Genomic DNA, 72089 nt, shown 5'->3' with positions numbered 1-72089 from the left:
GACCAAAACACGAATGACTATGTGATTATGTTACTTGAGCCCAAACCGCACAACACTCACACTCGCACAAGCCCACTTGCTTGGGGCCGTATCTTATGAAATCGGACCAGAAGGGGCAGCCGTGATGGGCCGGCCCACTTCTCTTCTACGTAAACAAACAAACACCCTTAGGGGGTTGTTCTCTCATTTGTCACAAAACACAAGTTACACAAACCCTAGACTTCCTCTCTCTCTCTCGTTTTGCTTGGAACCCGACGACAAGCATTCTCCTTCTCTTCAAGACCGTTCCTCCTATCGGATTACCCACTATCAATTGGTTAGTGTTTTACTATTTGTGATTTATGTTATGTGATCACACATGTCCTAGATGATGCCTGATTGTTGATGTTTAACGATAGTATTCTTGTTAACATGTTAAACTATGATACTAATTGGTAGTGTTCTTGTTATTCGGCCATATGTGTATGTTGATTTAATGTTCATATGAATCGGTTAAAGATAGATATTAATCCGTTGTTACGTTATGGGAGTCGGATTGTAGCTTGTTAATAGGCTAAGTGAATCGGGTTAGTGGGTGTTCTCGGCTACATGTTCATATGAATTGATAGATAATGTTCATGTTGATCTTGATAGAGTTCATAAGGATCTTGAGATAAAAACCATGTTTTGATCGTTATGATTTGTTTAAGGTTATGGAAATTGTGTTAATTGATAATTGTTAAAGTTGGAAACTATTGAAATTGGTCAAAGGAGTTAATTGGAATGGTAATTGATTTGCTCAATTCACGAAAGTTGTTAGCCGGCCGCACAAGACATCTTGGTCGCACAAGATGTCCAATCGCACAAATGGATCAGTCACACAATCTGATCCGATCGCACAAGTCATTGGGCCACACACACGCACAATCGCACAAACTGCTGGGCCGGACAGCCCAAGTGTCCACTCGCACAATGTGCCTTGATCGCACAAGGGTAACCGGACCGCACAAGCTGCTATGGACTATTTAGTTGGGCCGTTATGTTTTTGGACTACTTATGCCATTGGGCCGGACAAGCTCAAAGGCCGATCGCACAACCCAGTTCAGTCGCACAAGGTTAACCGGGTCGCACAAGGTTAACCGGGTCGCACAAGATGTTGGTTTAATTGTTTTGGGCCGTATATGTTTAGAATGTTTACTTATTTGTGGGCCGGGTATCGTTGGGCTTAGACATTCATATCGCACAAGATGGTTGGGCTCGCACAAAGCTCATTGGCCCAACCATCCGAATCGCACAAGGGGTGAATGTTATACTTTGACTGTTGCGTGCTATACGTGTTTGCTATGATTCATACGTGCATTACTTGAACCAAACCTGACTTGTGTGGTAACCACTGTTAGTTCAAGAACCCTCTTCTTTGTGTATCTGCCGAGCAACCCAAGGTGAGTTCACACAGCCAAGGCATGGGGTTCCCAGGGTGGGAATGGGATTGGATGATTATTTCGTGCGTACATAGTTAATGTAACCTAATGATATGGTCCTCAGGGTGAGGATGGTAAATGATATGATACGGCTAGACTAGTATACCTACTTGAACTGATCTTCGCACACACGCCAAGGGTTGGCTGCGATATTATGACTGATCTTCGCACACATGCCTTAGGAAGGCTGCGAACTATACTCTAAACTTCGCATACATGCCGGGTGGCCGCGATACAAATATACCTAGTCTAGAATACTTGAGAACTTTCCCTAATCTTCGCATACATGCCTAGAGGGTTGCGATACGAACTAATACGATACATGATTATATGAACGAACGCAATGCTTACTATACCATTACTATTACTGAACTTACTTACTGTGAACTCGCTCAACTAGTTGTTGATTATCTGTTGCATGCCTTGCAGGACCTTAGGTACATTATGGAGCTTGCACAGGGAGGAACAGGTCGTTGTGGGATACGGATCGTAAACGATAATTGAACTTATAACTTACTTTGGGTTTTCATTATTATGCTTCCGCTACTTAAACAATGTTTGGTTATGAACATCAGTCATGTCACCATGAATTACATTTTCTACTGTTACACTTAAATGCTATGTTTGATATGATTGATGGCTTGATCCTGGTCAGTCACGCTCCCAAGCGGTGATACTCCGCGGGTGGATTTTGGGGGTGTGACAGATTGGTATCAGAGCCATTGGTTATAGAGAACTCGGTTTTAATATGGGAAAACGATTTTATTAAAACCAGACTATAACCAGAACAGTGCTCTCAACGATCCACAATGACGCTTCGCTCCACGTGCAAGACTCGACATCTTAGGTAATACGGTTTATGTTTATTACCTGCATGCTAGAACTATATAGAACTTTGCTCGCATTACGTTTAGATACACATGATACTATTACATGAGAACACCTACGTGCTTACGCTTTTCTGTTATCGCCCTACTCGCGAACCATTCTCACTTACGCTACTTTTATAATGAAGATCATGTCTGGACGAATTAACATGACTCAAGCCCAGCTAGAGGCTCTCGTTCAAGCTCAAGTTGCTGCGGCACTTGCAGGCGCACAAGCAGGTAGTATATCCTGTAGTCATAACTCACACTAGGATCTTTAGATCCTACACTCCTAAACTAGCCCTTGTATTTAAATTTTGCCCTATTCGTACACAATAGGTTAACACGCGCAGCAACCTGTCTGCACTTTCAAGAACTTCATGGACTGTCGTCCAAGTACTTTCAGCGGCACAGAGGGGGCAGTGGGACTCCTCCACTGGTTTGAGAAGCTAGAGTCTGTGTTCGAGATGTGTGAATGCCCTGAGGCTCGCAGGGTGAAATACGCCACTGGCACGCTAGAAGGAATAGCACTAACTTGGTGGAACGCCCAAGTTCAGATCTTAGGGTTGGCAGCTGCTAATGCCACACCCTGGAACGACTTCAAGGAACTCATTAAGAGGGAATACTGCACGCGTGATGACATCCACAAGTTGGAGAACGAGCTTTATCACTTGAAAATGACGGGGTCAGAGATTGAAGCCTATACAAAGCGGTCAAACGAACTGGCCATTCTGTGTCCAACTATGGTGTACCCTCCAGTGAAGCGCATTGAGTTGTATCTCAAGGGACTTGCGCCAGAGATCCAGAGCCATGTTACATCGGCAAACCTCGACAACATCCAAGACATCCAGCGTCTTGCTCATCGACTCACAGATCAGGCAGTAGAACAGAACAAGCTGCCCAAACGCGTCAGTGCAACTACTACTCCAGCTGCTACTTCTGCTACACCCAACGACAACAAACGGAAATGGGATGGGGATTCCAGCAGGGGATCAGTTTCCGTTCAGTCTCAAGCACAGCAGCGCAGGACGAATGACTACCAGAATTCGAGTCAGCAATCATCTGGCAGTCAGGGGCAGGGTGGACCTCGGGGAGTTCACCCACTATGTAACAAGTGTAACAGGCACCACAGTGGAAGGTGTCGCAAAGAACGTTGTCAGAGATGTCTCAAGCTAGGGCACGAAGCCAAAGATTGCAGGAGCTCACGACCTGCGAACCAGAATCAGCAACTTCCGCCACCGGTTCCTCAAAACCCACAGCAGCAGCAACCACAGCGTGGAAACCGGGGATGTTTCCAGTGTGGGGCAGAAGGTCATTACAAACGCGATTGTCCTCAGTTGAACCAGAACCAGAACCGCAACAACAACAATAACCAGGGCAACGGGCACAACAACGGTGGGAACAACAACAATAATGGCAACGAAGCTAGGGGACTCGCTTTTGTGCTAGGTCGAGGTGATGCAGTGAACGATCCCAACGTAGTTATGGGTAAGTTTCTCCTCGACGATATTTACGTTACTGTTTTATTTGATTCGGGTGCGGATACAAGTTATATTTCTGTGAAAGCCAGTAAATTGTTAAAACGTGCACCAACACCCCTAAGCACCAAACACGTCGTAGAACTAGCTAATGGTAAGAATTTAGAAGCCACGCAGATAGTCAGGGGTTATAGTGTCGTCTTAGCCGGTCAAACATTCTCGATCGACCTTATTCCCATAGTCTTGGGAAGTTTTGATATCGTTATAGGGATGGATTGGTTGTCCCAACATCAGGCAGAGATCTTATGCAGTGAGAAGATCGTTCGTATTCCACGTTCTGGTCAGGAACCTCTCGAAGTTCAAGGAGACAAGAGTGGTGCAGTGGTAGGCATCATCTCTTTCTTGAAGGCTCAGAAGTGTCTGCGGAAGGGTCACACCGCAATCTTGGCACTCGTTTCAGATGCATCAGTAAAGGAAAAGAAATTGGAGGATATTCCAATTGTTCGTGACTTCCCTCAGGTGTTTCCTGAGGATTTACCTGGTTTACCGCCATATCGCCAAGTCGAATTTCAAATCGAGCTCGCTCCAGGAGCAGCACCCATAGATCGCGCACCATATCGTCTAGCTCCATCAGAATTGGAAGAATTGTCAAAGCAGCTACAAGAGCTCTTGGAAAAGGGCTTCATTCGTCCAAGCTCTTCACCTTGGGGAGCTCCAGTACTATTCGTGAAAAAGAAGGACAGTACCTTCAGGATGTGTATAGACTACAGGGAACTCAACAAGGTGACGGTGAAGAACCGTTATCCTCTTCCACGCATAGACGACCTATTCGACCAGTTGCAAGGGTCGTGCTATTACTCCACGATAGACCTACGGTCAGGGTATCATCAGCTGAGAGTCCGGGAGGAGGACGTCTCCAAAACCGCATTCAGAACTCGTTACGGTCACTACGAGTTTCTTGTCATGCCGTTCGGGTTAACGAACGCGCCTGCTGTATTTATGGACCTTATGAACAGGGTGTGCAAACCCTATCTTGACAAGTTCGTCATTGTCTTCATCGACGACATTCTGATCTACTCCAAGAGTCAGGAGGAACACGAGCAGCATCTACGCCTTATTCTGGAACTCCTACGGAAGGAACAACTGTATGCTAAGTTTTCGAAATGCGACTTCTGGCTTCATGAAGTCCACTTTCTAGGCCATGTAGTGAACAAGGATGGGATCCATGTCGATCCATCCAAGGTAGACTCGATCAGAAACTGGCCTGCACCACGTACGCCAACGGAAATACGCCAATTTTTGGGTTTGGCGGGGTACTACAGACGGTTTATTAAAGACTTTTCAAAGATTGCTCAGCCGCTTACACTACTGACACAGAAGGGTGTCACCTACCGTTGGGGCAACACTCAGGAGACTGCTTTTCAGCACTTAAAGGATAGACTTTGCAGTGCACCTATCCTCTCTTTGCCAGAGGGCACAGACGACTTCGTGGTTTATTGTGATGCATCCATTCAGGGTCTTGGATGTGTGTTGATGCAGCGCGACAAGGTTATTGCTTACGCTTCACGCCAACTTAAGATTCATGAATGGAACTACACGACGCACGATTTAGAGCTGGGAGCTGTTGTTTTCGTGCTTAAGATATGGCGACACTACCTGTACGGTACCAGGTGCATGATTTACACCGATCACAGGAGTCTCGAGCATATTCTTAAGCAGAAGGATTTGAACATGCGTCAACGGCGATGGGTCGAGTTACTGAACGATTACGAATGCGCCATCAAGTACCATCCAGGCAAAGCCAATGTTGTGGCTGATGCCCTCAGTCGGAAAGACACTTTACCTCGGCGCGTGCGAGCGCTACAGCTTACGATTCAGTCTAGCCTTCCAGCACAGATACGAAATGCTCAGGTAGAAGCATTGAAACCCGAAAATGTCAAAGCTGAAGCCTTACGCGGCTCACGACAACAAATGGAACAGAAGGCAGACGGCGCCTACTATGTAACGGGGCGTATTTGGGTCCCACTTTATGGCGGTCTACGCGAACTGGTAATGGACGAAGCTCACAAGTCCCGCTACTCGGTACATCCAGGGTCGGATAAGATGTACCACGACATCAGGACTACTTATTGGTGGCCTAGCATGAAGGCCCACATCGCTACCTATGTCAGCAAGTGCTTGACCTGTGCGAGAGTCAAGGTTGAATACCAGAAACCAGCGGGTCTACTTCAGCAACCCACGATACCGCAATGGAAATGGGAAGAAATTTCCATGGATTTCGTTACAGGCCTACCTAGATCCCAGCGGGGGAATGATACCAAATGGGTAATCGTGGATCGACTCACTAAGTCTGCACACTTCCTGGCTATAAAGGAAACGGATAAGTTCTCCACTCTCGCAGACGTTTATCTTAAAGAAGTTGTTTCGAGGCACGGGGTGCCCACTTCCATCATTTCGGATCGGGATGCACGATTCACGTCAGAGCTATGGCAAGCGATGCACAAATCTTTCGGATCACGGTTAGACATGGGCACAGCATATCATCCTCAGACGGATGGGCAGTCTGAGCGAACGATTCAAACACTTGAAGACATGCTTCGGGCATGCGTTATTGATTTCGGCAACGGCTGGGAAAAGCACCTCCCTTTGGTGGAGTTCTCATATAATAACAGTTATCACACCAGCATACAAGCCGCTCCATTCGAGGCATTGTACGGACGTAAATGCCGGTCACCTCTCTGTTGGGCAGAGGTGGGGGATAGTCAGATCACGGGTCCAGAGATTGTAGTGGACGCCACAGAAAAGATTGCGCAAATACGACAACGCATGGCGGCAGCACGCGACCGTCAGAAAGCCTACGCGGACAAGCGTAGAAAGCCATTGGAATTTCAGGTCGGGGACCGGGTTTTACTTAAAGTCTCACCCTGGAAGGGTGTGGTTCGTTTTGGCAAACGGGGCAAACTCAATCCGCGGTATGTCGGACCATTCGAGATCATAGAGAAAATAGGCAAAGTAGCCTACAAGCTAAATCTACCAGCTGAACTCGGTGCAGTTCACAATGTATTCCACGTGTCGAATCTGAAGAAGTGCCTGTCAGATGAGACCCTCATAGTTCCTTTCAAGGAACTCACCATCGACGAACGGTTGAAGTTCGTCGAAGAGCCAGTTGAAATTACGGACCGGGATGTTAAGGTCCTCAAAAACAAGAGAATCCCTCTTGTTCGAGTTCGTTGGAACTCCAAACGTGTCCCAGAGTACACCTGGGAACGCGAAGACAGGATGACAGAAAAGTACCCCCAGTTATTCGGAACCAATGCAACCACTACTGAGACTGAAGCTACTACTGCGGAATTTCGGGACGAAATTCCAGATCAACGGGGGGAGGATGTGACACCCCAGGAAAACCAGTGAACAATACAACTTACCTAGCTTCCTCAGTGAGTGCATACCAAATTTCAGGACGAAATTTCTTTTAGGTTGGGGATGATGTGACAACTCGTATTTCTAAACCGACCTTTGTACTTTGATGTAACGTATGTGTACGATATGTGACTGTTATGAAAATGAATGTTATGTTAACACGAGCTTGTGAATGATTATGCGAATGATTATGTGATTATGTTACTTGAGCCCAAACCGCACAACACTCACACTCGCACAAGCCCACTTGCTTAGGGCCGTATCTTATGAAATCGGACCAGAAGGGGCAGCCGTGATGGGCCGGCCCACTTCTCTTCTACGTAAACAAACAAACACCCTTAGGGGGTTGTTCTCTCATTTGTCACAAAACACAAGTTACACAAACCCTAGACTTCCTCTCTCTCTCTCTCTCGTTTTGCTTGGAACCCGACGGCAAGCATTCTCCTTCTCTTCAAGACCGTTCCTCCTATCGGATTACCCACTATCAATTGGTTAGTGTTTTACTATTTGTGATTTATGTTATGTGATCACACATGTCCGAGATGATGCCTGATTGTTGATGTTTAACGATAGTATTCTTGTTAACATGTTAAACTATGATACTAATTGGTAGTGTTCTTGTTATTCGGCCATATGTGTATGTTGATTTAATGTTCATATGAATCGGTTAAAGATAGATATTAATCCGTTGTTACGTTATGGGAGTCGGATTGTAGCTTGTTAATAGGCTAAGTGAATCGGGTTAGTGGGTGTTCTCGGCTACATGTTCATATGAATTGATAGATAATGTTCATGTTGATCTTGATAGAGTTCATAAGGATCTAGAGATAAAAACCATGTTTTGATCGCTATGATTTGTTTAAGGTTATGGAAATTGTGTTAATTGATAATTGTTAAAGTTGGAAACTATTGAAATAGGTCAAAGGAGTTAATTGGAATGGTAACTGATTTGCTCAATTCACGAAAGTTGTTAGCCGGCCGCACAAGACATCTTGGTCGCACAAGATGTCCAATCGCACAAATGGATCAGTCACACAATCTGATCCGATCGCACAAGTCATTGGGCCACACACACGCACAATCGCACAAACTGCTGGGCCGGACAGCCCAAGTGTCCACTCGCACAATGTGCCTTGATCGCACAAGGGTAACCGGACCGCACAAGCTGCTATGGACTATTTAGTTGGGCCGCTATGTTTTTGGACTACTTATGCCATTGGGCCGGACAAGCTCAAAGGCCGATCGCACAACCCAGTTCAGTCGCACAAGGTTAACCGGGTCGCACAAGGTTAACCGGGTCGCACAAGATGTTGGTTTAATTGTTTTGGGCCGTATATGTTTAGAATGTTTACTTATTTGTGGGCCGGGTATCGTTGGGCTTAGACATTCATATCGCACAAGATGGTTGGGCTCGCACAAAGCTCATTGGCCCAACCATCCGAATCGCACAAGGGGTGAATGTTATACTTTGACTGTTGCGTGCTATACGTGTTTGCTATGATTCATACGTGCATTACTTGAACCAAACCTGACTTGTGTGGTAACCCTGTTAGGACGTGGTTGACCACTGTTAGTTCAAGAACCCTCTTCTTTGTGTATCTGCCGAGCAACCCAAGGTGAGTTCACACAGCCAAGGCATGGGGTTCCCAGGGTGGGAATGGGATTGGATGATTATTTCGTGCGTACATAGCTAATGTAACCTAATGATATGGTCCTCAGGGTGAGGATGGTAAATGATATGATACGGCTAGACTAGTATACCTACTTGAACTGATCTTCGCACACACGCCAAGGGTTGGCTGCGATATTATGACTGATCTTCGCACACATGCCTTAGGAAGGCTGCGAACTATACTCTAAACTTCGCATACATGCCGGGTGGCCGCGATACAAATATACCTAGTCTAGAATACTTGAGAACTTTCCCTAATCTTCGCATACATGCCTAGAGGGCTGCGATACGAACTAATACGATACATGATTATATGAACGAACGCAATGCTTACTATACCATTACTATTACTGAACTTACTTACTGTGAACTCGCTCAACTAGTTGTTGATTAACTGCTGCATGCCTTGCAGGACCTTAGGTACATTATGGAGCTTGCACAGGGAGGAGCAGGTCGTTGTGGGATACGGATCGTAAACGATAATTGAACTTATAACTTACTTTGGGTTTTCATTATTATGCTTCCGCTACTTAAACAATGTTTGGTTATGAACATCAGTCATGTCACGATGAATTACATTTTCTACTGTTACACTTAAATGCTATGTTTGATATGATTGATGGCTTGATCCTGGTCAGTCACGCTCCCAAGCGGTGATACTCCGCGGGTGGATTTTGGGGGTGTGACAAATTGCCCCACGGTGGGCGCCAAACTGTTTTGGTCAAAAAATCACACAAGGATAATGCAACCAAACTCTTATGTAAACGGGGAATGATGCTTGGTATGTTGAACAAAGTAAAGGATCACTTTGATGTAAAATACGCGAGTGACACAAGGATTTATACGAGGAAAAAGCCCTTGATTAATGAATGATCTCCGGCATAAAAAACCTCGGGTGATGGCAACTACCGATCAACAAGCTTCAATATAACAAACAATATTTTTACAACTTCGGATGGTAACGAGCTAAGTACAAGGATCACTATAGTATCGTGTGTCAAAGCGTGTGAGAAATGTGTTGTGTCTTCCGAATGTTCAAGAATGCCTTTTATACAAGTGTGTGTGGTTCTATTTTAGGCAAATCACCTAACTACTAGCTCGTTACCCCTTTAGAAATAGAAGTAAATTTAGCCTAAATAATCGCCCTTGAATTGTGCTGAGTTTCCATATTCTTCATAACGTCCATCTTTGATTATGCATGTGTAAAATTAGCATGATAGATTCCTTGTTTACGTTGCTAAGACCAAGTCCAACTCGTAATTCCTGCAAAACAACATTTAATCCAAAGAGAACAATCGTTAGTGTGAGGATCCTTAGGATGATCCGTGATCCTGATCCTGGGGCTCCTCTGAGGATCACTATCTGCCAAAGAAGTAAGGATCACTTGTTAGGATCACATGTAAGGATCATAGGTCATAAAAATCCAGCCCTAACACTTTGGATAATAGCGAGCTAGGTACAAGGATCACTATAGTGTATCGTGCAGAAATGTGTAAAAATTGCTAAGTGTTTTGCTGTATGCTCAAGAGTGCAGTTGTACGAGTGTGTGTAGCCAAAATTAGCCAAGTGTTTCTAAAGCTAGCTCGCTACCCCTTATAAAATAGAAGTTAACTAGCCTAACAAACTGTCCGCAATTCGTGCCATGCTCCCACGTTCTCCACAACGTCCATTTTCAGTCAAACACGTGCGAAATAACCGTGGAATATTCCTTAGTAACGTTGCCAAGACCGAGTCCAACTTGTTACTCCTGCAAAACAATATGAAATTCAAAGTAAACAATCGTTAGTACAAGGATCCTTAAGGTGATCCATGATCCTGATCCTGAAGCACTTCTGAGGATCACCATCTGTCACAGAAGTAAGGATCACTAATAGGATTATAAGTGAGGATCATAGGTCATTAAAAAATCCTGCCCTAACAATCACTATGTACAAGATAAAACTGCAGATGGCCCAAGAAGCTGAGGATCCTGACTTCGACAGGAGCACTTGGGACAAGGAGGGCTGGAAGGCAAAATTGGCGAAGCTGGAGGATGAGGAGGAGGCTACCGAGGTTCTGGCAATCGAGGCGAGTGGCAGCGGGAAGGAAAAAGCTGAAGGTGATGTTGGTGAAGATGCGGCCAAGGTGTGAGCTGTAAGGATGGGCGATGATGGACATTTCTAGACACAGCCGGTGCCCATTTTTTAAAGTTTGGTAGTTTTTTGTGGTTGTGATGTTTTGAAACAATGTTGGGTTGTACTCTGAACAATAGTTTTAGGTTTAAGGATCATCGATCCTTTGGACAATAGGTGGTGGAGGGATCCTCTGTTTGGGGGATGAAGCCACTTGTTATCCTGCCGACTTTTATTTCCTGCACTCTTATGAACAGTTAAACAATGGACACCCTTTGCCAATCCAAGTGGACGGGTCACGTATTGCTGGTAGAAACTTGGGTTAGCAATTTTGACAACCTTAAAAGGGTTTAATATTTTGTGAATAAATAAAACTTTAACTTTTTGGCTATTTTTCGTGTTGTTATCCTTATGAATTCTTTACTTTCCAACTGTTGTTACACATCTTATTTGAATTTATTAAGTAAAGAAGAAAAATAGAACAAATTATTTTTCAAAAGTTTTCGGATATGATCAAGGATCAAATATCCTAAAGTCGAGAAGTTCAGAAAGATTATGTAACTTAAGGATCATTAGTTCTGTTGTCAAAGAATAAGGGTCACTTATATAGATAAAATAAAAATGAACAAATATCATACCTGAGAATCCAAGTTAGGATCCTAACTCCTTAACAATTATAATCAGGATAATCAAAAGACAAACCTTAGTAGAAGGTAAGGATTAAGGTGTTTTGGTCAAAAATCACACAAGGATAATGTAACCAAACTTTATGTAAACGGGGTATGATGCTTGGTTAACTATGAAAGTAAAGGATCACTTCTGTGATAAAGGATGCAAAGACACAATGATTTATACGAGGAAAAAGCCCTTGATCAATGTATGATCTCCGGCATAAAAAACCTCGGGTGATGGCAACTACCGATCACCAACTTCAATATAATAAAAATGTAGTTACAACTTCGGATAGTAATGAGCTGAGTACAAGGATCACTAAGTGTCTAGGTGTTTGAGAGTTGTGTCGTTTGTCGTGTGTGTTCTTCCGAATGAAGAAGGGTGGTACTTATATGTGTGTAGGTGACCTATTTTAGGTAAAATGACTAATTATCAGCTCATTACCCCTTTAGAAATAAAGACAATCTAGCCTAAATTGCTGCCCATAAATCAAGCCTAGTTTCCATATCCTGTGCAACGTCTTTCTTCGATTAAGCTCTTGCCATATTTGTGAAGACGCGTTCCTGGATCATGATGTCTAGAGCATATCCTGCTAGATGTTCCTGCAAAACAATATTGTATTGAGTGGAAATGGCCGTTAGTATGAGGATCACCATAATTCCCCATGATCCTGATCTTGAAGTTCTGCGGAGGATCACTGTCTGCCAAAGAAACAAGGATCACTGGTTAGGGTCATGTGTAAGGATCACCTATAATAAAAATCCAGCCCTAACAATTGCCCCCAAAATATAAGGAGTTAATTGTAAATAGACGAGTTATATTTTGTTTTGATCTTATCTCTAACGGGCGATTCCGGATAACTAGCCGTTACACATGGACTAGCCGTTGTGATAATTACGTCACAGATGTGACAATCCCTGCAAATCATCATTATAAATAGGAGATAGGGTTAGGATCATTCGGTATTTAAATTCGAGGTATCTTCCCTTTATAATCACAACCGAAGACTTGATCAGGTATCCTCTTCTTCTCTCTTTCCCTACTTCCTTCCCTTTGCTCTGTTTTTGCTTCTACTCTGTTTCCGTCTTGTCATAAACATGTTGCTCCGGAATTCTCCACACAAGGATTCTAAGAAGGATAGTCCTTTAAAAAGCCAGGGGATTATCAAGGATTCTCCTACGGATTGTTTTCCGGCGAATGCGGTTTTCAAGTCCTTCACACCTACCGCTTTGAGTGATTCTGTTTCGGATACCTGGGTGGCCTTTCCTGCTACTCCATTCACCATAGGGTATTCATATCCTTTTCCATCCTTTACCCAATCCTTCTTTTCTTTAACCGGCATCTCTTATATCCAAGCTATGCCGATGATCTGGAGGGTTCTGTATACCTTCGAAAGGATCATTGAGCAGAGAGGGATTGATCTGGGGATGACGGAGTTGGCCGAGTTTTACGATCTTACCACTTTTGGCTCTTACCGGTATCTGCTGAAACGGAAAGCCGGGGAGGATCACCCTGTCTTCAAGGTCACCAAGAATGATCCTAACTGGAAGCGTCGTTTTTTCTTTGTTAGAAGGGATTCCATCCCGGATGGGAAGGATCTGCCCAAAGAATGGGCCACTCATGGTAGGATAGAGGATCCTCTAAGGATCATTGTCAGCCTTGTCCCATATGATGAGGATCACTAATATCTCTTTTTATTTCTTGTGCAGCTATATCCATCGCTCATCTGAAATTAAGCCCTGCTGCAAAAGAGAGAGTTCTAGCTTTTAAAAAGCTTAATCCTGAAGTCAGAAGTTTCCAGGTCACCGTCCAAGATTCTCAAGAAGTATCCTCTGCATCTGCCACTATGTCAAGTAAGTATCCTTACAAAAAATAAATTATATGTAGGATTGTTTGATTAACAAAGCAACTTATCTTGTTTTTTTTTTGATTGTGTAGGTGCCGGAAAGTCTGCCAGGTCTGTCAAATCAGCTTCTAAATTCGGGTTAAGCGATCTTGCCAATGTTACGTCTTCAAAGAAGAAGGCTCCTGCTGCCAGTCCATCAGCATCAGCTCCCAAGGCGTCTATCCGGGGCAAGGGGAAGAAGAGGAAGACTACTGAAGATCTACAAGGATTTCCCCTCCTCCGTCAGCAATTCCTTGACTATGTGAATGAGGTAAGGATCACTGCCCCTGTAGGTTATCCTCCTAGCATATCCTGCTTTTCTTGAGGATCATATGATCTTATGCTTATCTTTATCTTCTCCTGTTGCAGAAACTTGCCGAGATTGAGACCTATCTTGGCCATGTTGAGGACCAAGAGAGCCAGATTGCTGACCTTCAACAAATGGGCGTACTTAAGGATCTCAAGATAGGAGATCTTGAGAAGGAACTCCGGGTCATGAAGGCTGAGGCTGCTCAGAGGTTGATTGATATGGATAACGAGAAGCAGGAGATCACCCAAGATGCTAAGGTCTCCGCGGCAATTGCTATGTATAAGATACAACTTCAGATGGCCGAGGAGGCTCAGGATCCTACCTTTGACAAAGGCTCGTGGGATGTTGAAGGTTGGAAGGCAAGGCTGGCAGACCTGGAGGACGAGGATGAGGCTGAGGAGATCCCCATGCTGGAAGGTGGTGATGCTGAGAAGGATCAAGGTGGAGATGCTGGTGGTGATGAAGCAGCGACGGTGTAGGCTGCATGATTGGGCGATGATGGATATTTCGAGACTAGGCCGGAGCCCAATTTTTTAGGATTGGTAGTGGTTTTTTGTGGTTGTTGATGTTTGAAACAATTACGGTCTGTAATCTCTGAACAATAGTTTCTTAGGGTTAAGGATCCTGGATCCTTAGAACAATAGGTAGGATTACAAAAGGTGGAGGGATCCTCTGTTTGGGGGATGAAACCTTTGTGATCCTGCCGCTTTTATTTCCTGCAAAATGCTAAGACCGCATAGACAATGGACACCCTTTGCCAACCCATGTGGACGGGCCACGTTTTGCTGGTAGAAATGTGGGTTGGCAATTTTGACAACTTTTGAAAGGGTTAATGATCCTTTTGTTTAATAATATAACTTAACTTTTTTGGCTTATCTTGTGTTGTTATCCTTCAATAATCCTCTTATTTCTCAATTGCTATATTTGTTAAAATAACAAGAGTTGACAAAGTGTTTAATAAACTTAGGATATGATCCTGGATCAAATATCCTCATATTGAAAATTCTCAAAGCGTTTTAGTTCAAGGATCATAGGTTCGGTTGTCAAAGTGTAAGGGTTGGTTAGGATAAAGAGTATAATCAAAATTAGTCAAGGATCATACCTGAGGATCCACGTTAGGATCCTAACCTTCAATCAAGACAATCATAGATAAGACTTTGATAATTAATAAGGATTAAGGACCCTTATATGTTTAGACTTCCAAAACCTGAAAAGTGAGATATAACTTGGGACTAAGCCAATGTAAAAGATAAATTAGTAACTGGGGACATGCCCAAAGTATAACTGAGAATGATCCCAGAGGATCACTGGGGACAAGCCCAAAAAGATAACTGGGGACAAGCCCAAAGGATCACTGGGGATGATCCCGGAGGATCACTGGGGACAAGCCCAAAAAGATAACTGGGGACAAGCCCAAAGGATCGTATGTAAACTGGAGTATGGCCCTTTCTGGCAACTATCCAAACTTAGTGACATGAAAATGTCAAAACCTTAGCTAACGTGAAAACGTTAGAAACCTTAGGAACGGATGTATGGTGCGTCCACCATTATACGTAGGATCCCAAATATAGCCAGTACGATGAGGTTGTCAGCCCCGAAAGTGGGTACTGGTCCCAAAGACGTGAACTATACCAGGATCATCGTGCGCTGCTGGCGGAAACTGGGGATAATCCCAAGGATAACTGGGGTTGTACCCAAGGATCTGTGGTGCTTTTGGAGATCTTTGACGATTTGCTGAAGATACATGAACTATCATAACTCAAATGGTTTGTGAGTAGAGGATGAAGGATACATGATCCTTATCCTTAGGCAAAAAGTAAGAAAATGCAATAGTTTTAGGATAAGCATATTACCAGAGTAAGGATCACCGATATCTCCAGGATCCTTCAAGGATACTTCAATGTAAGGATCACATGCAGGAAGGATCATGTTCACATGAAATATTTCTTTAAGTGAACAGCATTCCAGGCTCTTGGTAACAAGTTTCCTTCCATGGTTAGCAACCTGTATGCCCCCTTTCCTGCTTCAGCTTCAATCAAGTAGGGACCTTCCCATTTTGGTGCTAGCTTCCCGTCAGCAGGATTGATAGTATTTTGAAATGCTTTTCTCAACACCATATCTCCGACTTGGAACTTCCTTATCCTGACATTCTTGTTGTAGGCACCAGCCATCTTTTGTTGGTAGCTTGCCATCCTTATCCTGGCTAGATCCCTGTTTTCCTCAATAGTATCCAAATCCTGAGCCAGGATTGTAGCATTTTCTTCAGGATCACGAGCACTTGTTCTAGCAGTTGGGATCACCATCTCTGCTGGGATCACTGCTTCTGCCCCAAATACTAAAGAGAAGGGTGTCTGACCGGTGGCATTCTTGGGAGTTGTCCTATCAGCCCATAGCACATAAGGTAACTCTTCTGCCCATTTCCCTTTCTTGGATCCTAGCTTCTTCTTCAGATTGTTGATGATGATCTTGTTGGATGATTCTGCTTGACCATTGGCTTGTGGGTGAACTGGTGTTGATGTGATCATCTTGATTCCCCAACTGTCACAAAAGTTAGTGGTTCTGCTTCCAATGAATTGGGAGCCATTATCACATACAATTTCAGAGGGAATGCCAAATCTAGTTATAATGTTTCTTTTAATGAAGGATATGACTTCCTTTTCTCTGACTTGAGCGAAGGCTTCAGCTTCTATCCACTTGGAAAAATAGTCAGTCATGGCAAGCATAAATACTTTTCCACCAGGTGCTTTAGGGAGCTTGCCAACTATATCCATTCCCCATCTCATGAATGGCCAAGAGGATGGTATGGGGTGTAGTAATTCAGCTGGTTGGTGAAGGATATTGCTATGTCTTTGGCAAGGATCACATCTCTTAGCATACTCTACGGCATCCCTTTTCATGGTTGGCCAGTAGTATCCTGTTCTAAGGATCCTTGAGAATAAAGCCCTGCCCCCAGTGTGGTTTCCACAATCTCCTTCATGGAAGTCTCTCAACACTTCTTCAATTTCAGGATCCTCAATACATCTTAAATATGGTCCTGCAAGGGATCGTTTATATAGCATATTATTTAAGATTGTAAATTGAGATACCTTGATCCTGAAAGCTCTAGGATTTTCTCCCATTGGGATCTCTCCGTTTTGCAAGTATTTCATGATTGGTGGGATCCATGATCCTGAATAAGATTGAGCTTCTTCACTAGGGATTACTGCAGTATCCTCTTCTATTTCCATGGCTACTTGATTTTCGATAGCAGGAGCCAGGATATGGACGATAGGGATACTTATGTCTTCTGGAATTTTTAAGGATGATCCTAGGTTGGCCAATGCATCAGCTTCCGTGTTATCCTCCCTTGGTACCTGTGTTAAGCTAAAAGAAACAAAAGAGAGTGCCAATTCTTTGACTATCTCTAAATATTTGGTTAGTTTTTCACCTTTAACAGCATAGGATCCATTAAAGTGATTGGTGATCAATAATGAATCTACATATACTTCGAGATATCTTACCCCCATATCCTTAGCAATCTGTAAGCCAGCAATTAAGGCTTCATATTCAGCCTCATTGTTAGTTGCTTGGAATTCACAGGCTATGGAGTGGGGTATTATGTCCCCCTGTGGCGATTTTAGTAGGATCCCTAGCCCTGTGCCTTTGATATTTGAGGATCCGTCAGTGTGCAGGATCCAAGGATCCTTGGTCTCATCCAGCTGCTGGACCTCCAATTCTGCTTCCTTTTGTAGATCACTACTGAAATCAGCCACAAAGTCTGCTAGTGCTTGAGATTTAATGGCTGTTCTCGGTTCGTATCTTATATCATGGGCACTAAGCTTCACTGCCCACTTAGCCATTCTCCCTGACATATCCGGTTTCCTGAGGACATTCTTAATTGGAAAATTAGTTTTAACAACAATAGTATGGGTTTCAAAATAATGCCTTAACTTAGTGGATGCCATGATTAATGCAAGGATGAGTTTTTCGAGGTGTGAGTACCTGGATTCGGCATCAAGTAGACTTTTACTTACATAGTAGATAGGATATTGTGTACCTTCGTGATCCTTAACAAGGACAGCACTTACAGCGGTTGAGGATACCGCTAGATATAAGGATAACACATCTCCCTTTTCCGGTTTTGCTAATGCTGGTGCTGAGGACATATATTCTTTTAGGGCTTGTAAAGCATTCTCATGCTTCTCAGTCCATTCGAACTTCTTATTCTTTCTTAGGATATCGTAGAATTCTTTGCATTTTTCTGAGGATTTCGATATGAACCTGTTCAAGGCTGCTATCCTGCCTGTCAGTCTTTGAACATCCTTGGCATTGGCAGGAGATTTGATATTTATTAATGCTTTGATTTGTTCCGGGCTTGCTTCAATGCCCCTCTGGGTTACCATGTATCCTAAGAACTTTCCTGCCTTGACACCAAAATGGCATTTTGAAGGATTAAGTTTCATGTTATAATTATCAAGGATATCGAATGCTTCTTCCAAGTCCCTTAGGTGATCCTCAGCTTTCTTTGACTTGACCACCATATCATCTGTTTTGGTCGAAAATCACACAAGGATAATGTAACCAAACTTTATGTAAACGGGGTATGATGCTTGGTTAGCTATGAAAGTAAAGGATCACTTCCGTGATAAAGATACAAAGACACAGTGATTTATACGAGGAAAAAGCCCTTGATCAATGTATGATCTCCGGCATAAAAAACCTCGGGTGATGGCAACTACCGATCACCAACTTCAATATAATAAAAATGTAGTTACAACTTCGGATGATAATGAGCTGAGTACAAGGATCACTGAGTGTCTAGGTGTTGAGAGTTGTGTCGTATGTTGTGTGTGTTCTTCCGAATGAGGAAGATGGGTATTTATACATGTGTAGGTAACTTATTTTAGGTAGATAGACCACTAATCAGCTCATTACCCCTTTAGAAATAAAGATAATCTAGCCTAAATTGTTGCCCTTAGATCAAGCCATGTTTCCATATCCGGCACAACGTTCATCTTCAATTCAGCTCTTGCCATATTTGTGAAAGCGCGTCCCTGGATCATGATATGTAGGGCATATCCTGCTAGATGTTCCTGCAAAATAATATTGTAGCAATCGAAAGTGACCGTTAGTATAAGGATCACCTCAATGTCCCATGATCCTGATCCTGAGGTCCGGCTGAGGATCACTGCCTGCCAAAGAAATAAGGATCACTGGTTAGGATCTCGTATAAGGATCATTCATAGTAAAAAATCCAGCCCTAACAATTGCCCCCAAAATATAAGGAGTTAATTGTAAATAGATGAGTTATATTTTGTTTTGAGCTTATCTCTAACGGACGATTCCGGTTTACTAGCCGTTGTACATGGACTAGCCGTTAGGATATTTACGTCACTGATGTGACAATCCCTGCGGATCATCATTATAAATAGGAGATAGGGTTAGGATCATTTTGCATTTAAATTCGAAGTATCTTCCTTTATAATCGTCACCGAAGGCTTGATCAGGTATCATCTTCTTCTTTTTCTTCTTTGCTCTGTTCTTTCTTGCTTTTACCCTGTTTTCATCTCGAATATGCTTCTTCGGAATTCACCGCACAAAGGCTCTAAGAAGGATAGTCCCTTGAAAAGCCAGGGGATTATCAAAGATTCTCCTACGGAGAGATGCTGCTTTACCGATATCCAAATAGACAAGATTCGCCATTGTTTCCCAGCGAATGTTGTTTTCAAACCCTTTGATCCTACTGCTCTGAGTGATTTTGTCTCAGATGTCTGGGTGGCTTTTCCTGCTACTCCCTTCCTCATTGGGTATTCATATCCTTTTCCGATGTTCACCCAATCTTTCTTCTCTCTTACCGGCATCTCATATATCCAAGCTATGCCGATGATCTGGAGGGTTCTATATACCTTCGAGAGGATCATCGAGCAAGAAGGGATTGATTTGGGGATGTCAGAGTTAGCTGAACTTTATGATCTCACCACCTTTGGTTCTCACCGGTACTTGTTGAAACGGAAAGCTGGGGAGGATCATCCCATTTTCAAAGTGACCAAGAATGATGCCAACTGGAAACGTAGATTTTTCTTTGTTAAGAGGGATTCCATCCCGGATGGGAAGGATCTGCCCAAGGAATGGGCCACTCATGGTAGGATAGAGGATCCTTGAAGGATCACTATCAGTCCTGTCTCGTATGATGAGGATCACTGATATCTTTTCTTTTTTGTCTTTTTATGCAGCTATCTCCGTTGCTCACTTAAGGTTGACCCCTGCTGCCAAAGAAAGAGTGTTAGCTTTCAAGAAGCTTGATCCTGAAGTTCGAAGCTTTCAGATTATTATCCAAGATTCTCAAGAGATATCCTCTGCATCTGCCACAATGTCAAGTAAGTATCCTCATAAAAAATAAGTCTTATGTGAAAGTATTCAATTTAATAAGGGAACTTATCTTGTTTTTGAATTGTGTAGGTGCCGGAAAGTCTGCCAGGTCTGTTAAATCTGCCTCCATGTTTGGGATAAGTGACCTTGCCAATGTCACGTCTTCTAAGAAAAAGAAGGCTCCTGCTGCCAGCCCTTCAGTCTCAGCCCCTAAAGCTCCTGCCCGAGGCAAAGGGAAAAAGAGGAAGGCTTCAGATGACCTTCAAGGATTTCCTCTTCTCCGTCAGCAATTTCTTGACTATTTTGATGAGGTTAGGATCACTGCCCCTGTTAATTGTCTTCGACAAGTCCGAGGATCACATGTGTCTGATGTTGCTTTCCTGTTGTCTTCTTTAGAAATTCTCCGAAATGGAGACTTACGTCAATCAGGTTGAGGATCAGGATCGTCAAATTGCTGACCTTCAACAGACGTGTGGGCTGAAGGATCTTAAGATTGCCGATCTTGAGAAGGAGATCCGGGCAGTCAAAGATGAGGCTGTTAAAGCGTTGATCAAGTTTGATTATGAGAAGCATGACATTACCCAAGACGCTAAGGTCTCTGCTGCGGTAACCATGTACAAGATACAACTGCAGATGGCTACGGAGGCTCAGGATCCTTCCTTTGACAGGAGCACATGGGATGTTGAAGGTTGGAAGGCAAGGCTAGCAGAATTGGAAGATGACGATGATGCTGAGGACATCCCAATGCTGGAGGGAGGTGATGCTGGCAAGGATCAAGGTGAAGATGCTGGTGGAGATGGAGCAGCAGAGAAGTAAGCTGCATGATTGGGCGATGATGGATATTGTTGACTAGGCCGGAGCCCAATTTTTTAGGTTTTTGGTAGTGGTTTGTGGTTGATGGTTTGTGAACAATTATGGTTTGTAATTTCTGGACAATAGTTTTTTAGGGTTAAGGATCCTGGATCCTTTGAACAATAGGTAGGATTACACATGGTGGAGGGATCCTCTGTTTGGGGGATGAAGCCGTTGTGATCCTGCCGCCTTCTAATTTCCCTGCAATACTTTTGAACCTATTATCATGGACACCCTTTACCTACCCCAGCGGACGGGCCACGTATTGCTGGTAGAAGCTTTGGGTAGGTAATTTTGACAACTTTTTTGAAAGGGTTAATGATCCTTTGGTTTAATAATATAGCTTCAATCTTTCTGGCTTATCTTGTGTTGTTATCCTTTTTGATTTTCAATTGTTCTGACACATGTTTGTTTGAAAAGTTTGAGCAAATTATGTTTAGGATATGATCCTGGATCAAATATCCTATAATCGAAAGTTTCCAAGATAGTTTATTTTAAGGATCATAGGTTCAGTTGTCAAGGTCTAAAGGTTATTCAAATGAATAATGAAATTAAAAGTAGTTAAGGATCATACCTGAGGATCCAAGTTAGGATCCTAACCTTTAATCGAAATTACCATAGGTAAAACTTTAATGGATAATAAGGATTAAGGATCCTTAATCGTTTAACTTCGAAAACCTGAAAAAATGGAATATAACTTGGGACTAAGCCAATATAAAAGATAAGTTAGTAACTGGGGACAAGCCCAAAGGATAACTGATGATGATCCCGGAGGATCACTGGGGACAAGCCCAAAGGATAACTGGGGACAAGCCCAAAGGATAACTGGGGACAAGCCCAAAGGATCGTATGTAAACTGGAGTATGGCCCTTTCTGGCAACTATCCAAACTTAGTGACATGAAAATGTCAAAACCTTAGCTAACGTGAAAACGTTAGAAACCTTAGGAACGGATGTATGGTGCGTCCACCATTATACGTAGGATCCCAAGTATAGCCAGTACGATGAGGTCGCCAGCCCCGAAAATGGGTACTGATCCCAAAGACATGAACTATATCAGGATCATCGTGCGCTGCTGGCGGAAACTGGGGATAATCCCAAGGATAACTGGGGTTGGACCCGAGGATCTGTGATGCTTTTGAAGATCTTTGATGATATGCTGGAGATACCTGAACTATCATAACTCAAATGGTTTGTGAGTAGAGGATGAAGGATACATGATCCTTATCCTTAGGCAAAAGGTAAGAAAATGCAATAGTTTTAGGATAAGCATATTACCTGAGTAAGGATCAACGATATCTCCAGGATCCTTCAAGGATATTTCAATGTAAGGATCACATGCAGGAAGGATCATGTTCACATGAAATATTTCTTTAAGTGAACAGCATTCCAGGCTCTTGGTAACAAGTTTCCTTCCATGGTTAGCAACCTGTATGCCCCCTTTCCTGCTTCAGCTTCAATCAAGTAGGGACCTTCCCATTTTGGTGCTAGCTTCCCGTCAGCAGGATTGATGGTGTTTTGAAATGCTTTTCTCAACACCATATCTCCGACTTGGAACTTCCTTATCCTGACATTCTTGTTGTAGGCACCAGCCATCCTTTGTTGGTAGCTTGCCATCCTTATCCTAGCTAGATCCCTGTTTTCCTCAATAGTATCCAAATCCTGAGCTAGGATTGTAGCATTTTCTTCAGGATCACGAGCACTTGTTCTAGCAGTTGGGATCACCATCTCTGTTGGGATCACTGCTTCTGCCCCAAATACTAAAGAGAAAGGTGTTTGGCCAGTGGCATTCTTGGGAGTTGTCCTATCAGCCCATAGCACATAAGGTAACTCCTCTGCCCATTTTCCTTTCTTGGATCCTAGCTTCTTCTTCAGATTGTTGATGATGATCTTGTTGGATGATTCTGCTTGACCATTGGCTTGTGGATGAACTGGTGTTGATGTTATCATCTTGATTCCCCAACTGTCACAAAAGTTAGTGGTTCTCCTTCCAATGAATTGAGAACCATTATCACATATAATTTCAGAGGGGATGCCAAATCTGGTTATAATGTTTCTTTTAATGAAGGATATGACTTCCTTTTCTCTGACTTGAGCGAAGGCTTCAGCTTCTATCCACTTGGAAAAATAGTCAGTCATGGCAAGCATAAATACTTTTCCACCAGGTGCTTTAGGGAGCTTGCCAACTATATCCATTCCCCATCTCATGAATGGCCAAGAGGATGGTATGGGGTGTAGTAATTCAGCTGGTTGGTGAAGGATATTGCTATGTCTTTGGCAAGGATCACATTTCTTAGCATACTCTACAGCATCCCTTTTCATGGTTGGCCAGTAGTATCCCGTTCTAAGGATCCTTGAGAATAATGCCCTGCCCCCAGTGTGGTTTCCACAATCTCCTTCATGGAAATCCTTCAACACCTCTTCAATTTCAGGATCCTCGATACATCTCAAATATGGTCCTGCAAGAGATCGCTTATATAATACATTATTCAGAATTGTGAATTGAGATACCTTAATCCTGAAAGCTCTAGGATTTTCTCCCATCGGGATCTCCCCGTGTTGCAAATATCCCATGATCGGTGAGATCCATGATCCTGAATTAGGTTGGGCTTCTTCACTAGGGATCATTGCAGTATCCTCTTCTATTTCCATGGCCACCTGTTTTTCAATAGCAGGAGCCAGGATATGGATGATAGGGATACTTATATCTTCTGGAATCTTCAAAGATGATCCTAGGTTGGCCAATGCGTCAGCTTCCGTGTTATCCTCCCTTGGTACCTGTGTTAAGCTAAAAGAAACAAAAGAGAGTGCCAATTCTTTGACTATCTCTAAATATTTGGTTAGTTTTTCACCTTTAACAGCATAGGATCCATTAAAGTGATTGGTGATCAATAATGAATCTACATATACTTCGAGATATTTTACCCCCATATCCTTAGCAATTTGTAAGCCAGCAATTAAGGCTTCATACTCAGCCTCATTGTTAGTTGCCTGGAACTCACAAGCTATAGAGTGGGGTATTATGTCCCCCTGTGGCGATTTTAGTAGGATCCCTAGCCCTGTGCCTTTGATATTTGAGGATCCGTCGGTGTGTAGTATCCAAGGATCCTTGGTCTCATCCAGCTGCTGGACCTCCAATTCTGCTCCCTTTTGTAGATCACTACTGAAATCAGCCACAAAGTCAGCTAGTGCTTGAGATTTAATGGCTGTTCTTGGTTCGTATCTTATATCATGGGCACTAAGCTTCACTGCCCACTTAGCCATTCTCCCTGACATATCCGGTTTCCTGAGGACATTCTTAATTGGAAAATTAGTTTTAACAATAATAGTATGAGTTTCAAAATAATGCCTTAACTTCGTGGATGCCATGATTAATGCAAGGATGAGTTTTTCGAGGTGTGAGTACCTGGATTCGGCATCAAGTAGACTTTTACTTACATAGTAGATAGGATATTGTGTACCTTCGTGATCCTTAACAAGGACAGCACTTACAGCGGTTGAGGATACCGCCAGATATAAGGATAACACATCTCCTTTTTCCGGTTTTGCTAATGCTGGTGCTGAGGACATATACTCTTTTAGGGCTTGTAAAGCATTTTCATGCTTCTCAGTCCATTCGAACTTCTTATTCTTCCTTAGGATATCGTAGAATTCTTTGCACTTTTCTGAGGATTTCGATATGAACCTGTTCAAAGCTGCTATCCTGCCTGTTAGTCTTTGAACATCCTTGGCATTGGCAGGAGACTTGATATTTATTAATGCTTTGATTTGTTCTGGGCTTGCTTCAATGCCCCTCTGGGTTACCATGTATCCTAAGAACTTTCCTGCCTTAACACCAAAATGGCATTTCGAAGGATTAAGTTTCATGTTGTAACTATCAAGGATATCGAATGCTTCTTCCAAGTCCCTTAGGTGATCCTCAGCTTTCTTTGACTTGACCACCATATCATCTATGTACACCTCCATAGTTTTTCCAATTTGATCTTTGAACATCATATTTACCAGCCTTTGATAGGTTGCACCTGCATTTCTTAGTCCAAAAGGCATGGCAATATAACAATATAAACCGGTTGGGGTCATAAAAGCTGTATCCTCTTGGTCAGATGGTTCCATCTGGATTTGTTGGAATCCAGATGATGCATCCATAAAAGTTAACAGTTCATGCCCCGCTGTTGCATCCACCATGGAGTCAATGTGGGGTAATGGGAAAGGATCCTTGGGACATGCCTTATTCAAATCGGTGAAATCGACACATACCCTCCACTTTCCGTTTTTCTTTTGGACAACAACCACATTGGCTAACCATTTAGGATACTTTACCTCTCTGATCATACCTGCTCGAAGTAGTCTCTCTACTTCTTCTTGGATAATGGCATTCCTTTCTGGTGCAAACTTCCTCCTTTTTTGATGGATTGGCTTGATAGACCTGTCAATGCCAAGTTTGTGAGTAATAATATCCTTAGATATACCTGTCATATCTTCATGTTTCCAAGCAAAGGTAGATTTTCTTCTTTTGAGGAAGGATATCATGTCTTCTTTCATCTTGCCAAGGATCCCTGATCCGATATAGATTTTTGATTCAGGATCACTAGGGTCCAAGAGGATTTCATCTACATCTTGTTCCCTTGCCTCCAAGACGTTCCTCGGAGGATACTGTAATTGCTATTGCTCCCTTGGCTTCGAGGTTGGCTTCATGGATGAGGTATAGCAATCCTTAGCTTCCTGCTGGTCACTGTCGATCTTGATTATCCCCCATGGGCTAGGGAGCTTCACACATTGATGGTAGGTAGATGGAACTGCTTTCATGTCATGTATCCAAGGCCTGCCAAGGATAACGTTGCAACAAGATAAACAGTCAATAACACAAAATTTTTGGTAATTATGTAATCCTTCCACGTAGATTGGGAGTTTGATGTCCCCCAGAGTTTTCTTCGTTTCTCCACTGAATCCTACAAGCACGGAGGATCTTGGTGTGATGTCTGATTCTGGGATTCCCATCTTCTTCAAGACATCAAGCTGGATTATGTTCACTGAGCTCCCTCCATCGATAAGGATCCTGCGGACAAAATGGTTAGAGATAAAGAGAGTGATAACTAAACTATCATGATGAGGATCCTGGATGTTGATGCGATCATCCTCATCAAATGTTATCATCTTTCCTTCTGAGACGCTTGAGGTTCTAATAGGCCTTTCTCCATTATCCATTTTTGATTCTTTTGCATGTCTTTTGGCCGCTGAGAAGGATGTTCCACAAATGTCTGATCCTCCGGATATGAAGTTAATCACTTGTGCATTTGCCGGAGGTGCTGGAGCCTTTTCAGGGATCCTTTCAGGATCCTGGGTCCTTTGCTTTTTTCTTCCCAACAATTCCTTTAGATGCCCCTTGCTTAGCAGGTATCCAATTTCTTTTCTTAAGGCTATGCAATCTTCAGTTAGATGGCCGAAATCCTCATGGTATGCACACCATTTGGACTTGTCTTTAGTCCCGGATGGTTTATCATTCTTCCTGGGCCACCTAGCCTTTTCACCTAGATTCTGCATTGCAAGGATTAGTTCGTGATTGTCAACGGAAAAACAATATTCTGAGATTGGAGGATATTCTTCATCATCCTCTTCTTGGTCGACAGCATGCACATTCTTGTTCTCGTTTCTATGGTAGGATTTGAACTTGTTGTTTTTGAAGGAGGATCCTTGCTTATCTTGTTTTGAGGATCCTACTTGTCTCTCCTGGATCCTCTTGTCATCCTCTAGCCGGATAAACCTGAGTGCTCGAGTTCTTACTTCATCTAAATTCCTGCAAGGTGTCATAACAAGATCATCATAGAATAATGAATCCTTAAGAAGTCCCATTTTGAAGGCTTCAACAGCCGTAGCCATATCCAAGTTGGGAATATCCAAGGATTCTTTACTAAATTTAGTTATATAATCCCTTAATGATTCATTATTATTTTGAGTTATCCTGTACAAATCACTAGTTAATTTTTCAAATTTTCTACTACAAGAGAATTGGTTATTGAATAAATTAACTAAATTAGCAAATGAAGTAATAGAGTAAGGGGGAAGACTTAGCAGCCACTTAAGAGCTGATCCAGTTAGAGTGGATCCAAATCCTTTACATAGGCATGCTTCCTTTAACTTTTCTGGGATAGGATTGATTTCCATCCTTTCCCTGTATTGTGCTATATGCTCCTCTGGATCCGTCGTGCCATCATACAGCTTCATGGTAGGGATATGGAACCTTTTGGGCACCTCTGCATCACAAATTGGTGGTGCAAAGCGTGATACCTTGTGGCTTCCATCTGCAATCTCTGGGATAGGCTTGACTACCCCTGGAACACTTGAGATCATGTCCTTTAGTTTCTGTAATTCCCTGGCCATAGCGTGATTGGTACCTGTATCCTGCATGAATCCATGGTTAGTGGTAGGATAATTATTTAAAGTGTTACCTCCCATTGGGTTCAAGTTAGGGAATCCGTATTGCTGGGATTCTGGAATAACGGAGGGACCAGTGGAAGCAATGGTCTGCATTGGAATGAAGTCCCCTTGATGGACATCTAGATTCCCTGCTTGCAAACTTTTTAGGGATCCTGGCAGCTGTAAGGATCCTGGTATCTGGGATGATCCTGGAACGAAGGAGGATCCTTGAACCTGGGATGATCCTGGGACAAAGGAGGATCCTTGGCCCTGGAACGATCCTGGAATAAAGTAGGATCCTTGAAACTGCTGTGCCCCCGGATAGGCTCCCGGATTCATGAAGGATCCCATATACTGAGGATAGGATCCTGCTGGCTGAAAATACGAGCCCGATGTCTGAGTCATTGCTGCTGACTTGAGATGTAATCCTCTCGTCTCCCCTGTGATCTGTACGTCTGGGATCCCTGATGGCTGAGAGGTGACCATTGGAGTCTCAAAACTCAAGGATTTTGGCATCAGTGGGGAATGATCCTCTGCCGCTTTCTTTTGTCTTTTGAGATCTCCAATCTCCCTGAGGATCCTGTCATTAGTTTCATCCTGCCGCTGCATACGATCCTTCATCTGCAAAATTAAAGCAAACACATCACTAGTACTGGGAATAGAAGAATTCATAGCAGAAGAAGATGGAGGTTTAGAGAGAGAAGGGGTTGGTCTCTTCTCAGCATTTCTCTGGGATCCTGTCGGTGGAGGAGGTAGAGTGGTTTGTGCTGAGGTGACTGCAGACATCGCCGTGGAAGTGTTCTTCGATGATGAAGCCATGTAACTCTTTGAAATGATTTCGAACAAAAGATTTTCTTTATGAATGAAGCACCAATTGCCCCACGGTGGGCGCCAAACTGTTTTGGTCAAAAATCACACAAGGATAATGTAACCAAACTTTATGTAAACGGGGTATGATGCTTGGTTAGCTATGAAAGTAAAGGATCACTTCCGTGATAAAGATACAAAGACACAGTGATTTATACGAGGAAAAAGCCCTTGATCAATGTATGATCTCCGGCATAAAAAACCTCGGGTGATGGCAACTACCGATCACCAACTTCAATATAATAAAAATGTAGTTACAACTTCGGATGATAATGAGCTGAGTACAAGGATCACTGAGTGTCTAGGTGTTGAGAGTTGTGTCGTATGTTGTGTGTGTTCTTCCGAATGAGGAAGATGGGTATTTATACATGTGTAGGTAACTTATTTTAGGTAGATAGACCACTAATCAGCTCATTACCCCTTTAGAAATAAAGATAATCTAGCCTAAATTGTTGCCCTTAGATCAAGCCATGTTTCCATATCCGGCACAACGTTCATCTTCAATTCAGCTCTTGCCATATTTGTGAAAGCGCGTCCCTGGATCATGATATGTAGGGCATATCCTGCTAGATGTTCCTGCAAAATAATATTGTAGCAATCGAAAGTGACCGTTAGTATAAGGATCACCTCAATGTCCCATGATCCTGATCCTGAGGTCCGGCTGAGGATCACTGCCTGCCAAAGAAATAAGGATCACTGGTTAGGATCTCGTATAAGGATCATTCATAGTAAAAAATCCAGCCCTAACATCATCTATGTACACCTCCATAGTTTTTCCAATTTGAGCTTTGAACATCATATTTACCAGCCTTTGATATGTTGCACCTGCATTTCTTAGTCCAAAAGGCATGGCAATATAACAATATAAACCGGTTGGGGTCATAAAGGCTGTATCCTCTTGGTCAGATGGTTCCATCTGTATTTGTTGGAATCCAGATGATGCATCCATAAAGGTCAACAGTTCATGCCCCGCTGTTGCATCCACCATGGAGTCAATGTGGGGTAATGGGAAAGGATCCTTGGGACATGCCTTATTCAAATCAGTGAAATCGACACATACCCTCCACTTTCCGTTTTTCTTTTGGACAACAACCACATTGGCTAACCATTTTGGATACTTTACCTCTCTGATCATACCTGCTCGAAGTAGTCTCTCTACTTCTTTTTGGATAATGGCATTCCTTTCCGGTGCAAACTTCCTCCTTTTTTGATGGATTGGCTTGATAGACCTGTCAATGCCAAGTTTGTGAGTAATAATATCCTTAGATATACCTGTCATATCTTCATGTTTCCAAGCAAAGGTAGATTTTCTTCTTTTGAGGAAGGATATCATGTCTTCTTTCATCTTGCCAAGGATCCCTGATCCGATATAGATTTTTGATTCAGGATCACTAGGATCCAAGAGGATTTCATCTACATCTTGTTCCCTTGCCTCCAAGACATTCCTCGGAGGATACTGTAATTGCTATTGCTCCCTTGGCTTCGAGGTTGGCTTCATGGATGAGGTATAGCAATCCTTAGCCTCTTGCTGATCACTGTCGATTTTGATTATCCCCCATGGGCTAGGAAGCTTCACACATTGATGGTAGGTAGATGGAACTGCTTTCATGTCATGTATCCAAGGCCTGCCAAGGATAACGTTGCAACAAGATAAACAGTCAATAACACAAAATTTTTGGTAATTATGTAATCCTTCCACGTAGATTGGGAGTTTGATGTCCCCCAGAGTTTTCTTCGTTTCCCCACTGAATCCTACAAGCACGGAGGATCTGGGTGTGATGTCTGATTCTGGGATTCCCATCTTTTTCAAGACATCAAGCTGGATAATGTTCACTGAGCTCCCTCCGTCAATAAGGATCCTGCGGACAAAATGGTTAGAGATAAAGAGAGTGATCACCAAACTATCATGGTGAGGATCCTGAATGTTAATGCGATCATTCTCATCAAATGTTATCATCTTCCCTTCTGAGACACTTGAGGTTCTAATAGGCCTTTCTCCATTATCCATTTTTGATTCTTTTGCATGTCTTTTGGCCGCTGAAAAGGATGTACCACAAATGTCTGATCCTCCGGATATAAAGTTAATCACTTGTGCGTCTGCCGGAGGTGCCGGAGCCTTTTCAGGGATCCTTTCAGGATCCTGGGTCCTTTGCTTTTTTCTCCCCAACAATTCTTTTAGATGCCCCTTGCTTAGCAGGTATCCAATTTCTTTTCTTAAGGCTATGCAATCTTCAGTTAGATGCCCGAAATCCTCATGGTATGCACACCATTTGGACTTATCTTTAGTCCCGGATGGTTTATCATTCTTCCTGGGCCATCTAGCTTTTTCACCTAGATTCTGCATTGCAAGGATCAGTTCATGATTATCGACGGAAAAACAATATTCGGAGATTGGAGGATATTCTTCATCATCCTCTTCTTGGTCAACAGTATGCACATTCTTGTTCTCGTTTCTATGGTAGGATTTGAACTTGTTGCTTTTGAAGGAGGATCCTTGCTTATCATGTTTTGAGGATCCTACTTGTCTTTCCTGGATCCTCTTGTCATCCTCTAGCCGGATAAACCTGAGTGCTCGAGTTCTTACTTCATCTAAATTCCTGCATGGTGTCATAACAAGATCATCATAGAATAATGAATCCTTAAGCAGTCCCATTTTGAAGGCCTCAACAGCCGTAGCCATATCCAAGTTGGGAATGTCCAAGGATTCTTTACTAAATTTAGTTATATAATCCCTTAATGATTCGTTATGATTTTGAGTTATCCTGTATAAATCGCTAGTTAATTTTTCAAATTTTCTACTACAAGAGAATTGGTTATTGAATAAATTAACTAAATTAGCAAATGAAGTAATAGAGTAGGGGGGAAGACTTAGCATCCACTTAAGAGCTGATCCAGTTAGAGTGGATCCAAATCCTTTACATAGGCATGCTTCCTTCAACTTTTCTGGGATAGGATTGATTTCCATCCTTTCCCTGTATTGTGCTATATGCTCCTCTGGATCCGTTGTGCCATCATACAGCTTCATGGTAGGGATATGGAACCTTTTGGGTACCTCTGCATCACAAATTGGTGGTGCAAAGCGAGATACCTTGTGGCTTCCATCTGCAATCTCTGGGATAGGCTTGACTACCCCTGGAACACTTGAGATCATGTCTTTTAGCTTCTGCAACTCCCTGGCCATAGCATGATTGGTACCTGTATCCTGCATGAATCCATGGTTAGTGGTAGGATAATTGTTTAAAGTGTTACCTCCCATTGGGTTCAAGTTAGGGAATCCATATTGCTGGGATTCTGGAACAACGGAGGGACCAGTGGAAGCAATGGTCTGCATTGGAATGAAGTCCCCTTGATGGACATCTAGACTCCCCGTTTGCAAACTTTTTAGGGATCCTGGCATCTGTAAGGATCCTGGTATCTGGGATGATCCTGGAACGAAGGAGGATCCTTGAACCTGGGATGATCCTGGAACAAAGGAGGATCCTTGGGCCTGGAATGATCCTGGAATAAAGTAGGATCCTTGAAACTGCTGTGCCCCCGGATAGGCTCCCGGATTCATGAAGGATCCCATGTACTGAGGATAGGATCCTATTGGCTGAAAATGTGAATCTGATGTCTGAGTCATTGCTGCCGAGTTGAGACGTGATCCTCTTGACTCCCCTGTGATTTGCACGTCCGGGATCCCTGATGGCTGGGAAGTGATCATTGGAGTATCAAAGCTCAAGGATTTGGGCATCAGTGGAGAATGGTCCTCTGCCGCTTTCTTTTGTCTTTTGAGATCTCCAATTTCCCTGAGGATCCTTTCGTTAGTTTCATCTTGCCGCTGCATACGATCCTTCATCTGCAAAATCAAAGCAAATACATCACTAGTACTGGGAATAGAAGAATTCATAGCAGAAGAAGATAGAGGTTTAGAGAAAGTGGGAGTTGATCTCTTCTCAGTATTTTTCTGAGATCCTGCCGGTGGAGGAGGCAAGGTGATCTGTGATGAAGTGACCGCAGACATCGCCGTGGACGTGTTCTTCAATGATGAAGCCATGTAACTCTTTGAAATGATTTCGAACAAAAGATTTTCTTATGAATGAAGCACCAATTGCCCCACGGTGGGCGCCAAACTGTTTTGGTCAAAAATCACACAAGGATAATGTAACCAAACTTTATGTAAACGGGGTATGATGCTTGGTTAACTATGAAAGTAAAGGATCACTTCTGTGATAAAGGATGCAAAGACACAATGATTTATACGAGGAAAAAGCCCTTGATCAATGTATGATCTCCGGCATAAAAAACCTCGGGTGATGGCAACTACCGATCACCAACTTCAATATAATAAAAATGTAGTTACAACTTCGGATAGTAATGAGCTGAGTACAAGGATCACTAAGTGTCTAGGTGTTTGAGAGTTGTGTCGTTTGTCGTGTGTGTTCTTCCGAATGAAGAAGGGTGGTACTTATATGTGTGTAGGTGACCTATTTTAGGTAAAATGACTAATTATCAGCTCATTACCCCTTTAGAAATAAAGACAATCTAGCCTAAATTGCTGCCCATAAATCAAGCCTAGGTTCCATATCCTGTGCAACGTCTTTCTTCGATTAAGCTCTTGCCATATTTGTGAAGACGCGTTCCTGGATCATGATGTCTAGAGCATATCCTGCTAGATGTTCCTGCAAAACAATATTGTATTGAGTGGAAATGGCCGTTAGTATGAGGATCACCATAATTCCCCATGATCCTGATCTTGAAGTTCTGCGGAGGATCACTGTCTGCCAAAGAAACAAGGATCACTGGTTAGGATCATGTGTAAGGATCACCTATAATAAAAATCCAGCCCTAACATAAGGATCCTTGCTTGTTTTAGCTTCAAAAACCTGAAATAGAATATAACCTGGGACTAAGCCAATATAAGAGAAGACTTAGTAATTGGGGACAAGCCCAACAATTCCGGGGACAAGCCCAAAGGATAACTGGGGACAAGCCCAAAGGATCTTGTGTAAACTGGAGTATGGCCCTCACTGGCGACTATCCAAACTTTGTGACATGAAAATGCCAAAACCTTAGCTAACGTGAAGACGTTAGAAACCTTAGGAACGGATGTATGGTACGTCTACCATTATACGTAGGATCCCGGATAAAGCCAGTACAATGAAATTGTCAGCCCTTAAATCGAGTACTGGTCCCATTGCCATGAACTGTACCAGGATCATCGTGTGCTGCTGGCGATACTAGGGACAGGCCCAAACTGGGGACTAGCCCAAAGAACTGGGGTCAAGCCCAAATAATTGGGGTCAAGCCCAAATAACTGGGGTTAAGCCCAAATAACTGGATACTTCTATGGAGACTTATCCTCTGCCAAGGATACCCAAACTTTCTGCAAAACTTAGAAACAAGTGAAAGGAGGATAAAGGATCCATGATCCTTATCTTTAAGTACATGATATATGAAGAGTTAAACAGTTTGAGATTAAATTATTACCATAACGAGGATCCTCCATTTTGGAAGGATCCTTCAAGGATCATTGTCGGCCAAGGATCATGGATCCTTATCACATGAAATATTTTTTCAAGTGGACAACATTCCAAGCTCTTGGCAGCAAATCACTTTCCATTGTTAGCAACCAATATGCCCCCTTTCCTGCTTCAGCTTCAATCAAATAAGGGCCTTCCCACTTTGGTGCCAACTTTCCATCAGCGGGATTGGTAGTATTCTGAAATGCTTTCCTCAGTACCACATCACCAACTTGGAATTTCCTGATCCTGACATTCTTATTGTAAGCTCCAGCCATCCTTTGTAGATAACTGGCCATCCTTATCCTTGCCAAATCCCTGAGTTCTTCTATAGTATCCAAGTCTTGAACTAAGTTTTCAGCATTTTCTTTTAGGATCACGAATGCTTGTTCTTGCAGTAGGAACCACCATTTCTGTAGGGATCACTGATTCTGCTCCATATACCAAAGAGAATGGAGTTTGACCAGTAGCATTCTTGGGAGTTGTTCTATCAGCCCATAATACATAAGGTAGATCTTCTGCCCATTTTCCTTTCTTGGATCCAAGCTTCTTCTTCAAATTGTTGATGATGATCTTGTTGGATGATTCTGCCTGGCCATTAGCTTGTGGGTGGACTGGTGTTGATGTTATCATTTAATCCCCCAGCTGTCACATAAGTTAGTAGTTCTACTCCCAATAAATTGGGATCCATTATCACATACAATTTCAGAAGGGATACCAAATCTAGTAATAATATTTCTCTTGATAAAGGATATCACTTCTTTTTCTCTGACTTGAGCAAACGCTTCAGCCTCTATCCACTTTGAGAAATAGTCAGTCATAGCAAGCATGAACACTTTTCCACCAGGTGCCTTGGGAAGTTTACCAACTTTATCCATCCCCCATCTCATAAATGGCCAAGAAGAGGATATAGGATGCAAGAGCTCTGCTGGTTGGTGAAGGATATTACTGTGTCTCTGACAAGGATCACGTCTTTTAGCATAATCCACAGCATCCTTCTTCATAGTAGGCCAATAGTATCCTGTTCTCAGGATCCTTGAGAATAATGCCCTGCCCCCAGTGTGATTTCCACAATCTCCTTCATGAAGATCCTTTAAGACTTCTTGGATTTCAGGATCCTCAATACATCTTAGATATGGTCCTGCAAGAGATCGTTTATATAGCATATTATTCAATATTGTAAACTTAGATACCTTAATTTTGAAAGCCCTGGGGTTTTCTCCTATAGGGATCTCTCCATGTTGGATATATCTCATAATTGGAAGGATCCATGATCCTGAATGAGATCCTGTGTCATCACTAGGGATAATTGCGGAATCTTCTCCTATCTCCATAGCTGTGTGATCCTCAATAGCAGGGGTTAGGATATGGATAATAGGGATCTTGATATCCTCTGGGATTTTCAAGGATGATCCCAGATTGGCCAATGCATCTGCTTCTACATTCTCTTCTCTGGGTACTTGTGTCAAACTAAAGGAAACAAAAGACAGTGCCAAATCTTTGACTATCTCTAAATATTTGATTAGCTTTTCACCTTTAACAGCATAGGATCCATTAAAGTGGTTAGTGATTAATAATGAATCTACATGTACCTCAAGATACCTGATCCTCATATGCTTGGCAATTTGCAAACCAGCTATCAAGGCTTCATATTCAGCCTCATTGTTAGTAGTTTGGAACTCACAAGCTTAGAGTGGGGTATTATGTCTCCCTGTGGCGATTTTAGTAGTATTCCAAGCCTAGTTCCTTTGACATTGGAGGCTCCATCAGTGAAGAGTATCCAAGGATCCTTAGTTTCCTCTAGTTGTTGGACTTCCAATTCAGCTTCCCTTTGAATGTCACTATTGAAATCTGCCACAAAGTCAGCTAAGGCTTGGGATTTAATGGTAGTTCTAGGTTCATATCTTATATCATAAGCACTGAGCTTCACTGCCCAGTTCTAGGTTCATTCTTAATTGGAAAATTAGTCTTAACAATAATGGCATGAGTTTCAAAATAGTGTCTTAATTTAGTAGATGCCATAATTAAAGCAAGAATAAGTTTTTCTAAATGTGAATACCTGGATTCAGCATCAAGCAAACTCTTACTTACATAATAGACAGGATATTGTGTACCTTCATGATCCTTAACAAGGACGGCACTTACTTCTTTAGAGGATACTGCGAGGTATAAGGATAACACATCCTCTTTTTCTGGTTTCATCAAGGCAGGAGCTGAGGATAGGTAATCCTTAAGAGCTTTGAGAGCATTTTCGTGCTTTTTAGTCCAATCAAACTTTTTGTTCTTCCTCAAAATGTCGTAGAATTCCTTGCACTTTTCTGAGGATTTGGATATGAATCTGTTTAAGGCTGTGATCCTCCCTGTTAATCTTTGCACATCCTTGGCATTAGTAGGAGATTTGATGTTCACAATAGCCTTAATTTGCTCTGGACTTGCTTCAATGCCTCTTTTTATCACCATATACCCTAGGAATTTTCCTGCTTTTACACCAAATTGACACTTGGAAGGATTTAGTTTCATATTAAATTTATCAAGGATATCGAATGCTTCCTCCAAGTCTCTAAGGTGATCCTCAGCTTTTTTAGACTTAACCACCATGTAATCTATATAGACTTCCATAGTGTGTCCAATTTGATCCTTGAACATCATATTGACTAGCCTTTGATAAGTAGCACCTGCGTTTCTTAGTCCAAATGGCATAGCAATATAACAATAAATAACAGTTGGGGTCATAAAGGCTGTATCCTCTTGATCAGATGGTTCCATCTGAATTTGCTGAAATCCAGACGAAGCATCCATAAAAGTTAACAGTTCATGACCCGCGGTAGCATCCACAATGGAGTCAATGTGGGGCAATGGGAAAGGATCCTTGGGACATGCCTTATTTAAATCAGTGAAATCGACACATACCCTCCACTTTCCGTTTTTCTTTTGAACAACAACCACATTGGCCAACCATCTTGGATACTTGACCTCTCTAATCATACCTGCTCGGAGTAATTTTTCTACCTCCTCCTGGATAATGGCATTTCTCTCTGGTGCAAACTTTCTCCTCTTTTGATGGATTGGTTTGAATGACCTGTCAATGCCAAGTTTATGAGTAATTATATCCTTAGATATACATGTCATATCTTCGTGTTTCCATGCAAAGGTAGCTTTTCTCCTTTTGAGGAAGGATACTAAATCCTCTTCTATTTTGCCAAGGATCCCTGATCCTATGTAAATCTTGGATTCAGGATCATGAGGATCCATAAGGATTTCTTTCACATCCTGCTCTCTTGCCTCCAAGACATCCCTTGGAGGATACTTTAATTGCTATTGCTCCCTTGGCCTTGAGGCTGGTTTCATTGATGATGTGTAGCAATTCTTAGCCTCTTGCTGATCACTCTCAATTTTCACCACCCCCCATGGACTAGGAAGCTTCACACATTGATGATAAGTGGATGAGACTGCCTTCATGTCATGTATCCAAGGCCTGCCAAGGATAACATTACAACAAGATAAGCAATCTATAACACAAAATTTTTGATAACAATGTAGTCCTTCAATATAAATTGGGAGTTTGATGTCCCCCAGAGTATTCTTGGTCTCCCCACTGAATCCCACAAGTACCGAGGATCTTGGTACAATATCGGATTCGGGAATATTCATCTTCTTTAGGACATCAAGCTGGATGATGTTCACAGAGCTTCCTCCGTCTATAAGGATACTGCGAACAAAATGGTTAGAAATAAAAAGAGTAATAACAAGACCATCATGATGAGGATCCTGAATGTCAACACGATCATCCTCATCAAAAGTTATGACTTTATCCTTGGTAACACTGAATGTTCGGATGGGTCTGTCTCCATTGTCCATCTTGGTTTCCTTGGCATGTCTTTTGGCTGCTGAAAAGGAAGTACCACAAATGTCTGATCCTCTGGATATGAAGTTTATGACTTGTGCATCTGCTGGGGGAGCAGGAGCTTTTTCCGGGATCCTTTCAGGATCCTGGGTTCTTGACTTCTTTCGCCCCAAAAGTTCCTTTAAGTGCCCCTTGCTTAACAAGTAACCGATTTCTTTCCTTAGTGCAATGCACTCTTCGGTGAGATGCCCAAAATCCTCGTGATATGCACACCATTTTGATTTGTCTTTCACAGCAGCTAGTTTATCACTTTTTCTTGGCCACCTAGCTTTCTCACCTAAATTCTGCATTGCAAGAATTAGTTCATTGTTATCAACAGAAAAACAGTATTCAGAGATTGGAGGATAATCCACATCATCCTCTTCTTGTTCGACTGCATGCACATTCTGGTTATCAGACTTGTTGTAGGACTTGAATTTGTTATTCTTGAAATAGGATCCTTGCTTTTCCTGTTTCGAGAATCCTGCCAGTCTCTCCTGGATCCTTTTGTCATCCTCTAATCGGATGAACCTAAGGGCCCTGGTTCTTACTTCATCGAGATTCCTGCATGGGGTCATAACAAGATCATCATAGAATAACGAATCCCTAAGTAAGCCCATTTTAAAGGCTTCTACAGCCGTGGCTATGTCCAAGTTAGGGATATCTAAGGATTCTTTACTAAACTTAGTGATATAATCTCTAAGTGATTCATTTTGACCTTGAGTTACCCTATACAAATCACTAGTTAAACGTTCAAATTTTCTACTACAAGAGAATTGATTATTAAACAGGTTAACTAGGTTAGCAAATGAAGTAATAGAGTAAGGGGGAAGACTTAGCAGCCATTTAAGAGCTGATCCTGTAAGTGTGGATCCGAAACCCTTGCATAAACATGCTTCTTTTAACCTCTCAGGGATGGGGTTGATCTCCATCCTTTCTCTGTATTGAGCCACATGTCCTTCAGGATCTGTTGAGCCATCATATAACTTCATGGTTGGTATCTGGAACCTTTTGGGTATCTTAGCATCACAAATAGGTGGTGCAAAACGAGATATCTTATGGCTCCCATTTGCAATCTCAGGAATGGGTTTAACCACCCCTGGAACGCTGGATATCATATCCTTAAGCTTTTGTAACTCCCTAGCCATAGCTTGGTTGATACCTGTATCCTGCATAAGGCCATGATTATTAGTATAAGAGTTATTGAAAGTGTTACCTCCCGGTGGATTCGAGTTCGGAATCCCAGATGTGAATCCATGATGTGCTACAAGTGGTTTAACTAAATTAACTAAAATAAACCCTAAAATAGACTCTCTAAGCTTTAAATTTATAAAACTAAAACTCTCTAAAACCAAAACCACACGACCGGCAAGTGTACCGACCGATGTAATATAGCCTAAGGAAGTCCGAGTATCGAACCCAAGAGACTCTACTAAATTATGCTAATGATTCTATCTAGACTTAAACTGACACGGACTTTAACTAATTGTTTATTTGACGGGGTGTTTTCTACGTATCCTAAAAATTATAATAAAATATTAAACTAGAAAAATCGAAGAAAAGACTAAACACGAAGATGGACGAAGACTTTGACCAAAGGTGATGAAGACTACCTGGGCTAGACTCAAGTTTAACTCAGAATGGATTTCTATTTGATAATTTTGTGGTATGGAACCGGGATCTTTAAATGCTAAACCTATTAAGATACCAACTAAGCCCCTCAATCTCTCTCAAGGTGATTCTTGTGGCACTACTGTTGGTGCATACATCTGTCGACTTCGTCTTGTATCGAGTCTTAGACCTAGAATGTTAAGATCAGGGCACGTTGTACGAGAAAATACATTGTAATAGGTCTGATTTCGCTCTTGTGAGCTGATTTCGCTCATAATGACAATATGTCATTTGGAGCGAAATCACAAGGTTGTGATTTCGCCCGAAATGACATAAGGTCATTAAGAGCGAAACCCCCTCTCTTATATATATCCCATGGGCGAAATCAGATGTAGAAGTCTTGTTTCCGGTACCGAACTGCTGCCGAAGTGCCGTATGATCTGTAATCAGTGTGAAATCAATATACAAGGCAAGATTTAGTAGAACAAGTTGTTTTTCGTGTTCGTTTCTTGTTATTCCGCACCTGAAACGGATTAGAACACCTCCGATTGACTCGTTCGGGTCAGCACGTGATCCTACAAGTGGTATCAGAGCTCAGGACGAGGAGTTCTTGCCATTACAGCTTCATTCTCTGTATTCTACACCTTCTTTTATCTGTTCAGGAAGATTTCACGGTCAGAATCCGACAAAAATTTCACAGATCATAGAAAATTGGACATTAACAAATCCCTGAAAGTTTGACACCTAAATTCATAGTAAAAATGGACCAAATTAACTTCCGATTTGATTTCGCTCGAGTGGACAGTTTGTGATTTCGCTCATATTAACATCCTGATTTCGCTCCAGAAGTGCTGATTTGTTGATTTCGCTCTTGTGTATATCCTAATTTCGCTCCAAGGGTTACATTGTTGAGATTTCGCTCCACAGAATTATCTGATTTCGCTCCTAAAAGACAATAGTTGAGGTTTCGCTCCAATGTAGGTTCTAATTTCGCTCCAGAGTGTATACTGCAGTAATTTCGCCCCTGTGGACATTTGGGATTTCGCTCATAGCTGGTTTCTATTTTAATTTCACTCATAAGTCACTGTTATTGAAGAACGTGTTATCAAATCATGGCCGAAGAGTTCTACAATGCTTTTGCAACACCGGTTGCACCTGTCACTGCTGCTGAGACTATATATAGTGAGAATGAGATGGGTACTCATCAGAAACCACCAAAGTTGATGTATATTGAGGATTTTCAGGGATGGAAAAACCAGTTTGAGAATTGGGTTCAAGCCTACAGGTTTGATGCTTGGTGTTCACTGCTGAAAGACTATGAGAGACCAAAGAATGAGCATGGGTTGGAAAAGGGTTTCAATGATTTTACAGAAGCTGATAAGCTGAAATATACTAGTGAAAAGATGATGATCAGCATTTTACAGCAAGCAGTTAAAGAAGACATCTTCGTCTTACTTCAACATAACAGAACAGCTAGATCAATCTGGGAGGCATTAATTCAGAAATTCAGAGGGAGTGCTGACATGATCAAAAACAAAAAGGCGTTATTGAAGAAGTCATTTGACATGTTTACTGCATTTGATCATGAAACCACGAAACAGACAATAGATAGATACTGTCATCTGGTTCTAGAAATGGGAAGATTGGATATTCAGAAAGATGATGATGAGTGGGTTGATAAATTAGCAGAAGCTTTACCCCAACAGAAGTGGGGAGCTTATCTGATGATTGTGAAACTCATAAGGAAGTCTGAGAGTATGAACTTGGCACAGTTTATCCAGAAGATTGAGGAACAAGAGCTGGATATTCAAAAGACTGCTACCATGACAAATCCAAATGCCAAGCAAGATGTCAGTTTGTACTACAGAGGGAACAAGTCTGAGGCCACTCCAAGTCAAAGTCCAACGATTAGTACTGCATTCAGTGCTGATGGTTCTGCAAGTCCAAATGCAAGTTCTACAACTCAAAGTGGTGGATATACTTCATCATTCTCAAGCTTTGATCCAAACAGCAACACACCTAGTTCTCAAAAGCAAAATCCGAATAATCTGCAGTGCAATGTTACTTTAACTATTCAGAATGGTTAGAATCTATCTCCTGAAGTGGCTAAGCAACACATGGCATCTCTTGTAGCCATGTTAGAGTCGTATGAAAGTTTGATTGCTGGAGGAATTGGTAATCCGATGCTCACAAAGGAAGATTACGACCAAATCGATGCAGAAGAGCTTGAGCTGATGGATGTGAAGTGGTGCTTAGCTAGTGCCTGCAGGAGAGCTGAAAAATTTCAACAGATTACTGGCAGAGACGAGTTTCGAGGAATGGCTACCTCTCCACTTGGTTTTGACAAGTCAAAGGTTACTTGTTTCCGATGTAAAGGAAAAGGTCACTTTAAACGGGAATGTAAGAACCAAGAGTCAACTGGAAGTCAAGAAAAGAGCAATTATTATCAGAAATCAATCTTTCATCAAATCGATCAACAACCTCAACAAAAGGAACCACAAACTGCTCATGGGAAAATGATTAAAGAAGCCAATAGGAAAGCTTATTTTGGGATAATAGATCAAAGTGATGAGGTTGTTGCACAGGGGTTTAGCTGGGACAAGTATATACCTAGTGGAACTAAACCTGATGTGGCACTTGTTACCAGAATTCTGGATCAAAATGAGGATTGTCAGAAAAGAATTCCGATATTTCCAGATCTTGGAAGTGATGTTGATACGGATGATGAGGAAGAGTATCTTAACAAATGTAGAAAAAGCATTGATCCTGATAGCTTTAATTTTTTCTATGCAGATAAAGTTGAGTTGCTGAACCAGAAGAAGATTGCTCGATTGCAGAGAGAGCTAGAAGCAGCAAAGTTACTTGCTGATGAAAAGGCAAAGACTGAAGCTGTTGAAACAAAAGATGAAGCAACTGCTGAGATTGCAATAGAAAAGATTGTTGAAGTGGAGAAAGTGGTAGAGAAAGTCGTTGAAGTCGAGAAACTCGTGGAAGCTGGGAAAATTGTTGAAAAGATTGTCGAAGTAGAAAAGATTGTTGAGGTCGAGAAACTTGTTGAAGTTGAAAAGACTGTAGAAGTTGAAAAGATAGTTGAAGTTACGAAGATTTGTGATAAATGTTCAGAATCTTGCAAAAACTGTGAAGAAAAAAACAAGAAGATTGCCGAGTTAGAGAAAATGAAAGAAGATCTACTGTCTGATGTGAAGTACGTGAAAGAGTCATACGATGTACTGAATAGGACAGTTGATGGGTTGAAAAGAACGAATGCTAAAATCGAGAAAGCAAATGACAAAATGAGTGCAACTTTGATGACAAAGCAAAGTGTCATTAATGATTACATCGAAGATTGTGCTAAGTTGAAGAAGGAGCTGGAACTTGAGAAAATTGAGAGTGAAAGGATTAACCGATTACTTTTGAGTTATACTACTTGTGATTATCTGATTGATCGAGTTTATCCTACTGTTGCAGGTCTTGAAGCTTTCAAGAAGAAGAAAGAAAAAAAGGAGGATACTGGTAAGCCACAAAGTGTCAAGTATAACAGATGTCCGCCTCCAATCTTTGAGAGTTATTCCCCCAGGAAACCAAATGAGGAACAAGTAGACAAGGCTCTAAACATCAAATTAAAGTCTGAAATCACTGATGAATTACCAGACCGTATTGATGTTATATTCACAGCATCTGACACTGATCATGAGTCTGAGTTAGTTAAAAGAGTTGTCGATTAGGTGTTGGATATGGATGAAGAGTCAAAGTCGGAGTCTAAGTCGGATAGTTCAAGTTCATCTGAGAAGAGTCTGAGTTCACAAGTTAAAAGGGTTTATAATAAAGAATTCTTGTTATCAAAATCTAATTTGAATGACGGGTCAATCAAAGTGGCACATACTTTGTTTGATTTAGACAAATTATATTCTGATGAGGAATTCCCAATAAGAAGTGTTAAAGCTGAGAAGATCAAAAAGGTTTTCAAATTAACAGAAGTTAATATTTCTGAAATAAAAGATTTAAATCTTTCTGAAAAACCTAAACCTTACACTTCAAGTGTGACACCTGTGTCACCACGACCATCAAACAAATACCAAGCCGATGAAATATCGTATTTCATACTTGGGATCTTGTATAAATATGTGTATCTTTTGCACATATCAATTCTTGTTCAATTTCAAACTTTACATCGCTTTCTGGAGAATTATACGCAAACTGGTGCGTAAACGTACTCAGTTTAAATGCGACAAATACTCCGAAACATCAACATATACTTAACATACCTTAAATAACCTTCACATAACTTAGAAATAAGTTTTGAAGGCTTTGGTATGGCAAAAACAAGTTAATTCGCTTACAGGGACTAAACTTGACAAACTGTGAAAGTATGCCAATTTGAACTATAACGAACATTCTGGAACATGTCCATAAGTTAAACATACCCTAAATATCCTTTACATAGCTTAGAAATAGGCTTTGAGGGGTTTGGTATGCTAAAATAAACTTTTGGATCATTCAGGGGCTAAAAGCGTCAAAAAGTGCACAAGTTTGCACTTTCGCGCATAACTTACGTTCTGAATACATCCGGACATCCAAAAATTTATGTAAGCATCCTAATATTATGCCTTAGTGTTTGGCATGAGAAAAATCCATTCATCGCGTCATTTGGATCGTTTTTCGCGCTTATGCGCATTCCGTCGTAATTAACCGAACATCGCGATCGTACGGCCAAACGAACCAACATCCGACACATTTTTGAGCATGTTTCATGTCCACAATGTTTAGGCATCATTTTAGGGCCTTAAAGTTGGCTTTACGGGCCTTAGAAGTGTCGGAAATGGCTTAAATACGCAACAGGGACCAAAACTGCCATTTCTGAAAGTATGTGCAGATCAGACAGGCCCAGGCGGCCCGCCTGAGTTTGTGCATATCCTGATGCAGGCCGCATGGCCCCTTCAGTAACAGAAAAGTTGTTTTCTGGATAACATTGGCCTTTCGAACATCCCAAAGGGCAATGCCCTTTCACCATCTGAGGAGTTAAGGGTCATTTTGAGCCACCACAACTTTGTGACAAGTGAACGCTTAAGATCGTGGTACGATATTCAAGAAACGATCCTAACGGCTTTACTTTTCCTATATATACCCCCCCCCCTTTTGAGTAAAACCCACAAAAATATGATCAAGAGCTCTAAGTTGGAACCTTTGTTTCATACCTGAGCCATTTTGATCTAGATTAGCATTCGGGGACCCTCCGTAAGTGTTCTTTCGTTCTTTTAATCGCTTTCTAGTCCGAAAGTCAACGTTTTGTTTGACTTTCTGCGTTGACTAGCCTATGGTCAACACGAAGTTCATTAGAACTTCATAACGTGAGCGTGATCACGATGGTTATAGAACGTAGTGACTATACCTACTGATTACCACGTTATCTAGGCTCAGTGACGAGCCGTAGTTTTGGCCAAAACGCGCATTCTTGCATATTTTGTAACCAAACTACTCGTGAGCATCAAAGCCGTTTGTTTTGATGCCAAACCTGTTTTCTAAACTTAGTTAAGCATGTTCTAACATGCTTAGCTCGTCACTTTTAGTATAGTGCTTATATAGGGTCGTAAGGTAAGCGATCTAAACCATCGCTTATACTTTCGAACCCGACCCATTTGGTCGATCATTAGGATCCGACCAAACACATTAGGTGACCATAGCTATAACCTTCCGAGGTTATGCCTTGCGGTCACGATGTTAGGCATTCCAAACACGTTCTACGCGAACGACGCGTTAAGGTAGCATAAGCTACCTAAACGGGTCGTAATGGGCCGCAAGCACTTAGGTTAGGTTTCATTTTAGTATGTAGGCTTTGTTAAACCATATTTCACGATTCTCCGTACTCGTTTGGTTTACGAACCCGCATACTATCCGATCCTTCCGATTTTGGTCCGGTATATTAATATACCTACCTATTAGGTGCCGTTTGATATTCCGTAATCTCTAGCATTGTGTGATTATTACACAAGGAATTCAAAGCAATCTCAGGTGAGTACATTGAACCCCTCTTTTACTGTTTTCCAAACTGTTTTGGGGTGAAACACATGTGCCTACTTGTTACTTTCATGCTTTCCGGTTTTCACATCATATACTTGCTATGTTCGATAGTACATATATAGTACATGATTTCATTGTGTTTATGCTATGTATGTCCATTGTGTGCATACTTAGCACATCACTATACATTACATTTCATGCTATATATGCCCATTGAGTGCATACTTAGTACATGGTTTTACATTGCATTTTTTGTTGCATATGCTCATCCAGCATATGAACACATTATGCTACATTTTTGAACCGTTGTAACCATTTGACTATGTGAACCGTCTTACCCCTTTGATTACATGAACCGTCTGTAACCGCTGAACCGTGTGAACCTGTTGTATCCGTTGACATGATTTACATTTGACAATAGACATTTGACTATACATAAATATTTCCACAATTGTTAAACATTTCATCTTGATTGGTTGGTTTGAGTAAGTGATTAAGTAACGAGGCGTGTGTAATATGATACAAGCATGGTGGATACGCCGCTGGTACTTCCTATATATAAGTGTTTGTATGGTATTACATATCGTAACGTTATTTGAATCATTTCAATTTGAGACATATGACATTTTATACAAATAACACACTTTTCACGAGACATTGTTTTACAAACGACTTATCTTATACAAACTCATTTTACATGGTTATCTGTTTAACCATACAATGTTCTCTTATTTATACATATCATCTGATCTTATCGTTTTTCAAATGATTTACAAGACAAAGCAAATTACAAGGTTCATGACTAAACATTTTCTCGAACATAAGTCATGAATTCCGTTTTCACAAAACCAATGTACCTCACAGGCATTTTTATGCTGACGTGCCTATTTTCACATGTGTTTTCAGGAGATGATGCATAGGACTTATCAAGACATACTTAGGCGGACCTGTGCCTTGGTAACTTAAAACGAGACAAGAACTAGTTAATTTATGTTATGTACTCTTTGGTTCTTGTTTAAACAATGTATACTTTCATATTTCATTAATAAAACGAAACCTCATTTGCCAATGGATTTGAAACAATTGATTCTGTTACAACACTCCCCGACGTTTTCGCCACGTTTTGTATGTTCTACGTGGTCGGGGTGTGACAGAAAAGTTGGTATCAGAGCCAATGGTTATAGGGAATTAGGTTATTAGTAATGCTTTGACCTAGTCTATAACCTTCCTAGGACCCTAATGCGAGTTTACTTGCGTTTAGTCACAAAACAATACCGTCACCTATCCTTAGGCGACGACCACAACAAGAACATAAATTTCAAAACCGCTTTGAAAACTAATCATATGTTCTAGGATGATTGATTACTAGGTTTTGAACCCTCTGTTATAAGGTTTTGAACCCCTTTGGGTTTTCAAAATCTCGTCAAGGTTTTGGGTCCTAAATAGTGTGAACACGTGCGAACTGGAAGAGTGAATGCCTGTACCCTGGGATTTCTGTCTAAGGTTAGAGTGTTCATACAAATCCACATAATCGGACCAGTCACTCTTACCTGGGAACTCTTGGGGTGAGTGTCCACTTATTGGCGAGCATGTCTTCGCGATGCACTATGAGGATCTATTTGCTTTTGTTGGTGCACTACATCTGTTGATTTCGTCTTGAATCGAGTCTTACAGTGTAATGTATAGATTAGGGCACGAAATTCGAGAAAGTATGAGATTGTATAAATTGATGATTGATAGGTTCGCTTATTAGGCCCATTAGAAACAGGTTCACTCGAATGAGCATTCAAATGGTCCGCTCGAGTGACACTATGGTGGTCCGCTCGAGTGACACTATGGAGGTCCGCTCGAGTGACATTGTGGTTCGCTTATTGGACCTGTGCCACATAAGCGAACCCAAACCTCTAAAAATAGGACCTCTTTAGCGAATCAGTTAGTAGTTATTGTTGAATTCCACGCCGAAGTGCTGCCGGTGTGAAGAACGAGCTGTAATTGATTGTCAAAGCAATAAAACAATAGATTAAGTGACGTGCGTGCTATTTCTACTTCATTTCTTGTTATTCCGCACCTGAAATTGAAGAGAAAACCTCTGAACGACTCATTCGGGTCTGAAAACGATCCTACAAGTGGTATCAGAGCTTAGGAGGAGGTATTTCTACAGAGAATAGCTGGAATTCGTCACTATTTCTTACTTCTACACCTTCTTTTCTTGATTCGGGGAGTTTTCATGGTCAGAATTGGTTCAAATTTTCTCAGATTGTACGCAATACGTTAAAAACAAACCCTGGAAAGTTTCATGCAAAAATACGGACTAAAATTTGGTGAAAACATGTTCGGATTGAGATTCGCTCGAACGGTCCGCTCCAAATCAATCAGGTCCGCTCCAAATTGATCAGATCCGCTCGAACGGTTCGCTCCAATTCAGCCGGTTCGCTCCAAATCAATTTACACTGGTCCGCTCCAAATTCGATCGGTTCGCTTAAAAGACCACTTGGTTCGCTCCAAAGTCCATCCGGTTCGCTCGAGATTCAACCGATCCGCTTATTTGAACATCCGATTCGATCGGTCCGCTCATTTGACCATCCGGTTCGCTCCAAAGTTGCTTGGTCCGCTAATTTGAACATCTGGTTCACTTCTATTGCATTCGATCCGCTTATTTGTCAGCCGATTTGAAAAACGCGTAAATTGATCATGGACGAGGATTTCTACAACGCATTCGCTACGCCGAGTATCCCAATCACTGCTGTTCAAACCACAATGCTCGAAAACGAAACAGGGACGATGCAAAAGCCTCCCAAACTAATGAACATCAAAGAATTTAAAGGTTGGGAAGGTCGGTTTGAGAATTGGGTGCAAGCAAACTATCTTGATGCTTGGGAATGTGTCGAGACAAAGTATGTTAGACCTTTGAATGATGATGAAGAACCCGTTCCGATAAAAGATCTTACTGCTGATGCTAGGAAGAAGTACAAAGATGAGAAAATGATGCTAAGTCTTCTTCAACAAGCAGTGAAAGAATATATTATGGTGCTTTTACAACACAATGGAACATCATATTCGATTTGGAAAGCATTACGTTCAAAGTTTAGGGGAAGCGAAGAGATGGTTAAGAGCAAGAAGTCGCTTCTAAAGAAAGAGTTCGATTTGTTCCGTGGGTTAAAAAATGAGAGTACTAGAGAGATCATTGAACGATACTGTAATTTGCTTGCCAACATGAAAAGGTTGAGTATTGAGAAGAGCACTGATGAGTTGATAGAGAAACTTGCTGATGCGTTGCCCTTTGAGACTTGGGGCACATACCTTATGATGCTCAGAAACAAGAAGGGTTTTAGCAATCTGACACTCAGTAAGTTCATTGAAAAAATAGAGGCTCAAGAAATGGAACAACGGAAAGTGATCAGAATGAAAGATTTTGATGGTGAACAGGATATCGGGTTATATTATAAGGCTGGGGTAAATGAGAAGAAATCTTCAAATCTATCTCTGAAGGTTGAAACTGCCTATAGTGCCAAAAATTCATCTGGAAGTCCATTATCTGGGTCCAACAGCAAAACCAGTTTCACGTCATTTTCATCTTTTGATCCAAACATTTCTGCAACTAAAAACGGGAGAAAATTACAGTGTAACATTGTGTTAAATCTTGAAAATGATCAAGATTATTCTGAGGAAGTTGCCAAAAACCAAATGTCTTTGTTAGGAATGATTTTGGAATCTTACACTTGTTTTGTTGCAGGTCGTATCGGCAATCCAATGTTAACCAAAGAAGACTACGACCAGATAGATGCTGAAGAAATGGAGCTGATGGACATAAAATGGTGTCTGGCTAGTGTTTTACGGAGAGCTGAGAAATTCAAACAAATCACGGGGAGAGATGATCTTCGTGATGCGAATGTTTCTACTTTAGGTTTCGACAAATCTAAAGTCACTTGTTTTCGGTGCAGGGAAAAAGGACACTTCAAGAGGGAGTGCACTAACCAAGAAGCAAGTGGGGCTCAAAATCAGTTCAACAACAATAATGATTACTATCGGAAAGCCATCTACCACCAAGTTGGTCAACAATCATCTCAACAACAAAAACATCAAGCTCAAACTGCACATGGAAGAGATGTAATTGAAGACACTGGAAAGAGGGCTTGTGTGTGTGACAACTCGAGTTTCCAAGATTCCAATTTCGCATTTATTGCACATTCACTGTTTGTTTAATCGTTTACTTGCACAATTAGTTTGCTGTGAAACTGTAACGTTTTGATTCAGTTAAGTATATTGTATTTGTGCATGGTTATGTGTTACTTGTGAAAGATTTGACAAATAATGGAATGTGGTGATGAAACTGTAATAGATAATACTTAAGGGTGTTTAGTGTTAATAGTGAAACTTTAACAACTCATAACCCTAATCTCCTTCCCTAATCATTCACTAATCATCACACAAGAATCAAAACACGTACCCTCACATTCTCTAATCCTCTCTACAACCATCTTCTCATCATTCTTGGCTTCACAAGTTCTTTTGCATCAAGTTTGATTACCAATCCCTCTAGAATCAATTCAAGGTAATTGTTTATTGATTGTTCGATTGTTCTAAATTCTTGATTGTGTGTTTCATGAAAACCCTAGTTCTTCATATGATATTCTGCGATTATAGATTTGGATTCTGGTTACTGTGAAATGATGATTGATTAGTGGTGTAATCGTATGCCTGACAATTAGATGCATGATAGGTTAGAATCATGTGGTTTTGATTGATTACAGCACTGACGAGAATGAAATTAGGGTTTTCTGGGCGTAAGAACGTAACTGTGAACTTGAATATTCGTATGATGACTGATGGTTGATCTGAGTTTTGTAACGTAATGACTAGTCTGACTTTTTACTTGTTATATTGTGGTCCGACTTTTATTCGAATCACATTGTCCGAACATTAGAAAGGCCATGGTTGTCCGAGTTTTGTTGTATCATCCTTGTCCGATCTTTAAACTTGAAGGGGGTCCGAAGTTAATGGGGAAGTAAGATGTCCGAATTTTAATCATGTGTGATGGTCCGAGTTTTGATCCCCCACATGTGGTCCGAACTTTGTACAATATTAGGGAGTCCGACTTTTAAACACTTATGGTCCGAGTTTCTGAAATGAATCATCTAGTCCGAACTTTGAGTGGCTAACATGTAGGTCCGACCTTTAATATGATAGAGGGGGTCCGAGTTTTAAGTAGGGATACCCTGTCCGAATTTTAAAGGGGGGAGCCCCCTTGTCCGAGTTTTGTATATATAGCACATGGAGTCTTGAGTTTTTAGCCTACATGATCATGTCCGACTTTGTGTTATGTTGTATGTTTGCCCGAATTTTAGACCATAGTGTGTTCAGCACCTGTAGTTGTTAACCTGTTAAGTATGTAACTTTGTTAACCTGTAAACCATTGATAAGTGGCTAAGTTGTTAACTCTAATTGTTTGTTAACTTTGTTAGTTAACTAGTACTGTTAAGTTATTATTCCTGTTACATGTGTTAACTGCGTTAAGTGTTAATCATATTAAGTGTATTAGTTCTGCGAAAACATGTTGTCTTGCTATATATGTTGATCTTGTTAAACACGGCGACCCTGTTAATTGTGTTACTGAATATCTTTGTTCGAATTGATCAAGAACACTGTCATATGAGGCATGATTGTAAGAAAGTAAAATAACTGTTATGTGCTGCATGATGATTAACTGCCAAACACACTATGTGACGTTAGATTTGTGTGCAAGATTGTTACGAACAAAAACTGATTTATTACACGTGCATACAATAGGACTTGACTGATTAATTGTGAGTGCATAACCTAGCATAGCGAGCAAACCAAGGTGAGTTCACACAGCCAAGGCATGGGGTTCCCAGGGTGGGAATGGGTTTGGATTATTTACTTGTACTTACCTAGCATATGGAACTTAATTATATGGTCCTCGGGTGAGGAAGGGTTACTGGTAAGATACGACTAGACTAGTGATACTTATAGAACTGATCTTCGCACACATGCCAGGGTTGGCTGCGATAATATGACTGATCTTCGCACACATGCCAGGGTTGGCTGCGATAATATGACTAATCTTCGCACACATGCCTAGGAAGGCTGCGAACTATACGCTAAACTTCGCACAGGTGCCGGGTGGCCGCGATACAAATATACCTAGTCTAGAATACTTGAGAACTTTCCCTAATCTTCGCATACATGCCTAGGAGGGCTGCGATACGAACTCTTACGATACATGACTTAATGAACGAATACAAGGCTTACTGCACTATTACAATTACTGAACTATAAACTGTGAACTCGCTCAACTAGTTGTTGATCCTCTGTTACATGCCTTGTAGGTCGTTAGATACATGGAGCTTGCACAGGGAGGAGCTGGTCGTTGTGGGCTTGGATCGTGATTGTCTTGTTAAACACTTATGACATTTCATAATTATTTATGTTGGATTTTATTTATACGCTTCCGCTAAACAGTGATAACATACTTATGTTTTGGAACACCTTTCATATTGGTGGTTGAATGGCATTTACTTTTATATATTAATTACATGTTCAATATGATTGGTGGCTTGATCCTGGTCAGTCACGCTCCCAAGCGGTGATACTCCGCAGGTGGATTTTGGGGGTGTGACAGATTGGTATCAGAGCCATTGGTTATAGAGAACTTGGTTTTAATATGGGAAAACGTTTTTATTAAAACAGACTATAACCAGAACAGTGCTCTCAACGATCCACAACGACGCTTCGCTCCACGTGCAAGACTCAACATCCTAGGTAATAAGGTTTATGTTTATTGCCTACATGCTAGAATTACATAGAACTTTGCTCGTGGTATGCTTAGATTACATTGCTCACTACTTGTTATTGCTTGAGAACACCTACGTGCTTACACTCTTCTGTCATCGCACTATTCGCGAACCTCTCTCACTTACGTTACACTTGCTATGAAGATCATGGCCGGACATATCAACATGACACAAGCCCAGTTAACGGCTCTCATTAACGAACGAATTGTTGCGGCACTTGCAGCCATACAAGCAGGAGGTCAGCACGCTCAGTCACCTGCTTGCACCTTCAAAAATCTCAAGGATTGCCAACCTAGTACCTTCAGTGGAACTGAGGGGGTTGAAGGCCTCCTCCACTGGTTCGAAAGGCTCGAAACTGACTTTGAGGTGTGTGATTGCCCTGAGTCTCGTAGGGTAAAGTTTGCTTCTAGAACACTCGAAGGTGCTGCATTAACCTAGTGGGAAGCACAGGTTCAAATGTTAGGACTGGCAGCTGCTAATGCCACTCCCTGGAACGAGTTCAAGGACCTAATTAAGGAAGAGTTTTGCAGTCGAGAAGACATCCACAAACTAGAGGTAGAGTTCCTCAACCTACAGATGGTGGGGTCTGAAATTGAAGTTTATACGAGGAGATCAAACGAATTAGCCACATTTTGTCCTACTATGGTAGACTCTCCCACCAAACGCATCCAACTGTATCTCAAGGGTCTGGTGCCCGAAATTCAGAGTCATGTGACCGCAGCTAACCTTGGCACTATCCAGCAAGCCACTCGACTGGCTCATCGTCTCACAGACCAGGCTGTAGAGCAAAACAAACTACCGAAACGTGTTAAAACTGATACTGCATGTGCTTCTAGAGATAACAAACGCAAGTGGGATGAAAGCCTGAGCAAGGAATTAATTTTGGTCCAGCCTCTGGCGCAGCAGCAAAAGATAGATGACTACCAGAGCCCCAGACAGCAGTTTTCTAGTAATCGCGGGCAGAGTGGATATCGAGGAAATCATCCAAAGTGTAACAAATGCAATAGACACCATAGCGGTTAGTGCAACAAGGGTCGTTGCCAGAGGTGTCTTAAGATTGGTCATGAAGCTAAGGATTGTCGAAACTCACGTCCTCTAACTCAAGAACAGCAACGGCCGCCTCAACCTCCCCAGAATCAGCAGCAACAGCAAAGTTTTAAAGGATGTTTTTAGTGTGATGCTAAAGATCACTACAAGAGGCCTTGCCCACAAATAAACCAGGACCAGACGCAGAACCACGACCATGGCAACAGGGACAACAATGAGGATAGTGTTGGGGGAAACGATGGAAACAATGACGCCTGGGCCGCATGTACGTGATTGGACAGGGAGACGCAAGGAACGATCCAAACGTAATAATGGGTAAGTTTCTTCTCGACGACTTTTATGCTACTGTCTTGTTTGATTTGGGTGTGGATATCAGTTTTATGTTCTTAAAAGATAGTCAAATGTTACAACGTACACCAACTCCCTTGAACACCAAACCTGTCGTAGTGTTAGCTTAGGGTACAAGTATAGAGGCCACACATAGTTCAGGGTTGTAATATTATCCTCGCTGGGTAGACGTTCCCTATCGATTTCAGTCCTATAGTTCTGGACAGCACCTACACCTCGCGCACCGTATCGCTTAGCTCCATCCGAATTGGAAGAACTATCGACGCAGCTACAAGAACTCTTGGATAAGGGATTCATCCGACCTATCTTTTCGCCTTGGGGAGCTCCAGTATTATTTGTGAAAAAGAAGGACGGTACTTTCAGGATGTGCATAGACTACCGTGAATTGAACAAGGTGACAGTGAAGAACCGCTACCCTCTTCCTCGTATTGATGACTTATTCGAACAGTTGCAAGGGTCGAGTTACTACTCCAAGATAGACTTGAGGTCAGGTTACCATCAGCTGAGAGTCCGGGATGAGGACGTCTCCAAAACCGCATTCGGAACTCGCTACGGTCACTACGAGTTTCTAGTGATGCCATTCGGGCTTATGAACGCGCCTGCAGTTTTAATGGATCTTATGAACAGGGTGTGCAAGCCGTACTTAGACAAGTTCATGATTGTTTTTATCGACGACATTCTGATCTACTCCAAGAGTCAGGAGGAACACGAGCAGCACCTGTGTATTATCTTGGAACTTCCTCGAAAGGAGCAACTGTACACCAAGTTCTCAAAATGCGACTTCTAGCTTCGAGAAGTCCACTTTCTAGGCCATGTGGTGAACAGGGATGGGATTCATGTCGATCCATCTAAGGTAGACTCGATCAGGAACTGGCCTGCACCGCGTACACCAACGGAAATACGCCAATTTTTGGGTTTGGCGGGTTACTACAGACGGTTTATCAAAGACTTCTTAAAGATTGCACAGCCACTTACACTACTGACCCAGAAGGGTGTCACCTACTGTTGGGGAGATTCCCAGGAAACCGCTTTCCAGTACTTAAAGGATAGGCTTTGCAGCGCACCTATCCTCTCATTGCCAGAGGGCACGAATGATTTTGTGGTTTATTGTGACGCGTCGATACAGGGGCTTGGTTGTGTATTGATGCAACGAGATAAAGTTATTGCCTACGCTTCTTGTCAACTCAGGGTTCATGAACGGAACTACACGACGCACGATTTAGAGCTGGGAGCTGTTGTTTTTGCGCTTAAGATATGGCGACACTACTTGTACGGTACCAAGTGCACTATTTACACCGATCACAGGAGTCTCGAGCATATCTTCAAGCAGAAGGAGTTGAACATGCGTCAACGACGATGGGTCGGGTTGCTTAATGATTACGAATGCGCCATCAAGTACCATCCAGGCAAAGCCTATGTTGTGGCTGACGCTCTCAGTCGAAAGGACACTTTACCTAGGCGTGTACGAGCCTTGCAGCTCACTATTCAGTCCGATCTTCCTGCACAAATACGAAATGCTCAGGTAGAAGCATTGTAACCAGAAAACGTCAGGGCTGAAGCCTTGCGCGGCTCAAGGCAACGATTAGAACAAAGGGAAGACGACGCCTACTATGTAACAGGACGTATTTGGGTACCACTATACGGCGGTTTACGAGAACTTGTGATGGATGAAGCTCATAAGTCTCGCTACTCGGTACATCCAGGTTCGGATAAAATGTACCACGACCTCAGAACTACATACTAGTGGCCTAGCATGAAGGCCCACATTGCAACTTACGTCGGCAAGTGTTTGACTTGCGCGAGAGTCAAGACAGAGTACCAGAAACCCTCAGGCCTACTGCAACAACCCATGATACCACAATGGAAATGGGAAGAAATTTCCATGGATTTTGTCACTGGCCGACCTAGATCCCAGCGCGGGAATGATACTATTTTGGTGATCGTTGATCGACTCACAAAGTCTGCTCATTTCTTGGCTATTAAAGAAACGGATAAGTTTTCTACCTTAGCAGACGTCTACTTGAAAGAAATTGTTTCTAGGCACGGAGTGCCAACCTCTATTATTTCGGATCGGGATGCACGATTCACTTCAGAACTATGGCAAGCAATGCACAAATCTTTTGACTCTCGATTAGACATGAGTACAGCTTATCACCCTCAGACGGATGGGCAGTCTGAGCGCACGGTTCAAACCCTAGAAGACATGCTTCGGGCATGTGTTATCGATTTCGGCAACAGCTGGGAAAAACATCTTCCTTTGGTGGAGTTTTCGTACAATAACGGTTATCACACCAGCATACAAGCCGCTCCATTCGAGGCATTGTACGGACGTAAATGCCGGTCACCTCTCTGTTGGGCAGAGGTGGGGGATAGTCAGATTACAGGTCCAGAAATGGTAGTTGACGCTACTGAACGAATTGCACAGATACGGCAACGTATGGCGGCAGCTCGCGACCGTCAGAAAAGCTACGCGGATAAGCGTAGGAAGCCATTGGAATTTCAGGTCGGGGACCGGGTCTTACTTAAAGTCTCACCCTGGAAGGGTGTGGTTCGTTTTGGTAAACGAGGCAAGCTCAATCCACGGTATGTTGGACCGTTCGAAATCACTGAAAGAATAGGCAAAGTAGCCTACAGACTAAACCTACCAGCTGAACTCGGTGCAGTTCACAACGTATTCTACGTGTCGAATCTGAAGTAGTGTCTGTCAGATGAGACCCTCTTAGTTCCTTTTAAGGAACTCACTATCGACGAGCGGTTGCAGTTCGTCGAGGAACCATTTGAAATCACGGACCGGGATGTCAAGGTCCTCAAGAACACTAGAATACCTCTTATACGAGTTCGTTGGAACTCCCGTCGTGGCCCAGAGTATACCTGGGAACGAGAAGATCAAATGGAACTCAAGTATCCCCAGTTATTCGGAAACCGTGCAACCACTACTGAGGCTGAAGCTACTACTGCAGAATTTCGGGACGAAATTCCAAATCAACGGGGGGATGATGTGACACCCCAGGAAAACCAGTAAACGATACAACTTACCTAGCTTCTTCAGTAACAGCATGCTAAATTTCGGGACGAAATTTCTTTCAAGTTGGGGATAATGTGACAACTCGAGTTCCAAGATTCCAATTTCGCATTTATTGCACATTCATTGTTTGTTTAATCGTTTACTTGCACAATTAGTTTGCTGTGAAACTGTAACGTTTTGATTCAGTTAAGTATATTGTATTTGTGCATGGTTATGTGTTACTTGTGAAAGATTTGACAAATAATGGAATGTGGTGATGAAACTGTAATAGATAATACTTAAGGGTGTTTAGTGTTAATAGTGAAACTTTAACAACTCATAACCCTAATCTCCTTCCCTAATCATTCACTAATCATCACACAAGAATCAAAACACGTACCCTCACATTCTCTAATCCTCTCTACAACCATCTTCTCATCATTCTTGGCTTCACAAGTTCTTTTGCATCAAGTTTGATTACCAATCCCTCTAGAATCAATTCAAGGTAATTGTTTATTGATTGATCGATTGTTCTAAATTCTTGATTGTGTGTTTCATGAAAACCCTAGTTCTTCATATGATATTCTGCGATTATAGATTTGGATTCTGGTTACTGTGAAATGATGATTGATTAGTGGTGTAATTGTATGCCTGACAATTAGATGCATGATAGGTTAGAATCGTGTGGTTTTGATTGATTACAGCACTGACGAGAATGAAATTAGGGTTTTCTGGTCGTAAGAACGTAACTGTGAACTTGAATATTCGTATGATGACTGATGGTTGATCTGAGTTTTGTAACGTAATGACTAGTCTGACTTTTTACTTGTTATATTGTGGTCCGACTTTTATTGGAATCACATTGTCCGAACTTTAGAAAGGCCATGGTTGTCTGAGTTTTGTTGTATCATCCTTGTCCGATCTTTAAACTTGAAGGGGGTCCGAAGTTAATGGGGAAGTAAGATGTCCGAATTTTAATCATGTGTGATGGTCCGAGTTTTGATCCCCCACATGTAGTCCGAACTTTGTACAATATTAGGGAGTCCGACTTTTAAACACTTATGGTCCGAGTTTCTGAAATGAATCATCTAGTCCGAACTTTGAGTGGCTAACATGTAGGTCCGACCTTTAATATGATAGAGGGGGTCCGATTTTTAAGTAGGGATACCCTGTCCGAATTTTAAAGGGGGGAGCCCCCTTGTCCGAGTTTTGTATTTATAGCACATGGAGTCTTGAGTTTTTAGCCTGCATGATCATGTCCGACTTTGTGTTATGTTATATGTTTGCCCGAATTTTAGACCATAGTGTGTTCAGCACCTGTAGTTGTTAACCTGTTAAGTATGTAACTTTGTTAACCTGTAAACCATTGATAAGTGGCTAAGTTGTTAACTCTAATTGTTTGTTAACTTTGTTAGTTAACTAGTACTGTTAAGTTATTATTCCTGTTACATGTGTTAACTGCGTTAAATGTTAATCATATTAAGTGTATTAGTTCTGCGAAAACATGTTGTCTTGCTATGTATGTTGATCATGTTAAACACGACGACCCTGTTAATTGTGTTACTGAATAACTTTGTTCGAATTGATCAAGAACACTGTCATATGAGGCATGATTGTAAGAAAGTAAAATAACTGTTATGTGCTGCATGATGATTAACTGCCAAACACACTATGTGACGTTAGATTTGTGTGCAAGATTGTTACGAACAAAAACTGATTTATTACACGTGCATACAATAGGACTTGACTGATTAATTGTGAGTGCATAACCTAGCATACCGAGCAAACCAAGGTGAGTTCACACAGCCAAGGCATGGGGTTCCCAGGGTGGGAATGGGTTTGGATTATTTACTTGTACTTACCTAGCATATGGAACTTAATTATATGGTCCTCGGGTGTGGAAGGGTTATTGGTAAGATTCGACTAGACTAGTGGTACTTATAGAACTGATCTTCGCACACATGCCAGGGTTGGCTGCGATAATATGACTGATCTTCGCACACATGCCAGGGTTGGCTGCGATAATATGACTAATCTTCGCACACATGCCTAGGAAGGCTGCGAACTATACGCTAAACTTCGCACAGGTGTCGGGTGGCCGCGATACAAATATACCTAGTCTAGAATACTTGAGAACTTTCCCTAATCTTCGCATACATGCCTAGGAGGGCTGCGATACGAACTCTTACGATACATGACTTAATGAACGAATACAAGGCTTACTGCACTATTACAATTACTTAACTATAAACTGTGAACTCGCTCAACTAGTTGTTGATCCTCTGTTACATGCCTTGCAGGTCGTTAGATACATGGAGCTTGCACAGGGAGGAGCTGGTCGTTGTGGGCTTGGATCGTGATTGTCTTGTTAAACACCTATGACATTTCATAATTATTTATGTTGGATTTTATTTATACGCTTCCGCTAAACAGTGATAACATACTTATGTTTTGGAACACCTTTCATATTGGTGGTTGAATGGCATTTACTTTTATATATTAATTACATGTTCAATATGATTGGTGGCTTGATCCTGGTCAGTCACGCTCCCAAGCGGTGATACTCCGCAGGTGGATTTTGGGGGTGTGACAGTGTGAGTAGTTATGATTGTGGAAAAAGAAGGGATGGTAGTGCTTTGATAATTGACCAAGATGATGAGAGATTACCAGAGGGTTTTAGCTGGGCAAATTTCACTTGGGATGATTATATTCCTGATCAAACTACAGCTTACACTGCTTTTACGGCAAAAGTTGTAGATGATAGTGATGATGATACGGAATATTGGGCAAGAAAATATAAAGAAGATATGAAGCTGCTTGCTGAAAGTGATAGTGAAGATGAAAAAGCCAAGAAGAAAAAGAAGAAGATCAAGACGCCGGTGAGCAGTGATGATGAAGAGGTGCCGGTGGTGAGAAGACAAAAGGTGAAAGAAGTGCCTAAATTCAAGGTAGAAGAAGAAGTAGATGCAAAAGAGGTTCAGGTAAAGTGTGAGAATTGTGAAATTGTAAAGAAACAGAACAACACTTTGATTTACAACTTAAACAGTCTGAAGGAGTCTTATGATGTGCTGAATAAGACGATAAATCAGTACAACCAAACGAGTGAAGAACAAGCTATAGCAATGAAGACTCTTCAGGGAGCGTTTATGACGAAGCAGAAAGTTGTAAACAACTACATTGAGAAGTGTGCTGCTTTAGAACAGAAACTTGAGTTGCAGAGAATTGAAACGGAGAGAGTTAATCGTTTATTAAAAAGTTACTCATGTACTTCCTATGTTATTGACAGAATTTATCCGACGGTTGAGAGCATGAAGGTATGGGAAGACGATGAGGTAACTGAAGAGAAAGCATCTGAAGTTAGTGTTGAGGAAAGATTGCTGACACGAAGAAGAGTGACAAGAAAAGGGATACTGAAAAGACGTCATCTGGTAAGAAGAAAGGTGTCAGTTATAACAAGTGTCCACCCCCGCTGGAAAATGGATATTTACCTCGTTATCCAAACGATGAGAGAGTCAAAAAAGCTACAAATTTACAGTGGGAGTCAGAGTCGTCAGTAAATCTTCAAGAAAGTATTGATGTTGTGTTTACATCATCAGACACTGATCAACAGTCTCAATTGATGAAGAAAGTCGTGGATCATGTGTAAGAGAGTGATGATGTTGAAGAGTCAAAGTCTGGATCAAGCACACAGTGTCAAACAAAAAAACAGGACAAATTAGTTTATGATAGAAAATTTCTATTCTCAAAATCTAATTTGGATGATGGATGGTTTAAAGTTGCTTATACTTTGAATGATTCTGACAAATTATATTCTGATGAAGAATTTCCAATAAGAGGTGTCAAAACTAAACTGATTAAAAAGGTTTTCATACTCACAAAAATCAATATTTCTGAAATAAAAGGCTTATGTCTTATTGATAAACCTAAACCTTACACCTCAAGAGTTCAACAGGGATTAAACAAGAAAAAGAATTACGGTTTTGGTTCAGATTTCCAAAAGAGATCAAACCATAACGGTAATTTCAAAAAGAAAGGATTAGGTTTTACTCCTACAGAAAAACAGAAAAATGAAAAATATGTTCGTGATTTTAAATCCAAAATGTCATTTGTTTCAGGTACATCAACTGATGAAGAAGAAAAGACAAACTTCTGGAGAGAATCAAACAGTGAGTTTCTGACGAAGAAGCAAGTTGAGTTGAAGAAGATAGCTGAGCAGAAGAGAGACTCGAGAACCTGTTTCAAGTGCAACACTGTGGGACATATTGCCCGAGATTGTTCTAAGGCAATACAATCAAAACAGGGAGTTTCTCGTAAACTAAAAGCGAAAGTGATTGAGTTCGAACCACCAATTGATAGAACAAAATTGTTTAAAAAATCTATTTTTGAAATTGGTGAAAGTTCGAACAAGTTTTACAAGAAGAAAGCCAAATCTGACAACCAAAAATGGGTTGCTAAGAAGGTTGGTGAAAGCTCTAGCGATGATTCTGATGGATCAAAATCAGAGGAGCTATCTTCAGGCGATGAAAATGATTCCACAAAGTCAGTTGAGCCACAAGTTGTTTCAAAATGTGAAGTTGATGTAAAAGATGAAAAATCAGTTCCGATTGTGAATGATGAGGAGTTTCCATTACTTCGGGCTGAGAATTATAAAAAGAAAATTGGTAAAATTGAAATTTCTAACCAATTTTATAATGATAAACAGGAATTTGATGCTGAGAAGGTCTTTAACCCCAAGGTAAAACATATCTTTGGCAAGATGATTGATTGAAAAGTCAAAGGGGTTAAAGAATTTTATGAGAAGAAAACAAAGAAAGAAAAGGTTGAACCATCCCTGGTTTGTGACTGGGATGGTACGTATTATGAACAGTATGTCTCAGGACTTGCCGGAGCTCCCAGGTTGGTAAGCGTGGAGCATGAATCGGCATCTTTCTTGAATGTTATTCGGTAACGTCAATCATACAAACGGTAAAGAGGTTTGCTTATGTTTGTTGGTTATAATTACAAGTGGTTAGATGATTTGATTGCATAGGGTAAATCAAGGACATTAATTTGTACTTGTATTTTCCTACTTTTGGTTGGAAGACAAGATGATGAACCACATCCCCGAACATTTGTTTGATAAACCTACAAGTGGTAACTTACAAGTGGTAAAATCAATCAAACTTATTTTCCGGAAAAACCATTTTGATTAAAACAAACTTAAGTGTTTTGAAATCTAAATGGGAAAATAGTTTGTTGATAGGGGGAGTTCTGATTGTTTATGCCTAGTGAATGGCGATTTGAGGTGATTTGATATTGGTTGTCATGTTTCTGTACAGTTTGTTTTCATATTTTCGTTAATGTGTTTGCATTTTAGGGGGAGTAAGAAAATTTCAGAAAATCCAAAAACATTAGAAAATTTGAAACAGCCAAAAACATGATAAAATCAAAAATGAGTTTTGTTGTGAAAAAGAGGAAATGATAGTACATCAGTGGACTATCACAACATGCTAAAGATATGTAAAGTCAAAATGTGATAAACGATCTTACTGCGGATGTGTCAGTAGATTTTCGCACATTTAGAAAATTGAAACGAGATATAAACGTAAATCAAACTTGCTTGATTCGTGGGTAATTATTCTTGGATATATGGGTAACCCCCGAAATCTTGTTTGAAAGGTCCCGTATTCTGAGATACTAGGTCTTTATACTCAGTGATATCTGGGGTATTATCCCGGAACTTCTGCTGTATGGAAGTACTGACCTAGTCCCCGGATAATGCTTTTCGCAAAATGCTTGAAACATAGCATCGCCCTCTGCAAGCTGATGAAACAATAAAATTGATAGTCGCTGCTGTTGTAATCAAAAGATCCTCTAAAGGGGACCCACCTAAAGTCGAAGCCGTCATCTCTCTGCGTATACGGAAGTATCGACCTGAGCTCTCACGGCCCTCGCACATAACCCCTTTACAGATATCATCTGTGGTATACTCACCTGTAAGACTGAATATTTGGGATCTGGATACAGGAGTATATTCAAGTGGAGTGATACACAATTAAGTTTAAGTCTCTAAAACATTAATATCATATCTCGAATCAATTGAAGTCTGTGTGAAAATTTTAGTGGACAAACATACAAACAATCTAGGTAAATTGTTTAGAACTGAAAATGTTTAAAGCTTAACGGTGTTGGTGATATGTCTCATAAACTGATATGATCCTCTTACACGAGCTCACAAAAATATTGTCTGTAAATAGTTTATTTCTGCATTTTATTTTCTTTCAGAAAAATCCAAAAAGATTTTTGGTGTGTTTTAGCATAAATTTTTGAAAAGTCAAAAAGATTTTCGACAACTGATATTGAAAAGCTGATTTTCAAAATTCTAAGTGCTAAACATGTTGAAAAGTTGGTTTGAGAGTTTGTGTTTGTTTTGATAAGTAAAATGTCACTATTCCAAGTGGTTCATCAATATCTGATTGATTGTTTAGTTTGTGATAAGTGGTGATCTTATGCTTAAACGTTTATCATAAAACTTATGTTGTGGTTGAGTTGTTGTGTAGGGGGAATCAATATTTGAGGGGGAGCACATGTTGGACTTGATAAACTCAAAAGATGTCAAACTTCAAAGTGAGGGAGTCTGTTGATGATAAAAGAGAAAGAGAAGAAGATAGAGAGAGAGAAGCCCAAAGACTGATCAAGACTGAAGATATGAAGACAAAGCATTGTTGTGACTCGATAGTCGACTCCATCAACATCTGAGGGGGAGTCTGTTGGTGCACTACATCTGTTGATTTCGTCTTGAATCGAGTCTTACAGTGTAATGTATAGATTAGGGCACGAAATTCGAGAAAGTATGAGATTGTATAGATTGATGATTGATAGGTTCGCTTATTAGGCCCATTAGAAACAGGTTCGCTTGAATGAGCATTCAAATGGTCCGCTCGAGTGACACTATGGTGGTCCGCTCGAGTGACACTATGGAGGTCCGCTCGAGTGACATTGTGGTTCGCTTATTGGACCTGTGCCACATAAGCGAACCCAAACCTCTATAAATAGGACCTCTTGAGCGAATCAGTTAGTAGTTATTGTTGAATTCCACGCCGAAGTGCTGCCGGTGTGAAGAACGAGCTGTAATTGATTGTCAAAGCAATAAAACAATAGATTAAGTGACGTGCGTGCTATTTCTACTTCATTTCTTGTTATTCCGCACCTGAAATTGAAGAGAAAACCTCTGAACGACTCATTCGGGTCTGAAAACGATCCTACAGCTTTGACTCAGCCTTGGTGTTGTTTGTTTGCTTCGTGGATTCAAACAAATGACCCTCAACCATGATTATGGCCGGTAATTGTAACATCCTATTCTTACCCAATGCCATTACATTTGTTTTCTTTCTTGTTCCTCTTTTAGAATGCCTCCTCGACGCGAAAACCAGATAGCGACTGCCGAACTGGCAGAGATCATTGCGCAACAAATGGCTGCTCAATTCCCAAACCTCTTTGCTCAATGGAACCAAGCCAACAACAACAATAATGCCCACTGCAACTTCAAGACGTTCAACTTGGCTAAGCCACCAAAGTTTTCTGGGTCTCAAGGAGCGACTGCACTTCTGCAATGGTTCGAGAGTTTAGAGAACACCTTCAGACATGTTCAATGTCCAAACGAGCGAAAGGTAGAATTCGCATCTAGCGTCTTTGAGAAACGAGCTTTGACATGGTGGAATGGTGTGATGAGAGATAGGGGTGCCGATGTGGCACTGGCTCAAACATGTCAAGAGCTTCGAGCTCTGATGATGAAGGAATTCTGTCCTCGTCACGAGATCAGGGACTTGGAAACGGAGTTCGACAATCTTAAGCAAGTTAGCGGTGAGCATCGAGCCTACACAGATCGTTATGAGGAGTTAAGTTTGTTATGCCCGGATATGGTTACACCTTTGGATAAAGCAATCGAAAAGTACATCGATGGCCTCCCTGACTCAATACAAGACATTGTGACTGGTAGCAACCCTACTACAGTTAGACAGGCCATTGAGCTATCTGCAACCTTGACTGAATCAAAGATCAGGAAAGGTAAACTTTTCCGAAAAGGTGACAAGAAACCGGTCGGGGAATCGAACCCAATCGAGGAATCAAAGACCATGGATGAACAGACTGAATCCCCTAAGAAGTCAAAGAAGCGGAAGGCTTCTCAGAACTTCGCTGTGGTCGCTCACAATGGTCAAACCGTCCCAACCAACCAGCTCAGCCCCCTGCTAGAAAACCATACAATGGAACTGCACCTTTGTGCAACCAATGTAGCCTCCATCATCACGCCAATGTACAGTGCCGCAAATGCCAAACTTGTGGACTCATAGGCCACACAGCAAGAGTCTGCCCAGCTGCAGCTACGCCAGACCAAGCTGACAACAATCCTGCTCAAGGTCGTTTTCTACCAGGCTCTTGTTTCAACTGTGGCGAGATGGGTCATTTCCGAAGAAATTGCCCAAAGCTTGCTAATGCAAATCCAGCAAAGGGATGAGCATCTGACTGACTAGAAGACAATGTCGTTTAGAAATAATCACGTCTTATGTATCAATTTTCTTTTGTTGTCAAGGTCCAAGAAACAGTTGATATCGTTGTTTATAAATAAATCTTTTATTTACATTGCAATGTATTTTCTGTGGTTGCATGTATGAACGACATATCCCCTTACAATACCGACGATCAAGGAACCGTATTCCTTAAAGAACAAACTAACCCCAAAATTCTCCCATTCTATGATCTCTTGCGTCTTCCACGAAATTCCTAAGTACCCGTTTCTTCTAAGGAAAACGAAATACAAGGAGCAAGTTACAACACATGACGAATACCCAAAGTACCACTATAAATCCTTAATAGGGTACCTAAGGATTTCCCGTAAGTCCTTAATTGTTGTATACCTTAATTCGAATATGATAATTCCTTGTAATCAAAAGTCGAGTTTTGGGAGATCTTTCTATCTTCTCAGATAGATTCCAGTGAACATTGAGACCCGTCGATTGGTTTCCATATCCGTATTCAATCAATAACAAGTTAATAACAAATTATAATCAAGTTAAACAATTATGTGACTTTGTGCTTATGTGTTCCCTTATGTGTTGTTGAGTGATCCAAATTATGTTATCCAAATCTTCGTAGAATCTTACATATCCTTGTACAAGAGATTCATAGTAGGATACCCAAAGGTATTACTTAAAATCCTCAATGGACTTCTATGTTATCGTTAAGTCCCTTGGATTATAAAGTACTACTTCAAAATTTGACCCCTTGGGTGGTCTAGTTAAACAGATTGATCCAAAAATCTGGTTAGGGATATCATGTGATGATATAGCTGAAAGGACTCCTTGGTGGCCTAACTAAGAAGATCCCCTGTCGATCTGATTAAAAGGACCCGATGGAAGTCTAGTCACCCTCATCACAAGTTTGATATCCTTCCCCAAAACATTATAAAACAAACTGTGCGGACTGTGCAAGGGATTACGTAATTATGGATGCATACATAATTATGGAATTTAGTGCACAGAAATCACAGCAAGTTCTGTCATGTGTCTAGAGTTAACCCTATTCATTCCCAACTCTGATGAAGCAACCGTTGAAAATGACTCCGTTAGTTCATTTTCGTTTCTGAAGATTTACCCGTTGAGGAAATGAATATCCGTTGTGTAATCCTTCATTTCCAACTCTGATGAAGCAACCGTTGAGAATGACTCCGTTAGTTCATTTTCATTTCTGACGATTTATCCGTTGAGGAAATGAATATCCGTTGTGTAATCCTTCATTTCCAACTCTGATGAAGCAACCGTTGAAAATGACTCCGTTAATTCATTTTTGTTTCTGACGATTTATCCGTTGGGGAAATGAATATCCGTTGTGTAATCCTACACTTCCAACTCTGATGAAGCAACCGTTGAAAATGAATCCGTTAGTTCATTTTCGTTTCGAACGATTTATCCGTTGGGGAAATGAATATCCGTTGTGTAATCCTTCATTTCCAACTCTGATGAAGCAATCGTTGAAAATGACTCCGTTAGTTCATTTTCGTTTCTGAAGATTTGTCCGTTGAGGAAATGAACATCCGTTTGCTTATTCCGTCATTTCCATTTCTGAAGAATACTCGTTGAGGAAAATGACTCCGTCTGTTCATTTTCGTTTCTGAAGAATGACCGTTAAGGGAATGACAGGATATTGCCTTGCATATCGCTGGTGGGTATTTGGCAAAGTCACGAATAGACTCCTACGAATAAATTTCGGGACGAAATTTCCTAAAGTAGGGAGACTGTGACACCTGTGTCACCACGACCATCAAACAAATACCAAGCCGATGAAATATCGTATTTCATACTTGGGATCTTGTATAAATATGTGTATCTTTTGCACATATCAATTCTTGTTCAATTTCAAACTTTACATCGCTTTCTGGAGAACTATACGCAAACTGGTGCGTAAACGTACTCAGTTTAAAGGCGACAAATACTCTGAAACATCAACATATACTTAACATACCTTAAATAACCTTCACATAACTTAGAAATAAGTTTTAAAGGCTTTGGTATGGCAAAAAGAAGTTAATTCGCTTACAGGGACTAAACTTGACAAACTGCGAAAGTATGCCAATTTGAACTGTAACGAACATTTCGGAACATGTCCATAAGTTAAACATACCCTAAATATCCTTTACATAGCTTAGAAATAGGCTTTGAGGGGTTTGGTATGCTAAAATAAACTTTTGGATCATTCAGGGGCTAAAAGCGTCAAAAAGTGCACAAGTTTGCACTTTCGCGCATAACTTACGTTCTGAATACATCCGGACATCCAAAAATTTATGTAAGCATCCTAATATTATGCCTTAGTGTTTGGCATGAGAAAAATCCATTCGTCGCGTAATTTGGATCGTTTTTCACGCTTATGCGCATTCCGTCGTAATTAACCGAACATCGCGATCGTACGGCCAAACGAACCAACATCCGACACATTTTTGAGCATGTTTCATGTCCACAATGTTTAGGCATCATTTTAGGGCCTTAAAGTTGGCTTTACGGGCCTTAGAAGTGTCGGAAATGGCTTAAATACACAACAGGGACCAAAACTGCCATTTCTGAAAGTATGTGCAGATCAGACAGGCCCAGGCGGCCCGCCTGAGTTTGTGCATATCCTGATGCGGGCCGCATGGCCCCTTCAGTAACAGAAAAGTTGTTTTCTGGATAAGATTGGCCTTTCAAACATCCCAAAGGGCAATGCCCTTTCACCATCTGAGGAGTTAAGGGTAATTTTGAGCCACCACAACTTTGTGACAAGTGTACGCTTAAGATCGTGGCACGATATTCAAGAAACGATCCTAACGGCTTTACTTTTCTTATAAATACCCCCCCTTTGAGTAAAACCCACAAAAATCTGATCAAGAGCTCTAAGTTGGAACCTTTGTTTCATACCTGAGCCATTTTGATCTAGATTAGCATTCAGGGACCCTCCGTAAGTGTTCTTTCGTTCTTTTAGTCGCTTTCTAGTCCGAAAGTCAATGTTTTGTTTGACTTTCTGCGTTGACCAGCCTATGGTCAACACGAAGTTCATTAGAACTTCATAACGTGAGCGTGATCACGATGGTTATAGTCCGTAGTGACTATACCTACTGATTACCACGTTATCTAGGCTCAGTGACGAGTCGTAGTTTCGGCCAAAACGCGCATTCTTGCGTATTTTGTAACCAAACTACTCGTGAGCATCAAAGCCGTTTGTTTTGATGCCAAACCTGTTTTCTAAACTTAGTTAAGCATGTTCTAACATGCTTAGCTCGTCACTTTTAGTATAGTGCTTATATAGGGTCGTAAGGTAAGCGATCTAAACCATCGCTTATACTTTCGAACCCAACCCATTTGGTCGATCATTAGGATCCGACCAAACACATTAGGTGACCATAGCTATAACCTTCCGAGGTTATGCCTTGTGGTCACGATGTTAGGCATTCCAAACGCGTTCTACGCGTTAAGGTAGCATAAGCTACCTAAACGGGTCGTAATGGGCCGCAAGCACTTAGGTTGGGTTTCATTTTAGTATGTAGGCTTTGTTAAACCATATTTCACGAGTCTCCATACTCGTTTGGTTTACGAACCCGCATACTATCCGATCCTTCTGATTTTGGTCTGGTATATTAATATAGCTACTATTAGGTGCCGTTTGATATTCCGTGATCTCTAGCATTGTGTGATTATTACACAAGGAATTAAAAGCAATCTCAGGTGAGTACATTGAACCCCTCTTTTACTGTTTTCCAAACTGTTTTGGGGTGAAACACATGTGCCTACTTGTTACTTTCATGCTTTCCGGTTTTCACATCATATACTTGCTATGTTCGATAGTACATATATAGTACATGATTTCATTGTGTTTATGCTATGTATGTCCATTGTGTGCATACTTAGCACATCACTATACATTACATTTCTTGCTATATATGCCCATTGTGTGCATACTTAGTACATGGTTTTACATTGCATTTTTTGTTGCATATGCTCATCCAGCATATGAACACATTATACTACATTTTGAACCGTTGTAACCATTTGACTATGTGAACCGTCTTACCCCTTTGATTACATGAACCGTCTGTAACCGTTGAACCGTGTGAACCTGTTGTATCCGTTGACATGATTTACATTTGACAATAGACATTTGACTATACATAAACATTTCCACAATTGTTAAACATTTCATCTTGATGGGTTGGTTTGAGTAAGTGATTAAGTAACGAGGCGTGTGTAATATGATACAAGCATGGTGGATACGCCGCTGGTACTTCCTATATATAAGTGTTTGTATGGTATTACATATCGTAACGTTATTTGAATCTTATACAAATAACACACTTTTCACGAGACATTGTTTTACAAACGACTTATCTTATACAAACTCATTTTACATGGTTATCCGTTTAACCATACAGTGTTCTCTTATTTATACATATCATCTGATCTTATCGTTTTTCAAATGATTTACAAGACAAAGCAAATTACAAGGTTCATGACTAAACATTTTCTCGAACATAACTCATGAATTCCGTTTTCACAAAACCAATGTACCTCACAGGCATTTTTATGCTGACGTACCTATTTTCACATGTGTTTTCAGGAGATGATGCATAGGACTTATCAAGACATACTTAGGCGGACCTGTGCCTTAGTGACTTTAAACGAGACAAGAACTAGTTAATTTATGTTATGTACTCTTTGGTTCTTGTTTAAACAATGTATACTTTCATATTTGATTAATAAAACGAAACCTCATTTGCCAATGGATTTGAAACAATTGATTCTGTTACAACACTCCCCGACGTTTCCGCCACGTTTTGTATGTTCTACGTGGTCGGGGTGTGACATCAAGGATTCAACAAAGAGTAAACAAGAAAATGGGTTATGGTTGTGGTTATAGTTTCCAAAAGAAACCAAACCATAATGGAAACCTCAAAAAGAAAGGTCTTGGTTTTAATTCGTCAGAAAATTATAAAAATCAGAAAACTTATAAACCAAAAACAAAATTTGTTTCAGGTGGGAGTTCTGAAGATGAGCAGAAGAATCATTTCTGGAAACAGTCGAATCAAGAGTTTCTTGCTGAAGTGAAGAAGAATGTGAGAAGGTTTGCTGAAAGAGTTGACAGAAGAACCTGTTTCAAATGTCAGGAAGTTGGACACATTGCTTGGAATTGCCCCAAGACCAACTACCAAAAGTAGGGAGTTTCTTCTAACTCTGTTCTGAGAAAGACTTGTGTTAATAAGAAAGAACAACCTGTGAAAAATGTTAAAAAGTTTGAAAATTCTACTTCTGAGGAAGGAGAAAGTTCAAAAAGGTTTTACAAAAGAAGAGGTGATTTGAGTAAACAAAAGTGGGTGGTTAAATCTGGGGGTACTTCTGACAATGAATCTGATTCCATAAAATCAGAGGAGTCTTTGGTTGATAAAAAGATTGTGGATTCCGTTCCAGTGGTGAACGATGAGGATTTTCCTCCATTGTTAAAGGAAAATTTGATGAAGAAAATGGGAAAAGTAGAGATCTCAAATCAATTCTTCGCAGATAAGGAAGAATTTGATGTTGAGAAAGCTTTCAACGGGAAAGTCAAGCACATTTTCGGGAAAATGGTTGATAAGAAAGTTAAGGGTGCTAAAGAGTTTTATAAATCAAAGTGTTGGTGGGACAGATGTGTTCCAAAATCACCCAAGGCTGGTCAGGCTTGGGTGGATGTTATGTTTGATTAAAATCCTGACTTGCCGGAGATCCCAAGTTTGTAATCGTGGATCAGGAATCAGCATCTTTCATGTTTAAAGAGGTTGTTTGAAAATTTTTGATAGTGTTAAAATTTTACAGGTTGAAGGACTACGCCGAAGCTTCAAGGTTGGTAAGTGCGAAGTAGGAATCGGCATCCTGATTGGTAAAATGGTTGTGTAGATGTGATATTCCTACAATTGGTAGTGTGTTTTCTTCAAATGGTACAGAGGTTGCTTAATTGCAAATGGTAAATCAGGGACATTAAATTGTACTTGATTTACTATACATGATAAATAGATGAACAAGATGATGAACCATATCCACGTACTTAAGAAGTGGTAAATCTACAAGTGGTAAAAACAAACTCATTTTCCGGAAAATCATTTTGATTAAAACAAACTTAAGTGTTTTGAAATCTAAATGAGAAAATGGTTTGTTGTGAGGGGGAGTTCTGATTGTTTATGCCAAGTGGATGGCGATTTGAAGTAATCTGATGTCAGTTGTCATTTTGTTTGTACAGTTTGTTTTGATTTTGTTTCTTCTAGTAGGTCAAGAGTTTAGATAGGTTTCAAATTCTTTTAATGTGTTTGCATTTTAGGGGGAGTAAAAAATTTTCAGAAAATCCAAAAACATTAGAAAATTTAAAAAAGACAAAAACATGATAAAATGAAAAAGGAGTTTTGTTGTATAAAAGAGGAAATGATAGTACATCAGTGGATGATCACGGCATGCTAAAGAATTGGAAAGTTAAATAGTGATAAACGGTCTCACTGATGATGTGTCAGTAGGTTTTTGCACATTTAATAAACTGTGAAGAGATATAAACCTAAGTTTCAAACTTGCTTAATTCGTGGGTAACATCTCTCGGATATATGGGTAACCCCCGAAATCTTGTTTGAAAGGTCCCTTATTCTGAGGTACTGGGTCTTTATGCTAAGTGATATCTGGGGTATTGTCCCGGGACTTCTGCTGTATGGAAGTACTGACCTAGTCCCCGGATAATACTTTCTGCAAATGCTTGAAATACAGCGCCGCCCTCAGCAAGTTGGTGAAACAATAAAATTGATAGTCACTGCTGTTGTAAAAAAAGACCCTCTAAAGGGGACTCACCAAAAGTCGAACCGTCATCTCTCTACTGAACGGAAGTTCTGACCTGAGCTCTCACGGTTTCGCACCTAACCCCTTACAGATATCATCTAGGTATACTCACCTGTAAGACTGAATATTGGGATCTGGATACGGGAGTATATTCTGAGGTAGGACAC

Source organism: Helianthus annuus, chromosome 5, assembly GCF_002127325.2.
Source record: "Helianthus annuus cultivar XRQ/B chromosome 5, HanXRQr2.0-SUNRISE, whole genome shotgun sequence".
Taxonomy (NCBI): Eukaryota; Viridiplantae; Streptophyta; class Magnoliopsida; order Asterales; family Asteraceae; genus Helianthus; species Helianthus annuus.
Note: the sequence above shows the minus strand (reverse complement) of the source record.